Source organism: Oenanthe melanoleuca, chromosome 2 (assembly GCF_029582105.1).
Source record: "Oenanthe melanoleuca isolate GR-GAL-2019-014 chromosome 2, OMel1.0, whole genome shotgun sequence".
In the NCBI taxonomy this organism is placed as follows: Eukaryota; Metazoa; Chordata; class Aves; order Passeriformes; family Muscicapidae; genus Oenanthe; species Oenanthe melanoleuca.
In genome coordinates, this window is record NC_079335.1 from 14288133 (window position 1) to 14360221 (window position 72089).

At 41.2% G+C, this 72089-nt stretch overlaps 1 protein-coding gene across 1 annotated transcript; it reads right to left on the minus strand.

The window, feature by feature from the left end:
- Positions 1–39135: 39135 nt before the first annotated feature.
- Positions 39136–59241, minus strand: SLC30A8 (solute carrier family 30 member 8). The gene is made up of 8 exons (XM_056484460.1): positions 59030–59241; positions 50805–51005; positions 46913–47073; positions 43226–43379; positions 42525–42705; positions 42029–42134; positions 40376–40510; positions 39136–39392 (listed from the first exon to the last, which is right to left on the minus strand). Exons 1-8 carry the CDS (start codon positions 59107–59109, stop codon positions 39247–39249), a joined length of 1164 nt encoding a protein of 387 aa, XP_056340435.1. The 5' UTR covers positions 59110–59241; the 3' UTR covers positions 39136–39246.
- Positions 59242–72089: the final 12848 nt, after the last annotated feature.

The following is a 72089-nucleotide window of genomic DNA, read 5'->3' on the forward strand; positions in this document are numbered from 1 at the left end:
TTAGACTTCCATGTACCATGAGACACTGAGACCTGTTTGTCAAAATGAGGGGAAAGGTGGCTCCATGGCTTGTGGGTAGAAAAGTAATGCAAAGTTAATGCTCAGGGCCATGAGCCAAGAAAATTTCTTTATATTTTATTTCACTTCTTTTTATAGGACCTTCTATTCACATTCCTCTGCACAGAACTGACCCCAGGCATCAATCTTGTGCCACTGAAATAATAACAGGACTTCAGTCAAATTCAGTGAATATCATGACCAATGTTTATTCAAGTCTGAATAAATTTGAAAATCCATCCTGCTCACAGAGATAATGTACCATTGCCATCCAATTTCATACACCAGTTGCAGGGACTCTTTCCTTACTCTCACAATTGTTCTTCTCATCTCTGATTTTTTGTAACTGTTGTGTTCCCTTTCCAGAGCACCACTCTCAGCACACCAGCAGTGTCTTTGGCAATGCTAATCCCATCCCTGCCATCCAGTAAAGGAGCATTGAACTCTAAGTCACAGAGTTCAGCATGTGCCTGCTCAGGTTTCTGTATAGTTTATCCAGTGTTCTTCTTTACCATAATGATTCACCTTCATGTCAATCCAATGCATTTAAAATCTGCCTTCAGCAAGCAGGTTCATGGTGCCAGGTCGTTTTCTGACTTCAGAAAGCCCTGATACTTCATATTCTAAGGGGAAAGTCTGTGTCATCTAAGAAAATGATCAAGTCAGCCTCTTAAAAATGTATTTTTCAGTCCCTTCTGGTTCCCTTCTAGCCCCTATCCCTCTAGTTGTTTGTTTCACCATGTAACTTGTAGAGAACGATCTTGCTGAATCCCTCATATATCTTGTTCTCAAACAATTCCTTGGTTATCTGTTAACTAATTAATTTTACAGCCATAATAAGAAAATAAAATTTTCTGTGGTCAGAGAAGTCCAAAGAGTTATATGAATTTACTAATAACAGAGAAGATTTCTTCGTTCACTGCAGTCTACGTCTTTCAACCTAAATTTATTGAAGCTAGATTAGTCAAGACTGATTCTTTTCTTACTAGAATTTGTGAGAATCACAGTTTCTATTACTTTGTCAGGGCAGTCCTGAGAATGAACTATCCTGTTCAAACACCAGGCACTGAGAGCAGATCCAGGGATGGTGCTTAAGGTCTCTTGTGTGATAACAGGTGCCTCAGAAGGCACTCACCCCAAAACTTGATTTTCCTTCTTGAGCCTTGGGGCCTCATGCTATAGTGTCCACAGGGAATAACCTCACCTTTAAGAGCCTTAAAGGAGAAGGAGTGGACAGCCCAGAATCAGCAATTATATTTTATTCCTGTCAAGAACATAAATATGTTGGTGTGGGAGGTGAATCACACTGGTCATGGGCAAGCAACAACCTGTAGTCTGTCCCCAAGAAACAGCACTTGCATGGCCATAGAAGTACCCAAAATTCTGGAGAGACAGGATTTTATTTTTTAGGCAGGGTGAGGAAAGGTATGTACAATTGGGCACTGAAAGGGGAAAATCAAGTTATGGTTCAGACAGCTGGGGTTTGCTTGCTTCCACATGTTCAGCTTTGAAATTCTACAAATTTCAGGGGATATTGTCATGAGAATGCCTGTACCTGAGGCTGTACAGAAACTCCTGATGGAGGAGCTGCCTCAAGCATCTGGAGAAAACAATGGCAGACATCTCATGAGGATTCCTGCAAGGCTGTGCTCCTCTGGCCAGTCCTTTCAGGAAAAGTGCCTGTGCAGGGGTGCCAGGATGGGCAGGCTGGCTCTGGGGGGAGCAGAGGGGAAGGCAGCACAAAGGGGTGGCAAGAGCAGCCTCAGCCACATCATGAACTGGCTCAGGAGCTGGGCAGCTCCAGGCAGGTCCTGGCTGCTTTCCCTTTAGCCTGGTGCTGTAGCATGTGGGAATGAAAGGTCAAGCTGTTGGCAGCAACAGGGGTGGAAAGTAAGCCTGAGGCATCACTGATGTTGGGCTCTGAAAGGAAAATATTTTCTCTCCCACTAGACAGATCCTGTTTAAATATGTGTATTCATGAATTTGAGTGTTATCTTTGTGCTATATAGCGCAAAAAGGCCACATAATATCTACTCCACCTGGCTCCTGCTCTCTGGTGGCAAAGGACCTTGGTTAGAATTTTGGGCAGGGGGGAGGTTTGGTCTTGGAGATGGGCTGTAAAGTTTGCCTGTCAGTGGAGACAAGCTGGGGTAGGTTCCTCCAGGCAGTGAAGGACCTGGCAGCTGGGAGGGGGAGGGAGGGCTGGCTGTGTGCTGTGCAGCCAGGCCAGTATGAGAGAAGCCTGGGCAGCCTGCAGAGGACACGCACACACAGCTGGCAGGGTGTGCTGGGACACTGTGCACACAGGCAATTGCAGACACAGCTGCAGAGCAGCCTGGATGCAGAATGAGCCAAAGGGCCCAGGGATTGAGAACATGCTCCTTGCTGAAACATTTAAGCCATGTGCAGCCCATGGCCCCTGTGATTACCAAAATGTGGGAGCAGAGGGAGATCCCTGGAGAGAAGACAGCTGAGATTTGCTCCACGAGAGGAAAGTGCTGGCATAGCACCAGTCTGCTTCTGTGTCTGGTCCTGATGTTGTCAGCAGGACTTACAGCTTGGGCACAGTGCCACAGTACAGCTGCTTTTGGACCCAAGCTAGATTATATCTGACCATTTCAGGGTGTTAGCAGAGGGAGTAGGGTTCAGTTTGCTCCTTCCTGCACAGACATGTCCTAAGGAGGCTGGAATAGAGTCACTCCTCATGGTGGAATTTGCTCAGGAGATTGTGAATTTTAATCACAGAAATCTACCAAATTATTTTAACTAATGAGTGGTATGCCTCACTTCTGACTGATATTTAATAAGGTTAGTCTCTTTAGCAAGTCCAAGGACACTCCAATTATTTACAATCAAGCAAAAATTTCATTAATTTACTAAGAATCACACTTTTATGTGATTTACAGTGTGGTATATTAAGCTTCAATATCAAATAGGCACATACTGAATGCCACACTGAACCTTACAAGAGACTGACAAAAAATAAAACTAAGGTCAGGTAGTTATATAATATTACTCCCTGAGAACAATGCAGTTCACCAAGAATTCTATTCATTTTTAATCTTTAGTCATCTGTTGTTTAATATTTAAAAAAGTATTTTCACTCTGTTAGCAATTCTCCAAATAATAAAAATGCATTTATCTTAAGGCAATCTGAGGCATATGGTCCCATTAGAAGGGAAAGAGATTGCTTTAAAACACCAAAAGCAAATGTTTCAAGTTATGGCTTGAAAGGCAAATTGACAACTATATGTCACTGAGTTTGGGTCTAAATACAAATTTCATCTGCAGTGTCTTATATTTGCAAATAGCTCTGTGTGTTAGTACAAGCAAGCCTGCTAACCCAGTGGGACTGTCCAGTCATGCAATGGATCCAGCAGGGATTCAGGAAATGTGTTTCTGCCTTAGAGAACTCATGAGTAAGGATTCCAAATCCAGGAACTACAAGCATTGCAAGTACTCCACAGGGTGTGGGAGACAGCTGAAATACAAGACTTCTGGTCCAGAAGGTGGTACTCAATGAAATATGTCAAATTCAGTGAGATGGTAATTTTTTTCAGTGAAATGTTCCAGGAAATGCACTGCAGTCAGGTGTTGTTTCTCTTATATTACACACTGAGCCCTGGAATAATTCCTCACCATCTTCACAGTGAGCACCTTGATAACTAGATTCATTCACTCATATGTTTAAATATTTTGATGTACAAAGTCCAGAGGGAAACAATTCCACTAGAGGAAGCAACAATGCCCTTTGCAACAGCAGTGCTGATAAACTTTTCTGGACAGGAAAATATTTTTCTTCCCACTTTTTCTTCCTTTGGGCAGGATTTGAAGGAGATTCTTCTCCAAGAAGGTGAACTCATTGGGAAAAAACCAGCAGCAAGAGGAGCCACCAGTGGTGGGGCCACCATAGAACTCAACTGCCTACACATTCCTGAAACTGTCCTCCAGGTAAGATAGAGAGAAGACTACAAATATAGATTTATATATATATATATATAAATAAAGATTTAAACTGAGGTGGGCATCAAGTTATGCAGCACTATCATCTGAACTGAACAGCCTCTGCTACAAGAGGATTTTAGTGCCTAAACATAATCTCACTCTCCTGGGAGCCTCTGGAGCACAAGGTGGTCATTACAGTGATGCTCCTGAGTCCCTTTTCAGCAGAACAACACCAGCTACAGCTGGCCCACCATCTCCTGTTGTGATCTTTTACCTATTGCACAGTAGTCTCATACTATTTCCCAAGTGATTCTGTATTTTATCAGAGATAGATCAAGTAAAGCATTGCTCTGGGGAGTGTGTGTAGATTGCAGAGCTCTAAGGCAGCACAAGGAACAATGGAAGGATTTGGAGACTGGTATGAAATTGTTACTTAGCAGCAGAAAATAAGGTAATAAAATGAACAAGTTAACAAGCCAAGCCAACAAAAATATAAGATGCCAAGAAGACAAAAATTTAATAGAGGGAAATGTCACAAGAATCAATAAAATGGGCCAGAGAACTGTGTCTTTCTGCATTAAGTGATGCAGACAGTGTGAAACAGATGCTCTTTCAATGTCATCAGCAACTTGACAAGTTGCAGAAATAATTGTTGCCAAGAAAAATAAAAGCATGTGCTGTCAGTGTGGGTGGCTGCCATGATTGCCATGGCCTCTGGTTCAACTACAGTTACAGAGATGATTAAAAAGAAAATAAATATGGAAATGGCTGGGGGAAAACCATTAGGTTCCCACAGATGGGCCTTTGGCTTCCCCTACATTGTAGCCACCTTTTTCATCTTTACTTGGGTGCAACATGGGAAATAATGCCAGGTGGAGAATTACAGGTACAGCCATTTCCTGAATCCTTCCCATAAAAAAAGGAGAAACTGTTGGTCTACAAGATTTGTTATGAGGAAACTGTAACAGACAATGCAGCTGCAAAACAACTAGACACAAAATTCCCACCTGACTGCTGCCAAAAGGGTCAATACCTTCAGAGATCTGGCTCTGCAACCATGTACCATGAGGCCACTGATATGTCCTTGGTAGTTCTCTTAGGGAGCTCAAAGTTTTCTTCAAGGCATTTCTGCACTTGGGGCTATCAGTGCAGTGTGATGATGAGGGGCTCAGTTCATGCACAAATCCCCTGAGGACTCCAGGACAAGGCACTCCAGTGCCTTGGAGTATCCTTCTCAGGTAATAGCTGGATATCAAGTGTTCATATAAAATATGACAGGAGGAAACCCTTGCTCAGGTCACTTGGTCTAGACATGTTTATTTCATTCCCATCTTGGTCTGAGGAGAATAATTCCACATCTACAACCTCTTGGATGAAAATAGAGTGTCTGCTATTCATAGACAGAATCATCTGAGTATCATATTCATTCTCTACACACTTTCTCTAAATCCCACAAGGCCTGAGAAACAGGGTCAGATTTATATTTATGTCAATCCCTCTTAAATCTTACTTTAGGAAGGTGAGAGACAGTCACTAGGTATCGAGTCAGTCACTAGGACATCTTGTCTCTATCTCAAGGACAAACAAAGTATTTTTATACCTTCTCTATCATTTTCAATTCCTTAAGCATTTCAGTCATTGAAAATCCTCATCTCAGTCCCTGAGCAATTTCACTTACAGAAACACAGAAGTGGATATTGGTATCATTTGCTACAGTCCCAAATAATCTGTGAGGTAAATTGTCAGTAACAAAGCAGGGAGTGAATATCAAATAAATGACAATGTTCTTTAGTCATGACACTTTGTGTAAGAAATAAAATCTGGCTGCAATTACTTGGGAGGCTGATTTTGTTGTGTACTGAATAATGGGTGAAGGAAGAGAGAATAAAACTTTAGGCTATTGACAGGATTTGTCCAGTTAAAATACATGCCTTGCCTACAGCCATATAAAAATAGCACTGTAATCAGCATCCACAGTGGTGACATAGCTAGAGCAGTGACAGAAAAGCTCTCTGCTTTAACATTTGGTGGAAGACAGAATTTCAGGCTGTTTATTCATTCTTGATCTAGCACTGAAATCCACTGGAGAGATGGGTTGAAATATTTTGACTAGAAGGAAGAACAACCACAAACCACAGGCCTGAACTGTCATTGTGGCTTTGTCCTGCATAGGACAAATCTGGTGGCCTGGCTGGGCCACCATTGGCAAGAGAGCAAGGGTGGCACAAGTATGAGCCCCTGGGAGGGTCTGGTTTTCTGGCTGGGATGGAGGAACTGGGAGGTGGCTTGGCTTTCTGTGTCATCCTGATGGAGGAGGTGTAAATTCCAAATTTCAAAGGATACCACCAGTGTCAGGCTTGCTTGAGATTTCAGAATGTTTGTACCCTTTGTCCCTTTCCTTCTGAGAAGAGAGCTGAAAGCTCTTATGGGAACACTCCTGAACTTTGGCATCCAAAATACAAGTTTAAGACTTACTTCAAGCCCCCATTCCTCATGCAGATGATGACTTTGCTCCATCCTTGATGCAGATGAGGGCTCATACTCAAGTTTGGTCAGATCACAGGTTTTGGGTTGCTCTCTGATTTTGTTCCCAGGCCAAGCACAAATATCAAGTGTTTTATTTCCGAACTTTGCTCTAATATTAGTAGAATAAAACCAAAGCCCCAACAGTAACGCCTATTGTTCTCTCTGATGATCTAAAACGAGCAGGTAATACTATTCATGAGCAGAGCTGGCAAAGTATTTAGTGGTCATTTGGGAGCAAGGAGGGTCTCAGAAGATTTAACAAGGACAACTGATCCCTATCTGCTGCTCCTCAGAAGCCACAGTTTCACACAGATATGGTTAATGTCCTGCTGGTTCTTGAATGCCTGCCCAGTTTCTCTGTGTGATCCTATCACTAACGTTGATAAATAGGTCTGCCTAAAGCAATAAGACCACAACATATTTGCCTCTTTGAGCTAGAGTAATTCTGCTGCCAGAGCAGAGCTCCCAGCCTTTCAAGGCTCAGCTGGCAGTTACATGTGTATTGACATTTCTTTCTACCCCGGGCCAGATGAGGGAGAAACAGTTTCTTACTTTGTAAAGCGCTTTTCTTCCCACAGTGTGACAGCTTTTAATACTACATTTTGAAAGCAGAGTGAAGATGGTTTCTGCAGAGATGGAGAGATCTCAAACTTTTCTGTTCCCAAAGAGGGAAAACACACTTCATTTAAACAAACAGGACCTGAAACACTTTTAAACTTACCTTTCCAGTAACCTACAGTGCCTTTCCTTTGAAAACTGTCCTCTGAAGTTAATCAAGATGCTTCCCAGCCTCTTTGTAGATTACCCATGCTAGAAATGAGCTTTCCTTAATGCATTGCTTTGGTGTACATTACTTTTTCATATCAGATCACGAGAGGTTTTAAGAAGGACTTATAAAAAAAAAGTAAATACGTGTGTCATGTCACAGAAAGAAACTGCAGTCCATTCTATCAGCTGCTGTGCAGAGGATTTAGTTGTAATGCTGCAGACAAAGTTTTATGTGTTATGAAAGATTACACTTCTACATTTCTCAACAGGTTTAATTCTATTTTATGCAACTTCATGTGGAAGGAAATCTAAGTCAGACTTCTTTCTCAGAAGAGAAAATTCTCTGTAAGAGCCTGAATCTGATGTCTGCCTAAACCAGCATTTTTATCTTATAGTAAAAAACAGATACTTATATGCCAACAAACTCTATTCTTGGTGATAATTTGCATCATGTGCTGTATTCCCTATTCTTCTGCAGAGCCAATTTCAAGTATATTTATCTCCTAAAGATCTGATGTTTGTCTACCCCCTCCCCTTACTCTCAGAAAGGCAGTGTGGTGGCATCTCTTCACTTTTCCTTAACTTACACAAATTGCAGGATCTTATTTTTTCTTTTTGTGTATTTTTCCTGATGCATTTAGGAAGCAGGAATTAAAGCATTAGGAACTTCCAGCAGAGGCTGAGAAAACAAGCATAACTGGTTTTAGGAGAACTATGGAGTCTCGTCATATAAACTTGTTCACGATTTCTATATTAACGCTTACATGTCTGAAATAATTTGATCTCTTGAGTTTAATGCCAAGGTAGAGACAAGCAGAGTGGAGTGCACTGAGTGGTTCTTTCCAGGCTCTGTCAAAAAGGGTCTGTGTCAGAGGTGTGCTAATTTCACTTTATTTTAATCCCCTAGTTATAACACAGTAGCAGTTGGAGATAGAACAGACCTACCATGTCTCACTTCTGATTTATACTCATGTTTATCATACATTTCATTAGTCTTGTCCTCTGAAATTTAAAATATAGTTTGATTGGTGGCTAAGTGTTGCCACTGGTCACATTTTTGAAGTTGTTACAGCAACAGCAATTACATGGAGGAACTGCAGTTCAGAATCCTGGTGGAAATGCTTCTATTTTGGGCTCTAATAGCTCTTCTCTGCTAGAGGAGGTAGACAAGTTTGGCAGTATGGAAGAACAGTTGTAAAACTGAAAGGTGTTGGAAAATCCAGATTTGTTCCTATAAAACCTGTCAGTTGGAGATTGATGTTTTCTTTCAAAACAAGCTCCATGAAGCTGTGAGTAGTCTCTCATTTATAGCATACCCATGCGCTCTTGAGAAAGAAAGAGAACCAGTGAACCACAGAGCACAGTTAAAGACTAGTACACTCTCCAGCACCATGGCATGATTTAGCTTTATATTGTCCATTCCTCTCCTTAAAGGGAAGAGTTCAGAACTGAGGCAATTGATCTAAAAGAGTAGACTTTGCATGTGGTACTTTAAGGGATAAAGAGTGCAATAGCTTTTGAGTGAAGACATTTTCATGGACATGAATGGTCCATTATCAAATCTTTAGACAATTTATTTTGATTTATTTTGAGGTGATTTTTTTAAAATGTGACCACAATCACACATCTATTTCCAGTGCACTGTCTTCTCAGATGTGAAGGCACAAGCACAAACATGCAGCAGTGATTCTGCAAGAAGCCCTGACACACAAATGCTGCACATGGGCATTTTAGAAAATGATGCCTTGAATGTTCCTGCACACAGGGATCCCTTCATTCTCACACATTTTGTAGCCCATTCCTGTGAGTCCCTGTGTAATCTCATGCCTGTGATGCCATGTGTCACAGTTTCTTTTTTATTCTAACACCAACAAATCGTCTGACAGTGACATGACTAGCACTCAGTACTGTGACCACATGTAGCTGCTGATGTGAGCTGGGTTTCTTGCCCTCCAATCAGTCAGAAAACACATCCTGGGGTGTATGAGATGGAAGGAGGGATATGGCTGGCTTTTCCCAATGCATCAAGATCCCACTTAGGCATGCCAGACACAGGAAGAAACTTTGATTGCAGAGATGCAGCTGTAGCACCAGCCACTGGTTCCTCTGGGCTCTCCAAGAGTGTGCTTGGTTTTAGGAAAGAGCAGAGCTACCCTTGGCTCAGATGAAGCAGGTGCTCAGACTGATGCTGCTGCACAGAGGATTCTGCTCTCCACAGCACAGACACAAAACCCAGTCAGACAGCTGAGCATGTAAGCCCAAAAGGCTTCAAGGCACCAATTCATATGATGAAAGGTATCTCCACCCTGAAGTGTTTTGCTGAATGAGGGTATTTTGAAATATTTTTTTTCACATGCCTTACATTTGAAAAATTATAAGCAGAGCTGAGAAGCCAAGAAATAAAACCTGAAAGAAATACATAGGGAATTCAGGATTCTAGACATAAAGTGTCTGCAGCAACTATTTTGTGCAGCCATGCCAAATTGTGTGTGGATAAAAAGGCTTTTTTTTATTATACTTTATGAATTGACTGTAGAGTATGTAACAGAAGCAAAACACAAAAGAATAATGAACAAGATACAAATTAGTCTCCAAAGAATTTTTTATGGCCTTTGTCAGAAGAACAGTCCCCCACACCTTACTTTGTAACCGTGACTACCTTCACATAAAGATGAAATATTAGAACAAAATCTGTTCAGAATGTTCTTTCACTCTATCCCCACAACAAAAGCATTAGAATCTGTCACAAATGAATACAATGATGCTGATTACAAACAACACAAACTGGCTCTTCATGTGCTAACTAAAATGGGAAGTTGAAAGGGTAAAAAATGAATTCTTTTCCATGCCAAGTATAAATTTCTGCACATCATTAGTATTTTACTGCTATTTTACTTGAATAATCCTGTAATGATGCAGAGATAAATGGTAAGAGGATGCTGGCTGATGAGCATGCAAAGGACTAATGTTGTGAGAGACACAGAGCTGGGGCATGTGCAATTTGTGTGTAAGTCCATTTGGTGGAAAAAAACCATTTTCACCACAAAGCCATTTTACCTTTGCCAGTTGCAGGAACAGTTGAATGATTTGTGTGATATAGTCAGAATATTCTATGATAAAAATGAGGTATTGATTCAAGGAGATTTTAATTTAGATTAGTTCACTTAAAATGAGTAATAAATTGAAATGAACTCTACAGAGCTCATGATCAGAATGAATTCTCTTGCCACCTCACTGAAACCTTAGGTGAAAAATAGTTCTAGTTAAAACTCTAGCCCAAATCATCAATTTTAAATAAGAATTGTAAAAATAACTTGGACAAGAAAATGAAAGATGTGATATCTGATTTGTAAATGAATTCTAGGGAAAGAAAAAAGAAGAAAAAATATTTTCCTAAAAAAAAACCAGAAGGAAAAATGTTAGTAATTTTCAATACTATGCTTTACTGTTAACAGCTCCTCATGTATCAAATGCTGCATTAATATTTGATAAAAACTTGAATATTGCTACTAGTATTTCTTTCCAATAATGCTGGTTTTTTTCTCTTCATCTCGACCTTTCTGGATAGGATTTCTAATGAGTTATTCCTATACTGAAGCCTTTTACAATAACTGACTATTCTATTTGCTAAGATGTCTTGTGCTGATTTAACCTATTTTGCTTTGCATATTGTTTATCCATCCATGTTTACAATGGGCACAGCCACCACCCACACTCAGCCTGCTAATGTATGCAAGCATATGTTCACACACTTCAGTATATTATTTTTTCTTGACTCTTTTTTTTAAGTATCCCCATTTTCTTACTGTAATTTTGATTATATTTTTTTCTATATTAATTTCCTTGTATATTGCTGAATTTATTTTCTATATTTGTTGAATTGAAAATACAAGTTCTAAAATAGATAACAGAGCAAAAATGTGATGTACTTTACTTCTATTTTTTCTGTAATAATAGCTTGCTCTTTAATCTCCATCTTATTTATTTTATGGGGTTTTATGATTGTTGTTGGCATTGCTTTCCTCTCATAACTGATGGTCTTTGTCTCACTGTCAGGGTTTAAGCCCAGAGGGCAACTAAATACCATGCAGCCTCTTATCCACTGCCCTCACAGTGGGATAGAGGAGAGAATCAGAAGGGTAAAGTGAAAAGACTCATAGGCTGAAACAAAGATAATTTAACAGACACAGCTAAAGCAAACCAGGGAATTCATTCACCACTTCCCATGGGCAGGCAGGTATTCAGCCAACTCCGGGAGAGCAGAAAGGTAACCCCAACCTGAGAGGAACAACACTATCATGCTGAATGTCTCACCCAGGGGGGGGTAACTCCAGGGATGGGGCACTGACAAATTCTCTGAGCCTATTCCAGTGCTTCAGCACCCTCATGGGAAAGAATTTCTTCCTAACACCTGGTCTAAACCTGCTCTCCTTCAGTTAAAACCACTGCCCCTTGCCCTGTCACTGTCTGCCCACACAAAAAGCCTCTTCTCCTCTTTGTGAGCCCCCTTTAGGTACTGTGAGGCTGCAGTGAGGTCTCACCAAAGCCTTTTCCTCCTCAGCTTGCACCCAAAGGGGCTCCATCTGTCTGGGCATCCTTGTGGCCACATTCCTGTGACTTGTGTCCAGGGACATGTAGAGACCAATAATTGTAGGGGGTGATAAGGTTTCCCCTGAGCCTTATCAAAATGCCTTTGTAAGAAAATACACAGACTCCACTGCCCATGGCATGGCTGCTTTGGACCTTTGCTGCCTGGATGTGGTGACCCTGAGCTACCAATCCTCTCTGCTTATGGAGCTGCCCTGCCCTTGCTGCCCCCTGGAAATGGGTCTAGAAGGTGATTGGCATTAAAACATTGCTGATCTCACTCACACTTCCACACACAAGCACCAGGATTTACAGTCACTGGTGGTCTGTCCAGCATCAGGGATGCCTGAATTTTGGTCTTGAATTTTGGCCTGTCCAGGGCTCCCAGTGCAGGACAGGATGCTGTCTATTGAGTCCTCTTCTTGTCTCCTGGTTTGGGAACTGTGTGATGACTTCTGCCTGTGCCTTTCTGTACTCCTCTGGGCCTGATGCTCCCCTGTGTCTCCACTTCACCTCCTCTGTGAGTTAGCAGGATTTACTCACAGTCCTTTGCCACCTGGGTGACATGTGAAGTTGTGCTTTGCTGCATTGTGATGAGATGCTCCAGGTCTTTCTAGATCTCTAAGATCTCTAGGTGTCTTCAAAACATGACCAGACATTTCCATTTATTCCCCATTCACACCAGTCACAACACTCCTATTACTTTTCTCTACACATTCTGCATGTATTTTTTTATGCACTGAACATTTCCAGTGGTGGCCAGATCTAAAAATGTATCAGGGTGCCTCTTCTCAAAGGAATAAATCAAATGGCACTAGCAAATTTTAGACACCTTAATTTAAGAAGAGATACATTTCCAGAAGCAGAGATAAAGGGAAAATTAATAAATTTTCTTCATGTCACAAAAAAAATTAGGTCTGGGCTTAGAATGGATTGTATTTGACAACAGAAAAATACCATCTTTACTGTTTGACTCAAAGGCTGACAAGGATTCTGGACGTGGAAGAAAAAAGCAACTAGATTTTTGATAGCAGTTTCTGTGCTGCTGTAAGCCAACAGCATTGCAAAGAAAGGCATTTAGAAATGGGCATCCACTTTCAACAAAATATTTAATTTGGATCCTGTACAAGTAGGTCCTTTCTGTCACCATCATGTGTCTGTAGCTTCTGCAGTAAGTGAGAGGATCCTAAACTTGCTTAATGCTATCAATCAAATTTATCATTCTTGTTATTTCTGGAGAATGTCACGTTTCCCTGAGGAGTTTGTGACCACACAGGTAAATTAAATATGTCCAGGCCTATTCTCCAGTGCTGAGGCCAACTGGTATGCTGTCACTCATCAGTCCAAGGGCAGATTGCCCATGGGAAATCTGCTTGGCTGTGCCAGCTTTTGAACCTTGCCTGGGAAATATTTAGAAGGGAGCTAACTGGGTTTGGGCAAAGTCATGCCAGAGACTGGTTCTAAGAGTTTACCGCTATAAATGACTGGGTATCATTCTAGGAACCTTTGGCACAGTCTCATTTATCACTACAGGCATTTCCAGGGTGGACTCAGTTCTTTGAAAAAATAAACATATGTCAGCATTTAGTGTCAGAGAAGGGAGAAGATACTCACTGCACTGTGTTGTGGCTAGATGGTTTTTCTTCTCATTCTCCATGTCTTCTTTAGTCATATTATCTCCAGAGCAGATATGACACCATTTAATCTTCCTTCTAACTTTCTTCCAGGAGATTACATAGTTATTATTTAGTTAATAATTAGATTTTCTCCAATATTAGATCAAATCCAATTTTAGTAGATATAACGTTGATTTTAATAAGGAAGTATTTATATTTCATAGACAAAATGAGCTAACTAGTAGATAGTCAAAACCTTTGAGCCCCTTCCTCAGATTTGATTAAATATTAATTGTAGAACTGCCATTTGCACATGAAAATTAATAGCAAGTTTAATCTTGCATGCTTTACAAAACATAAAGCTTTTCTTGGATTTTTGCTGCTTCTTTCCCTTCCAGCCTGATTCTTAGCTGCAGGCAGTTATCTCCATTCTTCTGCCCTCGTCATTTAGAAGAGAAACAAGTGGATCTGAGATGCTTCATTTGTATTTGACAAATGATTCTTTTTCCCATTGACAGCATGAAAATTGTTTTGAGAGTGACTCAGAGACAAAGGTGATGCTTTGCTTGGAACTGGGGGTGGGGGGGGGTGGGGTGAAACTGTTTTCTTTCTTTTTTCTTCCTTTCATTCATTTGCTCTTTTTAAATTTCTGCTCCTCCTAAATCACGTATTGGGGATGTTACTGTACTTATTCATCTTTGTCGCCCAGTGTCTTGAACAGATGGATGGTTTTCTTAACAGAACAAATCCTTGTTTCATGGTAGTTTTCCTCCAAAAGTCAGAACAACAGCAACAAGAAATAAAGTCCTTGCAATTGCTAGGTTCAGTGATGGGAGCACCAGGCACCACACGTGTGGCAATCAGAATGGTGCTAGAAAATGAGAGTGGATATAGAGAGAAAATCGTTCAATCTCCTCAAGCAGTGTGAGCTGCCAGATATGAAGTAACTAATGCAGTTGCCAAGACACCAGGATCAGGTCATGATTCATACAGCAGCCAGCCATATTAAGAAATACTTTTTAAAACAACTGCAATTTGAAGGCTGATTCAATTTTAAATTATAATAGCAAAACAACTGGTCTGTTTGTTATTTATCCTGGATGATTTGCTAAAAAGCTTCAGCTTTCTGTCAGAATAAAGCAGAATTAATTATAAAGTTGTATCTTAAGTTAGTTCACACAGCCATCTGTGAATGGGTGACTGAGGTCCCACAGGATGACTCAGGTGTCTGGATACTTGCAGTGGAATCCAGCACCTGCAGCAGCAGGGGAGTGTTGTGGGGAGCTGTTCTTGTACTTTCCACTTGGCCTCTTACACTGACCAGTTCTGGAGACACAGTACAGGACTAGGCAGTCTCTTTGCTTCTACCTGTTCTTAGAGTTTCATTTACTTATGAATTGCCTCTGGACTTTCTATCTCCTTCCACTAATTTTATATGGCACTGAAGAGGTTAGCTTAGACTAGATGCCTTATTTTAAAAGTCAAATTATATTAATTCTTACTTAAAATCTTAACATTTCTATTCTGGGAAAAGCAAACATACTAAAGGTTTTCACTCCTTAACCTGCAAGTAAATCTATAACATCATTGGGACTCAGCATGCATTTAAAGGTTCATTAGTGCCTTAATAACTAAAATGATACTGAACCATTTTGGCAATTATAACACAACTGTGCATGAACAGAATATTTTTCAGTGCACTGTGGTGTACGCTGCAGCCTGCAAAGTAAACCTGCTAATACTTGCTGCTTAGCCTTTCTCAGCTCTGAAATTTGTAATTAGTTCAATCAGGGACTTTTCTGTTTACTTGAACTGCCTTCGATTTGAACAGTAATTAAGATAGCAGTATGCAAATTCGTGGCAGATGTGCAGAAAATTATTTTTCCACTGTTAATATATTTGTCCAACCCCTTTCCTCCAATTCCTAAAAAAGATATATTTTCTTTTTCAACATTACTTTTCCTTTCCCAGACTCATAGATACATTCGAAAGGAGTGAGAAAAATCACTTTTAGCTAGGGAAATAATTTCCTCTTCCCTACCCTTCAAAACACCTGAAATACTGGTCTGATGGCTCCCTTTAAGAGGTCCCTGAGATGGAGCCCTCCTGCTCAAAGCTGTACAAAGAAAAGTGGAACCTCCTGGAATCTGGTTGTCAGGGATCTGTGCTGTTGCTGAAGTTACAGCAGGAATGTTGCATCATAAAAAGAAATGTTATCTCCTATTAAGAGGTAGAAAAAATATCTAAATACTCATTTAGCAATAAAAAGAGTTGGTCAGAAACCTCTCCATATGATGAATTTAGGTAGGTGGTCTTCATGGATTTATATTCAGTTCATACTTATACTGCTTAGAAAAGATTTCACAGAATCACAGAATACACTGAGTTGCAAGGGACCCTCAGGGATCATCCTGGCCCTGCATAGCACATCCCCAAGAATCCACCCTGTGCCTGAGAGTATTGCCCAAATGCTTCTTGAACTGTCAGGTTTGGTGCTGTGACCACTTCCCTGGGGTCTGTTCCAGTGCCCAAACACTCTCTGGGTGAAAAACTTAATTTTAATATTCAGCATAAACCTCCTCTGACAAGGCTGTTCCCTTGGGCTCTGTCACCAGCCACCACAGAGCACAGATCAGTGCCTGCCCCTCTCTCCCACACTTCTCCTCATGAGGAAGTTGTGACTGCAGTGAGATCTCTCCTCAGTCTCCTCCAGGCTGAACAGACCAAGTGACCTCATCCATTCCTCATATGGCTTCCCCTCAAAGCCCTTCAACACTTTCCTTGCCCTCCTTTGGATGTTCTCTAATAGTTTAACATCTTTCTCATATTGTATCACCAAAGCTGCCCCAGCACTCGAGGTGAGGCTGTCCCAGCTCAGAGCAGAGCAGGACAATCCCTCCCTTGCCTGGCTGGCAATACTGGGCCTGATGTCCCACAGGACAGGATTGGCTCTCCTGGCTGCCAGGGCACTGCTGGCTCATGGTCAACCTGCCATTGACTGTGACCCCCAGCTCCCTTTCCATGGCTCTGCTCTCCAGCCTCTCATCCTCCAGTCTGTCTGTATATCCAGGGTACCATTCAATGGGAATTAATGCTCAACTATTGCTATTAATTGGCTACCTTAATTCTTTAGCCATTTTAAAAATCAATTCCCATATGTCTGGGTAATGAAATGTCATTCTGCCAACCAAAGCAGTTGTTATACTGCAATGCAGTGGAGGAAAAATGTAATGTGCTGGTGTAAGGAAAATTTGTCTGGCTTCACCTTCCTCTTCACTCAAAGTTCTGAAAATATTGCACAGCAGTTCCAATAAAGCTCCAGTATTACAATGCAGATACAATTCCTCCAGAGGTGTTCTCATTCTGGTGTTATAAACATTAATGCATGTGTAATAGATGGAAATCTTGGAAAAAGAAACATAATTGAATGGATGTCAACATGCTTTCCTTCCATTGCATTTCTCCTCTATGAAAATGTGTGTGTTTTCACAATCTGTTCCTTGTGCACTACAGAAAAGACATCTGTAAAATAATCTTGTCCCCTGGTTTATTTTTGCAAGAGTCCTGAGCAGATTCTTTCTGATGTCTCTCACTTTTTAAAAAAGTAGCTTTCCAGTGCAACAAAAACATTCATTGGAAAACATCTGTTTTCCCTCAAAGCCTGTTTTTTGTCAGGAAACTAAATCCACACTCAAAACCCTTTAATCCAAAATTGTAAACTTCATCTGACTTATGCTGGCATATATTTACATAAAGTTGGTGTGCATAGGTTTAAGCCACTGTGTAAGCACTCAGTATTAACAAGCCCCATGGAACTACCAGCCTCATTCCTGTTTATTCATGATATATGGGAATGAGGCATCTTTGCTTCTGCAGCTTCTGTCCTTAGAAACCTCAGCTGCTGCTTTCTGCCATATCTTCTTGTTATTTTCTTGCTGTCATCTGTAGTCAACTGTTCATCCATCACTGTTGCTTTGATGATTGCCAGAGCCCTTGCACCAAGACCACACTGCCAGTTTGACATCCTGTGGGTGGAATAATCCTCCCACTGCAGTAGGGATTTCTAGCAGCTCAGGTGCCAATGAGACAGGCTATTCCCTGCCAATGGTAGGCATGCAGATGAAAAACTCCTATATTGCCTGGCTTTATGTTTGTTTGTTTGTTTTATTACTGTCTGTTTTGATTTCTGGTTTTGGTCATTCTGATTTCTCTCCTGTGCTCACATTTCTGCTGTGACACAATCTTTTATCCAGGAATATCTTTTGGAAGAAGTGAACATGATTTTATTTGCTCTGCTTGACCACAGTTAGCAGGAATGCATCGTGCTGTCTGTATTAGGTCTGATTTCTCAGTAAATACCAGTAAAATGGTGCTGTGAATGCTAATTCTCCTCAATTTTCCTTGGTTTGCATCAAAGCAGTTTTAAATGGCATATTTAAAAAATGTGTTTGCATTCATCCTTTCCATGTAACCCTCACACATACACATACACCTGTATGTACAGAACTATTGAATTATGTACTTAAAGCAGGATAAAGCAAGTCAGATTCAAGGCACGAATGGACATAACCTGACATGGAAGTAACCACATTATATCCCCTGGAATGGTTCAGTTTTGGAAGTGGCTCTGTGTCCTTCCCTTGCATTGCTGGGAATTCCTCAGTGAGGGAATTTTACAAACACCGTCTCTCTGCCATGTCTGTACAGCTTGGGACAAGCAAGCAGACCCCAAGGGTTTCCATCTTCATCACTCATAATCAATTAGTATACTTATGTTTTTCATTACATTCTTCTATTTAATTTTTTTTAAATCCCAAGCAGCAAAAACTAACCTCAGAAAAATTTGCTGAGGTATTATTTTGGTATAGAATGTGCTCTTTTTAAAATTCTCCCCAACACATATTTGTTCTTTTGAAAGTGTCATCTTGAACAGCTTTTTTTTCGGCACTCAGAGCCTTATACTACTAAATTGCTTAATTGGTCAGTCCCACAGCCTGGAAATAAAACTTCCTAGAAGATAGGATCTTGCAAAAAATCTGTTTCAAGTGCATCTTCCCTTGTGTGTTTGTTGCATTTTTCATTGCTGTAATCCAAGATGGCTCGGGCAACAAAATGTTCCTGTTTTGATGTTAGGGGAATGATGTTGCCACAGAGGATTTGCATATTCCCTACTGCAGCAGAGGTTTTCCTGATGCAGTCAGCATGATGCACACACCAACAAGGAGATTTGCCATTTTTCTTTCTTCAGAGGAATCAGCTAATGCGTGTAAAAAGTGAGGAAGCTTGAACATGTGTGCAGAGATGATAAAAATAAAATTATATGGGGATAAAGCTTTGAAATCTACTTTCTGTTATAAAAGAATGTAAGAAATAAGGAGACAGTCACTCTCCTTGTAGTTATAGTTAATGGGCAGCATCATCACTATTAGAGCAAATATCTGCTCAGTTTATAGTTTTCCAGGTACACCTGCAAATGGAAAGGCAAGCCCTCCAAGTAATAGAAAGTGTAAAGGAAACTAATAAGTGGCTTCTGTACAATCTTGTAGACAGTATTTGACACAGCAGAAAGATGAAATAGTCTCCAGAATTGGAGAAAAAGTATTTTGGAGAAGAGATTGAATTCAAATGTTGAAAGTAGCTGAATTACATGTAGTGTTAATGAGTTTGATGCAGCTATCAGAAAGGAAAATTACATTTAATATCTCCATGGCAGAAAGTGCACCAGAAAACAGAGGGAAAACTGCACTTCATTACTGGAAAAATGAGCAGACTTTTATTTCTGGAGATATTCAATTCCTGACCTGCCAGTACATGGTCTGCCTGTGCCCACGGCTTCCATGCCTGTCAGGAATTTATCCATTCCTCTCAGAAAGTTTATGACTAATTCTGCCATTCCCTGGTCAGGTAAATTCCAATTTTGGTAAATGTGTGTCATTTAAACACATGAAAGTGACACACAAAAAAAGGGCAGCAATAAATTTATACATGAATATCCAGAATCATAGCTGTCAGTCTGCAGTAAACGTAAATATCACTCTCTTCCTGTTCTCATTTTAATCTAGTGTGTCTAATATTAGTTAAATCATCAGCTGTTTTGTGAGAAAGATTTAAAGGCATGCTAAACACTCCCAAAAGGGAAGTGTTGCACAGTCCTGGAGCAGGGATCTGCACCAGTGCAAAGGGCAGGAGCAGGGACAGAAGGAATGAGATGAGGACCTTCTCCACCACACAGAACTGGCCACTCATCCTGGTCTGGCTTTGTGTGTAAGCAGAGCTGCCTGACTAGCAGGACAAGGAAACTGCAAGAAGAGAGAAGAAATCAATTCAGAAGAAGGAAATTGGGTATCTCTAACCCAATTGCCAGATTCTTTCTAATTTAGTTTTTGCATTGCATGCCCCATGGGCCAAGGATACTGCCAGCTTGGAAGAGAAATTGCCCTCAGAAGAACCAAAAAAGACAGAAGAGATACTTTTGTCAAAGAAGACAAGGAGACTTTATTATTGCCTATCCCTGAAGTTGTGCTGGAAATACAAATATTGAGACTGGCTTCAAACTCACATGACTGAATGAAAGGTTAGATTTATTATATTCATTAGCTGATTTCTCAGCCTGTAGTAAGAAGCATTTATATTACATTCTTAAATTTTCTGATGACCATTAGGGTTGGACCTTGTGGCTGCCTTTTTTTCTCTTAACAAAATGGGCTGAGATTGGCACTGAGTCACCTATTTCCAGAGATAAACCATAAATTATTGCAAGAATCAATGAGATGCTGACAGTTCTCAGTTCCAGGTATGCTAAAAAGTGGCAGTAATCTGACTTTGGCTTTGCAGAAACAATATAAAGTGCAATTTCAAAGCAAATACGACTGGCACCATGCAAGGCTTCTGTCAGATTCATGTTCTCATTTCCCTTTAGGTCTCCCCTCTTCCCAGCTGGCTGCATTTCTTTTCTACTGGTCAGAGGATTTTTAGAATAGTTTGATAAAGAATATTCTCTTTTATCAGCAAGTTTTTCTTGCCAGGTGATTTTTGCTGAGGAATTTTTGCAATCTAAAGGTTTCTCTAGGTCTACAGAAGTTATCTTGAAGAGGAAGATATTTTGCTTCATGTGAACACTACCATAGTTTAGGAGTTTAAATTTGATTTGGTATCTAGTAATGCAGTAACAAAGACATTTCATGGCATAGAGGGCAGAAGGTTGCCCCAAGAGAGGAATACCTTTTTCCACCCCCATTATTTGCCAGATAAGGGCCAAGGTATATTTTCAGTGATGTTTCTGACTCCAAACCAGTTTTGCTGAAGTGCAATGCGTGGTGTGCTGGTGGGAAGAAGAGCATTTCAACTCACTTCACATCCATCTATTAATCTCTTACTTTTACATTTCTTTTCTTTGTTGTTATTGGCTGCTGGTGAGCATGCCTGTGGCTCTTGCAGAGCCCTGAGGATGTGCTGCAGCAGGAGTCCAGCTGAGCCCAGGGTCCAGCCCTGTGCAGTGATGCCAGCTGAGCTCTCCTGGCTGCACATGGGTCACTCAAAGGGCACGGCACAGACAAAGGGTTTATTAAAGTTTAAATGACACAGTAGCTGTGAGGATATCTTTTATTTGTTCTGACATCTCCACTGTCAGCAGGAATGACAAAATGTTCATCACTCACCTTCCTTCTGTAGAGCTGAGGCACATGGAAAACTGCAAGGGTTTAGCTGGGGCATCCCATCGAAATGAGCTGCTGAGTTTGATGGTATTACAGCAAATGTTAATGAACAGGCAGGGCAAGGGTTGCCAAGGGAAAGTTTAAAGGATACCAAGACAGCTCCACTACTGATGTCCTCAAGGTGCCCTTCTCTGTGGCATGTGGTGAGGGTCTGCAAGCAAGGATATGTTCTGGACCTGCCAGGAGAGAATGGGCTCTGGAAAAGACATCCAGGTCCCTAATATTCACTGAAATCTGTGGCTCCAAGGATCAAAAACTTAATTCTCAGCACTAGGAGGACAGCTCACTGCAATTGTGACAACATATTTTTCACTTTCTTTTTATGCTTCTTCAAATTCTCAGTTACCTTTGTGTTACCTCATTCTCATCCAGTTCCTCAACAAGAGCTTTCCTGAGGTGCTCAAAGACATTCATCAGGCTTCCTGAGGTAGAAATATAAAACTGAATGTCGTCAGCATGCCCTTCAGGCCATACCTCCTCTGAACTGAAATGAGCATTTGTAAAAGAAAAATTATTCTCATTCAAGCTCAGGGGCTGAAGAGGAATTTTCCTGCTTTATCCCCCCAGGTTTTCCCTTTTCCAGACTTTGCAAATCAGTACCACACCACTCCTAGCCTGAAGGTTTTTGCTACATCAAAGCAAAGACATCTGAGGACTGGAAGGAGTTTCCTTGTCTCTAGCACAAGATGCTTCTTGCTCTCAGTCATACAAAGCAGCTGGCAAAACCATGAATCTTCAGTAGATGGCCATCCAAATGCAGATGTCAGAGACAGGGACTTTTAAGGCAGAGGCTTCATTATGGGCTTTTCTCCTGTTTCTTGCAAGTACCAGCAGTGAAACTACAGTCTTAAATTGGCTGATATTTTGCCATCACCTTGAGGAAAGTAAAGACTTCACCTGCAGAATTTGAGACTTTTCTTCTCTGCTAATGTGTACAGAAAGGGCAGAGTAGACTTCCCGGGGAATCAAAGTGAAGAAAGTTTTTTTCTTTTTTTTTTTTAAAAAAACCTACTTTGGTTTATAAAGCTAATTTAATCCTCTGTTTCCCTTGCCATGAAAAGGACAAAGCAGTGACTACTCTCTGTTTGATACTGCTAGAGCTGAAATAACTTTCCTTAGGAGTAAGTGACTTTAGACAAGGATTTTTATAGAGATAACAAGGCACATACTAGTTACTTGGAATGTCTTACAAGTAGCTTAGACAAACAGGATAATCTGGGATCTTGACCCCTGTAATTTGGTACTGCAAGAGTTAAAGACTTTAATACTTATTCTATTGTAATAAATAAGTAATGTTTTGTATCACAGCATAGTTACTGTATGAGTATTTTAGATGACCTTTTACTTCTGTTCATTAAGACATGGCATATTGGACTGTAACTTATTGAGATCAATAAATGCTTAATGTGTTAACTTCTCACTCTAATTTTATGTGACACCTTGCTGAGCCAGCAAAAGGAATGGAGGACAGATTGGGATGTGCAGTGATATCTGAGAGGTATTTATATACAGCAGCTATGGATTTGTGGCGTGTTTGCCAGGGTTATTAAACTATTTTCACATTGCTAAGTCCTCTAACTACTTATCCATAAAATGAAGAAAGGGTCATTTTGCAGTTCAAATGCAGATTTCAATAGATCAGGGTTTATTTTCTATCCATACTATAGATTTTAACTGTGACCTTGGGCAAATCACTTATTCTCCCTGCCTCTCATTTCTCTGTATGCTGAAGTAGGGATAATAACTCCTTAAAGGTGAGAATGAATATGTCAGTGTTCATGTGACCCTCACACTGTTATTCAGCTCAGGTTCCTACCTCTGCCTTCAGCTAAGAAAGAGTTGATAAAATTGTATCTTCCCCACAGTTTGTTTCAAAGTAAATCTCTTGCTCTTGTAGTTTTGACACAGTCATAGATGGTGATTGGCCTGAGACTGCTCACAAAATGTTTAGTCTATAGCCTGACATCTTTGCCTCACCCTGCCTTTGGTGTGGAGCCTCTTCTCCTTTTCCAAACATAAGCCAGATTCTAACACGTTTCAGAAGCTGAAGGCTCTCTGAGTGCTCAGCATTGCCACATAACCACAAGTAGGACTTCATTTCATCAGTGTAAAAGGCATAGTTGGAAGGAAAAGACAACCCTGGAATTGTTGTTTTTTCTTCAATGTAAACTATACATTGATAATGATTTTCATAATTCAGAATGCCAGAGCATGGGTTTCTGCTTTTCTGCACAACAGTTAGCCAAGGCAGTCAGCAAACACAATGCAGTTAGGTTTTGTTATCAATGAAGACTGAATCATCCCCTGAACATTCAAAATGCCCAAATGGCTGCTGTTGGAATGATTATCAGAAAGCCTTTTTGTAATTGTGGTGTTTTATGTATCAATCACTAGAGCACACATGCTGTGGTCTCTGCCATGGCTGCTGGGGATCATCTGCTCCCCCTTTACACAAAGTCATCTTCATCATCTTCAGCATCTTCAGCATCTTCAGCATCTGGCACAGTAGCTGTTCCATGCCACTACATCATAGGCTGTGGAAGAGATCTAAGAAGGTCACACGTGTGACATTCTCTCTTTTTCTTTTTCCAGACATAAATAGCTCCTAGATTGCTTCTTTCTTTGCTTCTCCAATGGACATGTTCTAAAAGACATTTGGGTGAAATCAGCAAAATTTCTCCATGGTGCCAAGGTCACAAACCCCCACCACATGATAACTACATGGTTTTGCCCCAGAAAAATCCTAGATTTTCCATATGCCATTGCATATCAGTCATCCTTAGCTGTGATAAAGTGATAAAGTAAATAATATTTTGTTAAGTGTTCTGCTTTTAAAATCCCAGAAAGCATCCAAGGCAGCAGGAGACATGCTGCTCTGATCCTGTGAACAATGTAATTTCTCCTCTCCATCACAAATTCCAAGCCACTCTGGTTACCCACTGAGTCAGCCCTCATGCTACCTGAGATATTAGCAATTAAAATCTGTACACTCTGAACTGAAGGGATTTCTCTTAATACCAGGAAAAAGAAAAGCTCCAAAATTGCAAAAGTCACACTGAATCCATCAGCCTGCCTTTGAACACAAGTACACAGAAAATTCCCAATTGACATGGGATCAGTGGAGAGAGCAGTACTGGAATTACAGAATGTAGCTGGCAAATTATTAAAAAATGAAAAATTGGAACCAGTTCTGCCTGCTTTATCTTAGATGAAATTATCTTTTCTATTGGAGAAACAAACCACCTTAAAACGAAAACCAAAGATTTAAAAAAGAAATTTTGGATAAGAAATGGGTACAATTCTTTTAGGTCATGTCAAGGATACTTCATCCTGAAACAGGAACCATAACTGTTTGTTACTGATGGCTTAAGTTTTTTAATTAGAATAAAAATCTCATTCTTTTTCTAATTTCATAAAGGGAAACAGAAACCTTACAGCTGTCCTGGGGCACTTCTGTGGCCTAGAGTGGGTCAGGGAAAGTCCTTAAATGTGCCCTTAAAATTAAAGAAAAAATTATTTATGTAAAGAGTGTTTTTACATCAAAGGGGACAAATGGCATGTTGAAACTGTCCAGATTTCCACAGTGCAGTGTAAGAGAAAAGGCTGTGAAAACCAAATATGAACTAACAAACACAGTTTACCAAGGGTGAACCAGATGTTCGGTCAGCTCCAGCCTGTGCCAAGAATCTGAGAGACATAATTCCTACATCCTTTTGGGTTTCAAAAGCAATAAAAGGAGGGCTAAGGAGATTCTCCATCCTCTATTATATGTGGGGGAAACATGGTGACAAAGGATGAGGAAGAAGCTGAGTTATTTAATGCCTTCTTTGTTCAGTCTTGAATAGTAACAACAGCTGTTCTCCAGGTATGCAGACCCCTGAGCTGAAAGACAGAGAAGATGCCATAATCCAAGGTGAAATGCCAGTGACCTGCTAGAGCACCCAGACACACCCAGTCCATGGGGCTGGGATTCACCTGAGGGCACTGCAGGAGGTGGCACAAAGCTCACCAAGCCACTCTCCATCCTTTGTCATCAGTCCTGGCTAACTGGGGAGGTCCCAGCTCACTGGAAGTTAGCAAATGTGACACCCATCTACAAGAGAGGTCAGAAGGAGGATCCAGGGAACCACAGGCTGTCTGACCTTGGTGCTGGGAGAGGCCATGGAGCAGATCGCTCTGAGTGCCTTCACATGGGACAGCCAGCATGGGCTTGGAAAGGCAGGTCCTGTTTGTCCAACCTGATCTCCTTTAGAACAAGGATCCTGGGGGATCAGGGAAAGGCTGTGGATGTGTTTATGTGGACCAGAAAAGCCTTTGACACCATTTCCCACAACATTATCCTGGAGAAACTGGCTGCTCATGGCTTGGAAAGGTGAACAGTTTGCTGGGTATAAAACTGGCTGGATGGCTGGGGCCAGAGAGTGGTGGGGAATGGAGCTAAATTCAGCTGGCCTAGCCTGGATCAGGAACAGTGTGGCCACAGGACCAGGACAGTGACTGTCCCCTGCACTCAGCACTGGTGAGGCCACACCTGGAGTGCTGTGTCCAGGTCTGGGCTCCTCATTTCAAAAAGGACATTGAGGGGCTGGAGCACATCCAGAGAAAGACAATGGAGCTGGGGAAGGGTCTGGAGCACAGATGAGGAGCAGCTGAGGCAGCTGTGGGTGTTTACCCTGGAGAAAAGGAGGCTCAGGGGAGACCTTGTCACTCTCTACAGCTTCCTGAAAGGAGGCTGGGGCCAGGTGGGGTTGGGCTCTTCTCCCAAGTAACAAGGGACAGGAAAGGAGGAAATGGCCTTATGTTGCACCAAGGAAGGCTTAGATTGGGTATAAAGAAAAATTTATTCATGGAAAGGGTTATCAAACATTGGAACAGGCTGCCCAGTGGTTTAGTTGCCACCCCAGGAGGTATTTAAAAGGTGTGTAGATGTAGCATTTAGGGACATGGTTTAGGGGTGAACTAGGCAGTGATGGGTTAAGGCTCGGACCCAAGGATTTCAAAGGTATTTTCCAAACCAATTCTATGATTCTGAAGCTGTAACATAGAGCAGTGACCTTGCTACTTGCATGTAAGTTGTGTGCTGATGAAATTGCTAATGGTATCAGTGAGAAAAGTCAAAACAGCTTCTTCTGAAGAAGCTTCTTCAAAATCAGCCTTTGCCTTACAACAAGCATCCCAGCTACATGAGGCCCCCTCCAGTCTTCTCAGTAAATTTGTGACTGGAAAAGGCTCTGCCCTCATCTGTGAATGTTTGCTTCAGTTAAGCTTGGAAGAATGAAGATAATGAAGCACTCTGTGTGTGTTGTGTCCCCTGAGGGAGAAGGGCTGATGCTCGTAAGAGGATTAGAGAAACTACTTCAGTGAATTGATGTGGATTGCATTCATCTTTATATTAAACTTTATATTAAGGCCTCTATTTCAGCTTCCAATGAGAATTCATGGGTAAGGTTGGTGCTTCTTCAAAGTCTGTACTCCAGACTGATTAACCTTAACCTGTTAAGTGCTAAGATAGGCAAGTCCTGGTATAAGACTGAGGAAAGTTTTGATACAGGTTCCCAAAGTTCCTACTGAGATTTCATTATTCTTTTATATATTTCTATTATTCTTTCATGGCTGATTCCTTTGGTCAAAGTCTTGTTTGCAATTATGATTTCAGACTCCCCAGTACAAGAAGGACATTTACAGACTGGAGAAAGTCATTGAACAGAGCACCAAAATGGTCAGGGGCTCAAGAACACGACTAGGAAAAAAGACAGAGAGGGCTGGATTTTTTCAGCCTGGAGAAGACATAGCTCAGGGAAATCTTTCTACTATCTGAAACTGCCTAATGGGAGGGTGCAGAGAAGACAAGACTCTTCTCAGAGCTGTGTGCAAAAGCAGGATCAGAGAGCAACAGACTCAATATGAAATTGGGGAAATTCCTCTTTGATATAGGGAAAACTTTTATTGTAGCAGTGATCAAATGTTGGAATAAGTGGACGTGAGAGGAGTGGAACATCCATCCTTGGAGACATCTAAAACTCACCTGGAGTTGAGCAGCCTACTCTAATTAGGCCTGCATTGAACTGTATGTTGGGCTGACCTCCACAAGGCCCCTCCAACTTAAATTATTCTGTGGGCTAAAGAGAAAACAAGGTGTTTTCACTGGCTGATTCAAAGGCTTTTGGTTTCCACCCTTGGAGATTCTCTGAAGTGTCAGCAGAGTGCAAATCCAAGAGGAAAGTGGCAAACCTTGCTCCCAGCTCCTGCTACAGTGGCCACTAGCATGACCTGCTTGGATCTTCACAGTCCTGAGCAATAACCAGGCCACCTTCAGGCAGAAGGAAGGGGCTGAATGGGAGGACCATGGGTGGAAGCTAAATTCAGCATTTGGAACATAATAGCATTGTTCATTTTGTTGGGCTATGCCCCTTAAGGGTGTTTATTCAAGTGGAAGAATAAGGTCTTTGGAATTCTTGTAAAATGTTGTAAAAAGTTTCATGCTTCAGCTGCAGCTGCTGGTTCAGATTCTTAGGAGGACAAGAGAAAGTGATTAAGGCCATTTGGTATAACTATAATAAAACAAAAATTATATAAATACTCTGATATGACCAAGCCTACTTCTTTTGAAGTCTGAGGGAAATAAGTCAAGTGAGGTAAACAGAAGTAGATTAAAACCTGAGAGCATTACACCTTGCTTTTCCCTAAGAACCAAGCATTATTCTGTTTTTCAGGTTCATCTTGGTCCTTCATCTCATTCCACACTGGCATGCTTGTGGATCAAGGAAATATTTATACAATAGAATAAATCACAGCACTTTTTTTCCTCCTTTATGAACCTACCTTTTTCCCCCTTTTTCTCCACTCTCCCCATACACCAACACAAACTGTGCTTGTTACATAAGCTGTCAAGTTATCTGTATAATATTGTGTTAAGGATTTAGCTAGAGAAACAAATTCCCTTGGTGTGTGAGTAAGATTAGAACTGCAAGTGTATGTGATGGATTTATGGACTTAAATCTCATTCAATTTTACTTTGATTATGAAGGCAAGGTTAAATATGAATGGTAATAGCAGAAGTATAAGCATGACTCTTCAAAAACTCAGGAACTTTAAAATCTCTGCAAACCTGTGTTTGGTGCAGCAATATCACATTGAAATTGGCATGTACTTCCTCATTAGTTTCCATTTCCTCCCTTAAGCAACTAAAATTGTTTCAGTAATCAGCTTTCTAGTCCTACTTACTTTTCTCAGAGCCAAATCTTCTGGACAGCCTCACAAGAAGAGTTAAGATGTGATTTTTGAAAGACTAGAGAGAGCAAGACAAAAGCCCTCACTGATGTCAATGATAACATTGTCACACTGAAACTTTCTCAGGAGTGCCCCAAGCTCTGCTGTCCAATCTGGAAACAGCAAAAACAAATGCTGATGTAAGAGACTACGCAGCAGCAGAGAGTCTGAAGCTCACTGAAGATGCTCTCCAGCCCCTGTCTACTCTTCTGCCTTTGGAGCAGTCAGAAAACATAAGTCAGGAAAGACAGGCTCGATGTCATGTCATTTATTGCCCATGAAATCTATTGCTCACAGTCATCCCCAGCCCAAAGGTGTCCTGAGCATCAGGAGGCCTCTAGTGTTAGCTATGACAGGGTGAAACACACTTCCCTTCCAAATGTCAGGTCTATGTAGGACACCAGTGTAATTGAGGCTGCCACACCATATTTCATGGTGTTTTCAGATGCAGAAACATGTCAGCTAGGGTGGTCTCCTAAGCCCAAATTCCCCACAAGTCTGCTGATCAACTGACTAAACTTAGAGAAAAGTCTGGATTTGATTTCACTGTAAAAAGAAATCGATTTTGATAGTAATTTTAAATAGACTTTCACATAAGCAGAATCAATCCAGTTTGCTGGTTGTTGCTACTTAAGGTGATTTCTGCAGATATTTATTTCTAGATAAGCAAGACACATTTCTCTGTTAGAGAGCAACATGACCACTGACATGGACTTCAAACCTCTTCCATATTCCATTTCCACAAGAAATATGAGTAAATATAGCTTATGACCTGTGGTGGCCTATTGCTTTTCTTGTGTGTGCTCTTGTTAATGATCAACAGAATGATGGAAAAACATTTAACAAGCAGACTGAGACTTGAAGTCTTCTCCTTGAAAATCTTCTTCTCCAGGTTTCAGTGGGAGCTAGGCTGCAGCTGCACTGTGCCCTTCAGCTGTTGGAATAAAAGCCTTCCAACCAAAAGCCTCTGCACTTTGAACACCTCCAATCAGAGGAGACAGCAAAGGTGACAACACTGCAGTTTCAGATGTGTTATAACTCCTTTTATCTGCTTTTGTGGTACAAGGAATTGTTTGCAAACTGGAATTGAACACTGGCAGCCCCAAAATTTCTTCCCAATATGCCAGTTGCTTTGCCTCATTATCTGTATTCTGTGATGGCAGAGATTCAGTCCCTGTTATTTGTCAGAAAGTTTTATCATCTGCAGAAGGGGAAAGACATGATGCATACTTCACTGTGGATTTACTGTTATTTCATGTCACAAACAGCTGTGTTTTGAAATGCAACCTTTTGGTCCTGGCTTAAGGGCAGATTCACACACCTTTATGCTCCAGATTACTGTCTAGGTAAAGCAGCTTTGCTAAACACAGTTTTTAAGGTAGAGAACAAATAATTGGAGACTACTGCAGCTGTTCTAATGAGGGGGGTAGGTGTTAAGCACCAAGGGAGCAAAGCCTGCACTGAAACAGGAGCCTGACCTCTGGCATCAGTAGGTGCCAGTGATGGAAGTTCCTTCAGGTTCTGGTGCACACCTGGGAGACACTCAAAGCAAGAGAGAGCTCTGCCTGACATCTCAGATACTGGCAATTACAAGACAGAAAAAACCAGGTTTTCCAGCCTATGACTAAACACTAACAGGTAGCTTGACACATAACTTGAAACTTCAGCATCAGGAAAATTAAAGCTACAAAAATGTCACTTTGAGCAGCCAAATACCTGGAATCCACTGGTCCTCATCAGTATGTTTTCTCCATGTTACTAGCAGTGCTAGTTCCTGCTGTGAACTGGTCAAAGCTTAAGAAATATTGAAATCTCAAGAGCTATGCAAGATATTAGCATATAAATCATAATGCATGGAAACCATGACATTTTCAGTTTCTTCTGGTCAGCCTTATATTTCAGTAGGAATATGAGAAGTGAAGGACTTTGGAGCAGAACCTTTAGACAGCAGCCATGGTTGTTGAATATCCATGATTTTGAGTATTAAAACAAAATTTAGAGACATACCTTTTTTGGGGTGGTGGTGGTGTTTGAGGGGGTTGGTTTGGGTTTTTGTTTGGTCAATGTTGTTGTTGTTATTTAAGAAATTAGAGAAATACTATGTTGGGCTTTCTTAGTTTGTCAGAGGATTTCTAAACCCCAGAGAATTAAAGGCAGAGGTGTTGCTGGAATGCAGCAGATTTTTTTCCTTATCATTTATAACAAAGCAAAGCTACAATTTGAGCTAAAACTGCAAGTAAAAATTATCCCTACCTTATTTAACCAAAGCTGTATCCTCTGGTACTAGCAACACTATAATCCTGTTTATTCTCCAGTGAGTTTGGTTTGTAGGTTCTTTGAGGGGGAAAGACTTTACTAAAATAAAATAAAACACTGAGGGAAAAATCCACATTTTTATTCCTCAAACAAAGAAGATAAAACCCCAGACTTCTCCCCTTTTGGAAATCCCTTTGAAATAGCCCAGTGAATTCAAATGGTGTAATGGTTCAGTCTGAGAACAAACACTGAGAACAAACACATACCCACTCACTCTTTTGAACAAACACATAAAACATAGAGCTCTGGTGATGAGGTGAGGTTACTGAGGCACTTTGTACTTACCAGAGCTTGAGCCTCTCTTACTTCATGGACTCCTAACCAGCTTTGACTTTTCATTGACTTTCTTCACCTTTAATTTAAGACTGCATTGACTTTTCCTGTCACCTTAATCCATTTCTAGCATTAAATTGCTGCACAGCAAGCTATAATGCTACTCAGTATTGATTATATTCTTTCCTCTCAATAATGTTTTGTAACATACATTGAAAAATAGTCCAAGAAGGTTCCTAGTGCTTTGCTGATTTTTAGTAGTTAACAGTTCCATCTTTTCTTTTCTTTTTTATCTTTTTTTTTTTTTTTTTTTTTTTTAATGTTTCATTGCTCACTTAAACCCATGTCAGTGTTTTGGAGAAAGGACAGCTTTAAATTATGTGTGGTGCAGTGTCTGTACAGAAAGTTTTTGATCTATGAGGTTTGCCATAAATGCCTTGAGAGTAAATCCTTACCAGGTCCCAGTAGTGCCTTTCCAAGACAGGAAATCTTGTTCCCATGGCTGGTGCACAGCTGGTCCAAGCTGAGTCACCACAGGAGTGGGTGACAAGGAAGAATGAAAGCTGTCTCAGCCTTGGGAATTCCCAAATATGTAACCTGCCAACAGGAAAACACACCTCCCTGGAGGATCTGAGGACCCTCCAGTCTTGAGCAGCTTCAGATGATGCTCAGGGATGCAGCAATGCTGGAGAAGTGAGACCTGCCCAAGAGTCAGGTTTGCACACACAGTGCCTGCAAAGCCAGGACTAATTTCCTTCATGTCCTTGCCCTAAAATGGTGGCAATTTTTCCTTTTTATGCTTGGGTTTTTTCATGTAGGTTTTTACACCAAGATAGGACCTTACCTCCATTAAAATAACCCAAGCCTGATTAATAAGCATTTATTTCTTATGAAAGAACTGGAATTACAGAAGTGAAAAGATGAAACAAAATATAGAATTCTGCAGGCAACTACCAAATGGAATAACACTGTGTTAGCTGAAGCTTAAAATACTCTCTGGAAACTTAAAAGTTGCCTAAAGAATGACACAAGGAAAGATAAAATCTTTTTTTCCAGCTCCAGGATTTAAGTCTGAATTTATTGTTCCATGACAGGGTGTCTCCTCTCACCATTTGGTGGATCATAAAAAGAAAACTTAATTTTTCTAGTAAAAAAATGACTCATGCTTTCAGCTGGGCTCAGTGATGTGCCTGGTTGGGTAGGTCTTCAATGCTTTTTTGGTAGAGAAAAGATGGTACCTATCCATGATAAATATAAAATGGTTTAATATTTTTTGCAGGAAGGAAAGTACTGTGTTTATTGCTGTCTGTCTCCTTGACTGTGCTGTCACTATGCAGGTTCATTCCCAGGAATGTAACACAGGGCTCATGGAGAGCAAATCTCTCCTCCTGTAGGTCTGCAGACTCTCCCAAGGCAAAAAGGTGCACCTTAGCTTGTCCTCAAAGTCAGCCTGCTTAGGTGGACACATTGCTAAAAAATAAACTATAAAGTAATATGAGGTGGTATGTTCCAATACACCTTCCTTAGCACAATAAAATAAGCTTTTGGCTTGTTGTTTTTTTCTTCTTGGGTCTTGTGTCTGGTATCCCTTTTGTTTGTCGTGAATGTTAAGTCCTCTCTGAATTTCCTTTCTTCTTTCCCATAATATTAATGTAGCTGTCTAATGCAACCAGTCTGTACAGGTAAGTGCTGACAGGTATTTGTGGTTGTGTGTCTGTTCCTGGGCACATTAAAGCACACTCAGAGAAATCTGGTTTGGATGACAGCTTCCACCACAGACCTCAGATAAGACCTCACAAAAATCACTCTGATTTCCTTCACCATGTTCTCTCTCCTGTCCCTGGTGTCTCCAGCCCTGCTAGGGCAGAGCATCCCTGACCACAAAAACCTGAGCTGCAGACTCTGTGTGCTGGGAGAATACAAATTAATGACATTAAACTGCTATTGAAAAGCCGTATTGACTCATGTCTTTTATACAATATTGAAGCCTATATGGCTCTTAAGCCTCTGTCACAGTTAATACCAGCTTTCAGTCATATCTTTGCCATTGAAACTCAGCAGGGGACTAATGGATGACCAGCTATTTTCTGCTAATACACCATAGAAATGAGTGTGCCTGATCAATTCTTGAAAACACTCACAGTGCAGAAAGTACTCAGAGAAAGTCGAAACTATTCTTTTTAAGAGAACATTTTTTATGCTCCCTGATTCTGCATTTAATTCTGTAAGTGTAGCTTAAAGGGCAAAGGGAGTTTTAAAATTTCATTTTGCATTCAGACTCTTCTCGTGTCGACACTCCTGCGGAATTGTTGCTGCTGCTCATGCATATTGAGGGGCATTGTGCAGCTTTGCAGGCAGAGTTCATCTGCAGCTCATTCCCAGCCATTTCCCAGGTGCTTGGTACTGTGATAGCATCACAGCCCATGGGGTTCCCCATTTGTACCCTTATAATTTTTCCTTCCATCCTACAGTGGATTTTCTTTTGCAAAAACTGTCTGCATGGTGGAGGAGGGCTGGATGCAATGTCCTCATAAGCTCATCAGCAGTTTGTGCTGCTCCTTCAAAGTGTACCACATCCTTCAAAGCACAGCATGTCTTTCAAAGCACTGCTAACATTTGCCTGTCAGCAAATGAGAAAGCAGGGCAGGAGCCAAAAGTTAAAGACCCAGGTTGCAGGTTGCTGCTGGGAAGCACAGTTTCCAGGCATTTTGATATCAGAATTACTGCCTAGACCACGAGCTAGCCCAGAGTGCCTCGTGCCTCTTTGTGGATTAGCAGTTGTGCCACGATTAATGAATTCCTGCTCTTTCTTATTTGACAGAAGGTACATGAACTGTTCCAGTCAGCTTCAGTCTCCAAGAAAAGAATCAGCACAAAATACAATGACACAGTAGGAAGGAAGAAGCTGGTGCTTCACCAGAGGCTGGATGTGGTTCTGCCTTTGCAATTCACGAGGAGTCCCTGCAGGTGAGAAGCTGCTGCTGTGGCTGTAGGACACCCATGGCAGGTGTCCCAGCAGGACACCTTTCACTGCATGCCATGGCAGTGCCTGTGGAGTGTGTGGGAGAGAGCACAGCTGGCAGAGCATGGGCAGAGCAGTTTGGGAGGCAAAGCTACAGAGCTCTGCTGTTAGACTGCAAGCCATGGGGTGGAATGTCCCCACTGCCACCAGGAATGCTTCACAATAAAACCCTTTCTAGCTTTTGTTCATTCATTTCTTCTCATCCTTTTTTTTCAAAAATTGAAAGTCAAACCCTGGGACTGTAGTGAAAAGCAGACATGTCTCTCATGAACATAACACCTGGGGTGGAAAATCCTGAATGTGCACCAGTAACCATGTTAAAAACCCTCTGTTGTGCTTCTGTTCCAGACACTGCGCTCACCAGGCTGCTATCCAAAACTTCCTTTGCTGCAGTGCACTCTTGCTAGGCACTGACTGTCTGACACAAAGTCCAAGCAGAGAGAAGTCAAAAGAGGCAGTTAAGCAACTGAAGGTCTGTCATTTCTTTCTTGCTTGAACTGTGTGTACTCAAGTGAGAAAGGATTTTATTTTTTTAGCTGAAAGAGATTATCAGAAAGCTTGAGAACTTGAAAGAGTACCTTGAGCTGGAGACAGTTCAGATAATTTTTTCCTATGAAAATTCTAAATGACTTTAGTACAAAGTGGATATATAGCAGTGCTGGACGTGTTAATATGTGATGTCTGGAATGGCTGTTACTCTTTGTTTTTATGAAGTTCCTGTTGTGAAAAAAGATGGGTCATTATGCCACATTTTCAACATGGAGCAAAAGTCAGTTTTTTTCTGAGGAGCTTTTATCTAACCACATATTGGAAAGGGATGGGAAGGTCACAAGTAGAAAGGATATGCACTAAGTATATGTTGGCATTGAAATTTGAATAGGTGGGTAATAGAGGCATTGATGAAAAAAGACAAATGGGGGAAAATAGAAGGTCAAAGAAGAAGGGAACAATAGTCAAAGGGAATGAAAAAGGAAGAAGGTATCTGCTGTGGCTGGGGGGAAGGCCCTGGGGAATGTGTGTTGGGGAATGCTAGCTGTTACAACAGAGAAGAAAATGCTCTAAGACAAAATTGATATAACCTCTTGACATTGGAAAGAGACATTTTGCAGACCTGCACAGTCCTTGTTCCTTAGCTCACCTTTTGCTGCTATGGACAGGGATATCTGTTTGCCTTCCTCTGGAGATGACAAATTACTGTTGTGATTTCTCACACTAAGTGGGCAATATAATCCTTGATTTCATGCACAGTTCTCATAATAACATCTCAGGAGAACACAGAACTGTGTCTATGACTTTAGCTGCAGTAAGACTATTCTATTGGTGATAAGAACAGATTTGTTCCTTAACTGTTCCCAGTGTGAATAATTATAAATACTTTTGTCAGTGTTTGGTGGTCATCTCAGCACACTACTGGTGCTCATGCTTTCTGTCACTGCTGAATGAGGAAAGTTTAGCTTTGCATTTGACTATTTCAAGATTTCTACTCCAAAATTTCCATAAACTCCTTATCCTTGTGGAAAGTGAAAAAGAGAGAATACTTTTCAGGGATCAGAGAAACATAATTTGCAAACTGCATAATGACTGCTTTAAAATTTAGAGGAAAATGAGTATACACCTGTTCACAGAATTTCAGTATGGGCTACTCAGTAAAGTCTGTACTTGCCCATAGGTACTGAACTCCATCAGAAAACAGTCAGGCATGGAAAACAGACCACTTACATGAGAAACATTTTTCCATTTCACACTGGTTCCAAAAATAAATTTAGATATAGCAATTTTTAGTCAGTTTTCTTGTAGTTATTCTTCTGACAATCAAAAAGATGTAAAGTTTATAAAAGCAGACAAGTCTAGAAATTGTCTCTGACCTCTGCATATCTCATAGCGCTCCTGCAGAAATCCCAGTCAGTCAGACAGTATTCTGAAGACAACCTTGCACCAAGATCATATCCCTGAGGATCAGACTAGGCAGGAATGAAGAAGAAACATTTTATATTCATATGTATAACAGGAACATAAAAAATTCAGCTCCTTATAGCAATATTTATAACTACAAGTAAATATTTTCTCTATATTAACCTTCAATCTATCATATTTAGGTAAAATTTCCTTAAGGCTTTAGCTAAAGATATGTGGATCTTTTTGCTTGAAATAGATTTATTGCTGCTAACAAATCCAGATGTCTCCTCTGCCTCCCCAGTCCTGCCCTGACCTTTACTACTCACATACACAGGTTACACTACTGTGGATGGAAGCTGCTGCCTCACCTTCTTAAAACTTTTTTACAACTTTCCCCCTCTCTTTCATTACAGATCATTATTTCATATGAACTCCTTCTTTCCTTACATCCCTATATTCCACTGCTCTTTTTTCTAAAACATAATGAAACACTTTCCCACTTTCCCTTTCAATTAATTTGCCTGATAGCCTCAGCAGTCCTGGTGCAGACTGCTGAATCTTCTTTTTCCCAGCCCCTCTTTTGTTGCTTCCATCCAGATTTTTCACAGCCCTACTACTCAGCATAACTTTCTTAGTGGACTGTATCACTTGCCTGTCTAAATCCTTCCCAAAATCCACTATTGCTATTAAAATTCTGGTCTTTTTCCCTACTTCAGCCTTAATCTCAGAACTGAATCTATGTCCTATATGGATGTTTCTGTCACCCACACGTTATCTTTTACACTGTCCTTGACCATAAAACTCTTCCTCAGAATTCCCTATTATATTCATGTCTATGTCCTCATTTTATTCCAAACACTTGGAAAGGCATTTTCTTTCATGTGAAGGCCACACTATTAACTTGTCCTCTCTAAGTAATGAAAAGAATACTCAGGTTAGCTGACAAGCACAGCTGAGTTGCCTTTGGAAGGAGGCAACTATGCTAAAATACACCAGCAGAGAAACTGGCTGAAATACAAGTTAACTTCATCATCTAGAATTTCTTACTGTGCTTTGATTTATTTGTGTCTTATCTTCTGGAGTTTCAGCTGTGAAGGGCGAGAATTATCTTTATCACCGTGCTGAATATCACTGCTATGGCCTCAGCTCTTTCAAGCTGGTAAATAATGAGATACTCATGAAATTCCTAGCGGGTGTTTTGTTTTAATACCTCATCTGATTTCAGTGGGAGGCTTACCTGAGCACGATTTTCCACTAAGCAGAATAATTTCTTGTTCCCCCTACCAGGTAACAAATGCCAGCTTAGTACATCAATCCATCATCACATAGTTAGGTATTATCTGTAGTCAAAAGCCCCAATAAAAAATTCTAATCTCCTTAGAATGATAAAGGAGAAAACTAATCTGAGCCTATTGCTAATAAAACTGAATTTCCTAAAAAGTAAGGGTTATTTACACCTTAATAACACAATGGTCCTTCCATCTATCAGTCTGGAAATTCAGTACCACTTGGTATCACATAATTTATTTTGTTCTAACAAACCTGTTGGTAAAGTGAGCCCTACAGCTGTTGGAGACAGAACTGTGGAGTGGGAAAACATTATGTCTAGTTCTGCATGGTAAGCACTGCTCTGGCCAGGGGCAGAATTGAAGTTGTTTTCTGGAGCACTGGAGCATGCATTTTGAAGTGCAACCCTTGCTTTTGCCAAGAGGTGAGAGTTTAATTCAGTTGGTTGGACAAAAATAGAGGGATTGCAGAAAGACCTGACTCTTTGTTCTCAGTTCTGCCATAAGCATTGCCAGGTAAGTAAGTGAGGATGATTTAACACGTTGTCCTGGTTCTGGCCAGGACAGGGTTAGTTTTGCAGCAGCCAGGAGGCTGCATGGCCAGGACCTGGAGTTTATTCTGTACCACCTCCTGTCATTTCCAGGGATGGGGAAAGGGTTGCTTTGGAGCTGTATTGTCAGGGGGAGCACTCACATGTCAATCATTCATCTCTTGTATATTCTGTCACTGGTGCTGCTGCTGTTACTGTTCATTTTTTTACTTCATTGCTGTTTCCAGTAAATCGTTCTTATCCCAACCTTTATCTTTTGTGCCTCTGATTCTCCTCTCCAGTCCACCACAGGGGAGGGGGAATGTGGGAGTGAAGAGCAATGGTGTGGAGTGTTTTGGTGGAAAACTCAACTGGGGAAACAATGACTGACATCTTGTTAGGAAAAGTGGGAATTAGTTACCTGAAGAAGAGGCATGTCTTTATGTCTCGTGTCTTTACTTCCCTTTACAGTGAATGCCTGTGTGATATGCCAAAGGCTTTTTTAAATTATCTGATATAAGTTCAGGGAAGCAGTGTCACTGGGGAAAACCCCACAGGCCACTCTGAACTGTGGCACCAGACAGGATGTTCACAATGGGTCCAAGTTTTTCCTTACCCTAATTATTTTTTCACTTTCTAAGAGCACCTGGTCTGTTTTATTGTCATGACTCAGTAGTACCTTGTGACACAGACACAGAAATCCACCTCAAATCTTCACTCATAACTCATCATGGTGCAGCACTATTCAGGTTATGGGTTAATAGCTCAGAATACTGCTCATACCTGGCAGAAAAGACTTTGCCTGAAGGCTACCTGAAAACATAAACAGGGCTAGCTAAAAAACAAAGAGGTATTTGTCAAATATGAATGGAATGACCTCTCTTGTGATCCATGGTATATATTTGATACCTCCCTTCACAGGCAGGAAGAGGAGTGTCTGCCAAAAGGCAGGGGAAGCATCATCACTTTCTTCCCCAGATTTCTTCAACTCCTGTGGTAATTTAAGTTTTCTCTTTCATCCCGACTGAGTGTTGAGTTTGCTAACACCAAACTCACATTTCATTGCACCTGTGATAATTTGTCTCTTGGTAATTTGAAGGTTGATTAGGTTTTTGTTACCTGTAATTACAGACAGGCACTCTAAATGCTACTTAACTGCCAGTCTGCTGGTTTAGTCAAGAATAATAATTTAGATATTTCTCTTGTAATTGAAAGAAACAGCTGATGGACAGGCAATCTGGCTGATGGCTGGATTTAATGCATGTTCTCTCATGGCAGATGACACCAACAAAGAAAGGCCCATGCTCTGCTTGCAATGGCAGGGCTTGTTATGCCAGTTAATTACCATTTGTTGTTAATCAATTGCATTCAACTAGTACATACAGTCTCCATTGACCTGTGAGAGGGGTGATGGTTATTTGGCATAGCACATTGCTCCCTTTAATCCTTGGGCTCTTGGCAGAAGACACAGTCTGGTTTCTGATCCTCTCCTGATTCAATCTGAATGGTGATGGAGTGGAAGCTGTAGTGCTCAAACAGGGCTTGGGTAACATCTCTCAAAATCTTCTGGCTGTCCATTGTGTCTGCTACAGATAGAAAGCAGAAAGTGATCAAAACACACACATTCTGACAACACTTTAAAGAAGTATTGTATACTTCTAAGATAGACATTGATATCTAATATAGATATGGTATACTTCTAAGATAGACACTTTTAACAGGAAGTTTGTTTGAGAAGTGTTCCTTGTCCTTTTAATCCTCCTTTCAGGAGCCTTCATGCCAGCAAACGTTTGTTCATTCAAATGTGGTTGGAATAGGCAACTTTGGCAAGAGTTAAGTAATCACTCTAGAAATTTAGTTTGGCAGAAGACTGGAGGAAAGCAGAATTTCTTAATAAAGATTAGTTTGTCCAGCCAGGGAGTAGCAGCAGTGCCAAGTGATTTGGGTGGCTGATAGACCCTCTGTTTTCAAAAACTGGGGACTCTGTGGAGGACTCTGGCCCTGTCCTTGGCCAAGCACAGCTGGCTTTTTTTTTCTCTTAATATGTAAAAAGCTGACACACAGAAAAGAAAATTGACCTGTGTAGTGGACAGTTTGTCAAATGGGATAAGAACTACAATTTTAAATAATATTTTAAAAGATGCACTGGAACTACATCTCAACTCCATCTATTTTTAGACTGCTAGAGATACATCAGGAATGCATATTGGCACTGTAAGCTTTTCTTGTAGAGATCAGCAGATTTCAAGTTTGACAAAATCATCATAAAAATCCAGTTTGAGTCTAATTCTTTAAATTTGTTTTAAATATCTTGTCATTTACTTTGTTGTCCAGCCACCTCTGCAGTTTTCAAGTTTTGGGCTAAGTAGAGGTCCCTGCTGTTTAGACAAGGTTTCTGGGAGTAGGCTCTGAGAGCTTTATTTGTTATTATTGTTGATTATATTTTTCAAAAAAAAATTATGACAATTTTTAAACAAGCAACAGATATAGTTTAATCTGAATCAAGAAAGACTGACCTTTACTGGACAGCAGCTGAAAAGTTACTCCCTGCTTAGAGAAATTTACTGACCTGTGGCAATGTGAGCAGAGAGAGCAGTTTGATTCATTGTCAGAGACCAAAGATGAAGGTTGTGAACAGACTCCACTTTTTCAACTGCTAAAATTCTTGCTTTTACAGCATCATAAGCAAATCCTTTTGATGTTCCTGAAAAGGAGAAATTGATGGAAAACCAATATATTTAAGGGATAAGAATTATGATCAATAGAGGAATCATGAACCTTTTTTCACTTAGATGTATAATTTTTATAGAAGTATCCAATGCTTTGGAAAGCCCATCTATTTCAGAATTCACTGTGTTATATAATCCTATCCCTTGTTTTAAACTTCTCAGTGGTAGGTTGAGACATGCATGTTTTAGAGGACAGTCTGAATGTGCAGTTTACATTGGCTAGTGAGCTATTTAGTCAGATCATGTTGTAGTTTTGCACCAACATCTTTTGTGAGTGCATCTCTATGCCTGTGTGAACAGCATGAACTCACCATGCTCCACTTGGATCACTAAACTGGAACAGCAGCTCCAGCATCCAATTTCTTTTCAGAAAATTCTGTGCAGAATATTCTGCTTAGGAGATAGGAGACTCCCCAGAGAGTTCCCCAGGAGGACAGTGGGCTTGGTGCAGAGGGGAACAGAGCACTGCTTACAGAAGCTGGGAGTCACTGCTTTGAGACAGAGACTCCTGAGTGTCAGGGGCTCTCCCCCTTCCTGGTAGCTAGATTTTTTTTTTTTTTTTTTTTTCCCAGTAACCAAGAGATCTGATATTTTGGCAGCCAAAATACAGTCAGTTGCCACACTCTTGTCGAGGTTCCTCATGGAAGTATCTCTATCTCACAATCACTGAAAGCAAACCAAGCCTCCAATGAAACTACTGTAACAGCATCAGATATTTTATTTCTTGAAACAGCAGTAGGTGCAAGTGAAAGAGAGAAGAAATAACCACACAAGCAGACACACTGAGTAACCATTCAAAAACTGCACTGTTAAAGCTACTTTCCCCCTTAATCCTCACGTCTTCACAGCTGAGTGAGAGGTTGCATTATATTATTCAATGTGAGGAAGGCAAAAACATGCATCTGTGACTGCTCAAGTCATTTGGCCTTGCAAATCAAATATCCAGGCCCATAGCTGACAGGATTAAATATTGCTAAGCCTGGCTCTTCTTGCTGCTGCTGCGCTGAGAATTGTCTATTCCCATGCACTAGAATGAAACTGGAAAGCTCTAATAGCTTGCTTTGCTGGAGTCATGTAATTAAAATCTTTTAAACTTCTCTTGCACTCAGCCTATTTCACAGACACAATTCAAAGCACTTTTTCTTGACCAAGACAGGTAAAGAAATACACAATTAACAAGGTGAGTGAAAAAGGGATGATGGAAAGAAATGTAACACATATGGCAAACAAAAGCAACTCATAGCTCATTAGCAAAACACCAGTACACAGATTTTTACAAAAGCTGGCATACTTGTAAACATAATGTAATGGTAGAAAACAATTTGGATTAAAATTAGAAGTGGGTTTAAAGTATGATCAGAATCATGAGAATATCAGAAACTGATGCAGAAATGTGCTATTATAGTTTTTTTTTCAGCATATATAAGCATTATGGAGAAAGAAATTAAAAAAAATCAAAATATCACTGTATTGATTCTGGAATCAGGTCCTACCTTCCATTAACACAGTTAAAATATCCCTTAAAATTGTGATGGTAGTTGCCAAGACAAAGGTGGAAAACACAAATGTGCAGATTGGGTCAGCTATTTTGTACTGTGGCTGGAAAAATACGAACACACCACTTTGTTAATTTCATTAATGTCAGTTATTGCCATTTTTAATTACTCAGCATGAAAGAATAATAAATTCCATTAATCTAGTACAGAATGAGTGCTGGCCTCCTTTGCCAGTTAGGGAGCCTCAGCACAGGGAGTGAAGGTGCTACAGATGGAGAAAAGAAGAGGCACCAAAGTATCCAGTTGGAACACCAAAAAGAAAGGGTTAGACTCTCAACAGTTATTCCTGCTCCCAAGAATAATTCTCTTTGATACAAATACAGTGTGCATGATTAAGACAGAGGAAATATTTACATATACCTAGTGTCACAACGCTGTGAAAATAGCACTTTTCATTGATTGCAAGGCAGGCACATGAATGAATAAAACCAACCTTAAAGAAGATGATAAGGGCACTAATTAGCACACTGATACTCTGGAACAGATCTCCCATGGCATGCACAAAGGCTGCCCGCAGGCTGGCATTGCTCAGAGCTGGCTTTTCCACAGGGAATCCCCTGGCCTGTGCCCCATGGCTGTGCCCGTGGCCAGTCTGGTGCAGGATCAGGCTTAGTCTGCAAGAGAGGCAAAGCTGCAAATATCAGAGGGTGTACTGCATCTCTGAAAGCAGTGAGGTCACACACATCACCACCCCTGTCACTTCTGAATGCTGAGCAGGAAAATCTGACACATTCAGTAGAAACGCAGAGTGGCTGAGCAGACAGTTCCTAGGTTTTCAGTGATTTGCATAATCAAGAAAGTCTGTGAATGGGGTAATTAATGAGGCCTCATTTTCTATAGAGTTCTTGAATATTCTGACACCTAAAAAAAAAGTGAGATGGAGAGTAATCTTTTCCTGGGGTTTGCAGATTCATAATTTGCCTTCCCAGTGTGACAGCTAACAGAAAGGAGGAGAGCAACTGCAACTTTCAGTGAGAAGCAGGACCTCTCTATTTGACCCCTTTCCAATCCTCATGGAACTCATAAACACTTCATATTTTTGAGGCCATTGTCTCCCTATAGTTTTTTTTATTTGAATTACAGCAGCAGATTCAAGGTTGAAATGTCATATGAGGGGAGAACAAAATAACTTACAGGATGTTGATGAGCACAGCACAAGCAGAAGTAATGAGCATCACTGTAGCATCAATATCATAATCTGGATGTAGCAGCCTCATGCAAGCCAAATATATCAGCACACCAGTCACCATCCAGACTATTATCATAGACATCAAAGCGCCCAGAATTTCTAGGAATGAAAAAAAAATCTGATTTTAAGAGTCAGAATAGGAATGCAAAAAATTTGAAGAGGTTGATGATAATGGTTCCAGGTTTATGAGCTTTATGGCCAGGAGAGCTGCTTCTTGTATGCTGGCAGTCTTAAAGCTCACAAAGAATGGGCCAGCCTCCTTTCTGACCATAGTAAATCCAGTGGCTATCCAGGGTAGCCTTGTGCATGTGGTGGCCCAGCCCTGTTCTACCTGCTCCTACTTTTGTCCCCTTTCCAGTGCTAAGTTCATGCAGCATTCTAAGAAATTGGAGAGATGTAAAAGATCATTTTGGGAATTCTGGGAGTAGCAAAAGGAGTTTGCCTGGTCCTGACTGTGGTGTGAAATTCATAAAGACCAGGTCTCCTCTCCCAGCAAGATTATCTCCATCACAGGAGCAGAGGTTGAAGAAGGAGAGAGGCACAGCTCACCCAATTCCACTGTCAGACAAAATCTCCCTCCATTAGCCTCCCCTGTTTCTGCACACTCCTCACCACTTCACACTTCAGAAAGACAGTAGCAGCTCCCAACAAAGTCCTGTCAGCAAAACTTATCCTGGAACTCATTCTGCCAATGCCACAAAGTCATTTTTGTGGCACCAGCTGTGATGAGAACAAAAGAAGTTATTTTTTCCCCAGGGTAGCAAAATTTAATTTTGTCTCTATTGGCTTTGAGTTGGGCTCAAATAAATCCAGTCCCCAAGGCCACCTTTTATTGCACTGTTATGGGAGAGGTCCAGGGAAGTGCACATGAACGTGCAGCATGCTCTTAATGGGATATGGGACTAGTAATTGCCCTGTGACTTGAATGGGTAAATGAGCACAACCAAGACAATACCAGAGAAAATGCAAGCTCACAGTAAAGTGAAAGGCAGAAGACAGCCAGAAAGCATTTGCACAGACCTCCACTGACAATCCATTAAAACAGCTCATGACTTTTTATATCATTTTATGGGGATGCCCCATTTAGCAGGCTGCAAAAGCTTATCAAACAACTGTTTTGCCTAAAACTGGAAAATAATAAATCAAAGTGCACCAACAGGGGAATCTAGTTTTGCTTAAAAGTAGATAGAAGCAAACATAAATCATACAATTTCTTTTCCACAAGTTGCAGGTTGAATCCCTGCAAATTTGGCCCAACTGAAGGTGTTGATGGCTGTGCTGTCATTCGCATGAAAGCAGCCAAGAGCTCTTGTGAGTGCACCTATCCAGCTGTGTGGATTTATGCATATCTTCCACAACAGGACATGTTAGTGGTCACCTTTACATATTAATTTCCAAAGGAGTATCTTGGCAAAAGTTTAGCTAAGCTTACAGATCAGTTCAGCAGCACTAAATACTTCACTCGAGATTCTCAGTTCTCAGTTACTTTCTTTCAGAACTACTAGCACAGCACAGCAAACAGAAGTGTAGGACTGTGTAGGAATCTCTGAGAACAGCTGAGGAAAATCAAGGTGCAGGAGAGTTTTTGTACCTGAAAATAGTTTGGCTCGCTCTATCAGTCTTTTTCAATGCTGTGTTTCTGTGCTTGTGGAAGTGGCTGCACTGCTCTGGCTTGAAGGGCAGGAGGCATCCAGATGGCTAAACCTGAGCACTGCCAGACAGACATACTTTGCATGACAATTCTCTCAAGTCTGAGAGAAGCAGTGAAGAAACATTTTCCAGTGTCATGCAGGGCTGCACCTGCAGGACCCTGGTAGGCAGTGAAGAGTGACTTTGCCACCTGACTGCCCTCAGCTACTCTACTAAGGTACCCACCTGCATATTAAATTAGAATATAGCTGGGAAAATAAGCAAGAAACAGGGTAACAAACACAGAGTGCAATTAAACAGCTTCTAATATTTGATGCAAGACTCTTTCTGCTACCAGGATAAAAAAGGCAATAAAGGATTGGTTTTGAAGTTCTTAATTGCAATGAAAATAATTGAAATTGCAATAAAAATAATCTAGTTCAGACTGAGGATGAGGTTACATGAAGTGGCTAACCTAGCAAGAGAGGACTCTCACTTTCTTTCCCCTAGGATAAGAAATATAAACATGAAAAGTAATGGCAGATCAGCTGATGTTAGGTAGTAGTTTACTAAGGCTGCAAAACTGATCTGTGTGTTGTCTACATAATGCCAACCATGCTTGAGCCACACAGAACTTCCCACTCACCCAGCAGCCTGTTTCCCACACAGCTGGTAGAATACTCCTAGGGAGCCACAGAGAGACAGGATGAGTATGGCACATGCCTTCCCTGGTACTCTTTGCAACTACAACCAACCTTGGCCTACAGACATCTGAGTCAGAAGCTGTTTCTGGACTTTTCTATTGACTATCCTTGAAGCATTTATCATCTGAGTTTTTGGTTCTGGTGCACAGGTGTCTAGAGTCATTTGAGGTGTGACACCTCCATGTGTGGCTTGACACAAGGTGTATAATTGACCCATAGACTTCCAGAGTGGCAACAGGACTTCAAATGGCACAAATCATTTACATATAAGCAACAAAACTGAGCCCTGAGACATCCAAACTTAAACTTACTTTCAGACAGAGACAACTAAATTTCCTACCTGACAACTGAATTACCTGTCTGAGCTCCCTCTGCAGACAGTGGACATCAAATTAATAGTGATTGAAGAGTTCCCTTCTTCACTGGCTGACTGGGAACACATACTGGTTTCTTACTATGAGTGTCTGGTCACATTTAACAAGCTCTGATTTTGTGCTTGGCACCTTGTGCAGTCTCCTATAGGTCTTGTGCAACAGCTGCCATTCCCATGCATAAACCTCTGATATCCTGGGGATGTAACTCTGGGCTCCCATGTTTAGGAGGCTGAATGGAGTCAAGATTTCTGTTGAATACATGAGAGACTTGGACCCTGTGCTTAAAGGTGCTCATGTGCTTGTAGGCATTGATATTTGGATACTTAGACTCATACTCCCAGAAAATTATTCTCATGGTTAATATTTTGCTAGTGTCTTGTCTTTTGTAAAAACACTTGTGTTTGATTGCCAGGCTTTTGGTATTAGGCACCATGTGTAAAATTATTGATTTAGGCTGAGGAAAAAGTACTTTAAAAACTTGTTTGGATGTGATAAAAACCAACAGTGATGAAGAGATAGGAAAGAATCTAGAAAAGGGTAAATGTTAAAGGATCTTAGTTTTCTACAAATGTAACATTGTGGACTCTTTAAAATTATTTAACCATTTGCTTTAGAAATGGAGCAAACCCTAATTTTTATGGTGTTTGTTGCTTTTATAGAAACTTGTTTCATAACAGGTTGAGAGCTCAGTCCTCACAGAAGTTGCTGTTATTTCAACCAAAATTTAGCACCAGCCCAAAACTATGGTAAATAATGAACTGAAGGATGTGTTTTTAGATAAGAGATGACTCTTTACTTCTCTGAAACTCCCTGCCTCACTGTGTTTTGTGTCCTGGGAGCTGTGGGAGCATTAATGCACTAAGTGCCTGTGCTGTGCTAAATCCCCTTTCCCACTCCACACGCCCCGATACGAGATGTTTGCTACCTGCTCGCTGCCACCCAAAAGTGAAGTGTTTGGTGGGAGGTCTGGAGGCGAGGCACAGCGAGAAGAGGCTGATCAGGAAGCCTGCCAGGTCCACCAGGATGTGAGCTGCGTCGCTGAGCACGGCCAGGCTCCCGGCCGCCCGCCCGCCTGTGAGAAACAGCCTGGTCACGGCTCTGCTGGGGCTCCCAGCCAGCCAGATCAGCCTGATGGGCTGGAATCAAAGGGAACACTCCGTTTTCAGCCATCAGACACAAGACCCAAACCTCTTCAAAGATAATTTCATGGTGTACCTCATACATGCAGTGGAAGGTATGAATTAACAGAAATACATAAGCAAAATTTCTTTGTTAGAGAGACAGCTAAGAACAGTAAGAGTTGTGATACATTAGTTCTGTGGCTACATTGCTATTGTACTGTTTTACTGTTTTGTGCAAAACCACATTAGGAATCACATTTCCAGTATCCTCCCACTATCTTTTCACATAACACTGATATTTTCATGTATGTACAACAGTTCAGAGACCTAGCTTATGGGATTAATTTCCTGCTTTTTACAGGAAAATATGCATGTTCTTCGTGCTGCCTGACTGTTTATTTATCACAGGCAACACTAAAACAGAAATACATGGAAAGATCCCAGTAGAAGAACTGTGATAAGCAATCAACCATTTTAGTGAGGGCATAGAGAAAAATGTTCTGTTCTCAGGACTAATCTATCATTTTGAATCTGTAATGCATTACTTAATTCTCCTGCTAGAGCTCAAAAAATGTGGCTAAATATCATCTTACTCTGTGAGGGTTTGGATTTATGTGGATTCTGAAGGAAAAAACCCCACCATATTAAAAACATTTTGGGTTATTTTAATTCACATTTCTTTTACTCAGTAAGCCAAATATCATTATTTTGCCAACTTCTTCTAACCATGTCTCAGGGCTAAAGGCAAATCCAAATAAACTAAAAGTCTGCTTTAAACTGCCCCAGCTCCTGGTGGCTGCAGGAGAAGACAAGGATCCCAGGCAGGACACTGTCCTTCCAACACCTTACAGCAGGGGAATCTTTTCATCAAATGGCAAATGTAGAAAAGGGACATAATAGAGCCAAAACACCTAGTTTCTGCATTTGGCAATGAATTTCCATTCTTCAGTCATTTAATTCATTTCAGCTCACTCATTTCTCCTGACCACAACCCATATGAGAATTAATGAATCCTGAAAAACATCATAAAATCCCTCATTCAAATATTTGGCAGCATGCACTGCCAAAAGGATATGTAGATGTATCTCTTGTTTCCTTATAGTTGGAGCATTTTCATGCCAGCAGGATGGACTGTCTGTTTAATTTCCTCCTGTATGCATATTTTAGATTAGAATACCTAACACCAGAAGGTATTTCAGCACAGAATTTTGCTCAAAGTTACTTCCCAAAAGGGAGAAAGCATGGCTGCAGAATTTGAGGGCATCTCATTCCTTGCAGTAAAATGAAAAATTCATCAGAATAAGTATTTCCCAGCACATGCTCCAGTGTGAATGCACAGATACCTTTTGGCCATGGCACATCTCAGATTTCCACTGTTTTCAGGGTAACTGTACCTCAAGAGGGAGGCAGTTCTGCTTAGCAGGGGGAAGAAGGCTTGTCTGGCAGTGCCCAGATGTTAATAACCCAGGCAGCAGGTATCTTTCAGCAAACAAATATGTAGATCATAAGCTGTGGGCAAAACCCTATTGCATTTTATATACTCTATTTCCATGTTTTGTGGGACAGCATCTCAGAAGCTTGCTGCTACCCTGCTGTCTTTGAAAAATGTTTGCAAATTATTATTTTATGTATTGCTGGCATAGCTAATACCTTGGGTGAGTTTCAGAGATCTCAGTCTGCTTAACTTAGCAACCTGTCTCACTGATCAAGTTTTTATGTTCTGCTCTGACATGAGACCACATACAGAGTTTGTCTTTCTTTCTACTGCCCAAGTGGAAGTGCTTTGGAATCCACATTTGGTCTTTAACCACCAAAAACCATTGGAAAGCACTTTCATATCTGGGCTCCACACTGGGAAGTATTGGTCTGACTGACATCTCCAGATCTATGGAGATTGGGATGGATCTTCCTTAGAGGAGCAGAAGATAATTGTCTCTCAGAGAGGGCTGGTGGTGTATCAGGCTCAAGCAGCAGTGCCCCATTTGGGAGAGCAGTAATGGCCAGCACAGATGGTTTGAGAAAAAATATCACAGCAAGATCTAGGCATTCAAAGAAGCACAACTTTTCAACCTCTCTGAAAGTGTTGCAGCTTTGTTTCTTCTGTTTACTAGAATAATGCCCACAGAAGCTGGGCAAGGAGGGGAGGGGAAGATATTCTTTATCTTCAGGAGTAAAAGAAGTGTTGTAGTTATGGCTTTTACAACTTTTTATCAATACTCCCAATAAATGGCCTTTAAGACTTGCCATTCCCTCTGATGCTTATAGCTTTATAGACCACAAGCTGTAGAAATTGTCAGTCACTCAATGGTCAATCATCAGGCACAGTAGTCTTGCCCAATGATTAAAAAAATTAAATGTATGGTTCATAATTACAAAAATCTCCACAGAGAGCTGTCTGTAACTGCAGTTAATAACTGGTTTGTCAAAGTTTAATGGTCTGAAGCAAAACGGTCTTCAAGCCTGTTACTTAAGCTGTCACTGCACAAAAGCTGCATGATTCATTAAGCAAAACGAAACATTTAGTTAACATATCATCTGTCCTTCCAATTATCCTCTAGCACAGCCACATTCACCAGACTTAAGCCTACTGATTATATGGTTTTGTTAATAATGCATTACTTCTGGCCCTGGGGATTACTGCACTGGTTTTCATGGGGAAATGCAAGTGACCTACAAGCAAGAGGCTTCATGCAGAGGGAGCACGTGGGAGGAAGAGCTGGAGAAGTCTCTGCTGGGTTTGGCAGCCAGAGAACAAGGCAGAAATGCAGCAACTCTTTCAATGCCTCCACTTCTCACTTGCAGAAAAGACAAAGCCCTTCTGTTTCGTTTTCATGGGGCTCCAGAGATGTCTGAGCTGGGAAAATATGGGTTTCAGAGGCCTTCCTGGCTGATTATTGTTACATCAGCTGGAACACATATGGCAAAAGTCTGTGGGATTCCTCTTGCCTTCCCTTACCTCAGCTCACTGCAGAGAAGGGCAAATTAAAGAGCCAGGAACTATCAGGTGGATATAAATATCACAGAATCCATGGAGAGAGCAGACAGTGAGACAAAATGAAAGCCAATGCTCTATGAGTGAGCCAAATACTTATATTGGATATTGTAGGGTGGGTCCAGAAGTGAAAGCTAATTGGGTAGGGGAATAATCTTCCATTGATCCAGAGACACAGCAGCAGGCCAATTTAAAGATAAACGTGCCCTGATATAAATACATTGACTTAACTGTAGAAAAACAGATGGCGAATCTGGCCCTGGATTTCCCTGGATTTTGAAAAGACTCTTGCATTTGTTTTCAGATCCTGCTGCTAGCAGCCTCCATCAGTGCTGAGGTCTCACTGGCCTGGATAAATATGTAAAATCTTTTAATCTTCTAAAAAGAATGTAACCCAATTTATTAGAAACCTTTCATGATGCTAAGACATGCATCAGTCAAGCTTAAAGAACAGTTCAGACCATTAACTGATCTTTGTATTCCTACCCAGATGGAATCCTTAAATGAATAAATGAAAATATTTTGGTAACTTCACTTAAACCCTTTCCTCCCCCCAGTTCTTTTAATGACTGGGGGCAAAGGAGGGTTATTTAATGCCAGGTGGGTTCACCCCTGTCAGCAGGTCCCTGCAGGCAGAGTGCACACTGAAGGCAAGAATGTGGCTGTGCTGGGCACCAGACTGGGCTCTTTTTGAAGACACATACTCCCCTGTTATCTCAGCCATCATGAAGAAGGTGCAAATTACTGATGCTACGCAGAGCTTCCTCCTGGCTTGATGCTGCTCCCTCTTTCTGTTCTCATAAACCTGCGAGTAGCTGTGACAGTGATATGCTGGATTAGCTCCTGTAACTTCTGCTTCCTGCTGCTGCCTCTCTTCATTTGAATTCTTCTGAAGCCAGCTCATCCTTTGGGATAGAAAGAAATAGAAGGTTAAAAAAGAAAAACCCTGGTTATTCAGGCATCTAGCCCTAGAGCCCCAGAAAGGATGTAATTAATGCTTTAAAGGATAAAAGCAGCATTGGGAACAGCAGAGCAGGTCACAGAAGAGGCTTGCTCGCACAAGCAAGGCTCTGTGGGAGGGAGCTGCACATGAAATGAGTGTTCTGGCTGTGTTTCCCAGCTCTTTGGGCTCTCCTACATCATTTAGCAGTTTATGAAGCACAGGGTGGCTTTCATAGGCTGTGTATCTCATGCACACCACATGACTTTGGAAAAATTATACCTCATGCAAATAGCTACCAAGTTCAGCATAACATGGAGAAAATTCTACTAAAAAATTCAGGGTTTTATTCCCAACAGCTTTCTCAGGAAGACTAATCAAAAAACACCCCAAACTTCTTTTTCTTAAATGTAATTGGCTAAAGATATTTCTCTCCTCTCTTTGCATACAGAATTATTTTGTCTCAAATTTCCACATATGTACAAAATCTACCAATATTCCAGCAGAGCCTGAGCATAGAAAATATTAGCCAATAAAATCTCAAAGGTATTAAAAAATCAAAGAAATCTATTTCCCATAGTACATATAACCCATAGTAGAACCCTTTGTGCCACTGATTTCATGGTAAGGTGAGAAGTCCAGCAGCAGTGGCTCTTTGAGCATTCCTCCATCACAAAGTGATTTCTCAGCCAAGTCTGCTCTGCCATGAAACCTCAGTGTTGTGCCTCTCAGGGCTCCTGCACAGGACACACAGGGTGGGGGTAGAGAGCTCTGGGGCCAAGCTCACTGCACAGCAGCTGTGGGAGCTCCTGGATGACCACAACATCTGGAGCTCTCAGCAGAGCAACCAGGAGAGTCCCCTGGGAGGCCTCAAGGGGATTTGTTGAACAAGGATGTTCCCTTCTCCTTCTCTCTCAACAGAAAAGAGCCCAAATTGTAAAAAAAACCAACCCTCTAAACCCCCTCCCAGGGGTACTTAAAACCATTCTGTCTCTCCCAGTACAGCACTTGTTGCCCGAGCTGCTCCTGATGTGATGAGTTCACTGAGACTGTGGCACCAGGAGGTGAATTCTGCCAAGATGCACATAATAACACATATTGCAGTATTTGAGGTCTGTGTGTGCAGGGGCTACCCAGGAACACAACAAACTCCACTGTTTTTTTCCTGAAACTAGCCTGGGGGCAGGATGTGGGACTGGGCTTAGTTGCCCATAATAACAGCGGCTTTTCCCCATTTTGATTTCAGACTTTCCTCTGGGACAAGGAAGAATTGTTTCTATAGCTGAGTGAAGGAAACCTGTGCTGCAGGAAGTAACATGAATCCTGGTGACTTTGTGTAGTGGTTCTGCACTGTTTATAGAAGTGTCAAGACTCCTAAAATCCCACTGGAAAAAAATCAGCTGGTGGCTGGCAACCTGAAGTGGTCAATGTCCAGAAAAAAAACTGTACTGAAATCACAAGCCTTTTCCAGCTGCTTTTTTTGGGCAGCCCGAGGGGGCTGCAGCTGCTCAGCAGGTTTGAAGTCCTGCCAGATGTCCCACACTGGTGGGCAAGAGGCAAAGGCACCTGCAGAGCTGATGCCTCAGCCTTTTATGTTCCTCAACATCACAACAGCTGGCAAGAGAAGAGCTGGGCCACCTTGGCAGCCAAGCCCTGCAACTGTACACAATCAATGTGGATTTGGTTCTGTAAATATTATTGAGGTGCTCCAAGGGTGCCCCGTTCCCCTGAGTCAGCCTGTTTCCCAGCCAGGTTAGCATGTGGTCTCTGTTTGCTCAGTGGGGTGACTGATTCCCCCCGTACCTGAGGAGCTCGTGTGAAAGAGCAACTGGTCAGATTTAATGCCTGATGCTTGGAGACAGTGAGTTTTTTCACTCCTTTTGTCAGCATTTTCCTTTATTTTCCTCACAACAACAAATAAATAGGAGTTGGTCTAGGGAATGGCTGCCCATCTGGCAGCTGGGTCCCCACCAGCCAGTCCTTCTCCAGTCCTTTAGTTTTACATTTATCGGGTTCCTCATGTGCACTGTGTCATTTTTGTACAATATTTTACTGATGAATTAGACACAGAAGGTACCACAAATTAATTCCTTCCAGATGGCTGAATAAAGTGCTGTAGTTCTCTCACTCTTCCCAGGAGAACAGGGCAGGCAAGATTTTCTTTCTCATGATCTCTCTCTGGAGTTAACTTCCAATGCTTTTCTATAGTTTGCATGTAAAATTAATTTCCCCCTACCTCAATTTTCATCAGCTGGCATTGAACATTAAAATCATCTTAATGACATGAGTCATGATCAGCTCAACAGCCTCTCAGGCAGGAATGCCAAAATTACCACTGCATATTCTGAGCCACCAAATCCTTTCCTAGCTGTTAACAAAATAGGTGGCTCTGTGATCTCACTCCTTTTTGTTTTTTGTCTTTCAGTCTCTCTGTCAACTAACAAAGCTTCAGGGCATCACTGAGGGGCAGGAAAGCACTGTCCACAGATCTTGCTGGACAGATGCAAAAGCAAACAGAGACAGCATAAACCCACAAATGTCACACTTTTCTGTCTAAAGGGTACCTGAATAAAAGTGCCCCAGTTGCCAGAGGTGTCGAGCATTCACTGCTCCCTTTGAACTTGCAGAACAGCATCTGGCCCAATGAGCTGGGAAAACTCCTGCCAGGTCCTGTATGTAATCATTACTTTTCTCTTTCAAAAGCTGCCTGCCACTAATTAAAAGAATCTAAGAATCTAAGAGGCAGTTTTATAAAAGTGTGAATCAAAAGCTTAAGGTGCAAAGATCAGCTTTGTTAGAGCAGAAACTGCTTCATAGTGTTTTACAGCAAGATGTAGCCTTTGAGCACCAGGTCTCTGTGCCAGCATATTGCAGAGTCACAGATTAAAAAATAATCTTTTCGCCATTTCAAATTCTCTTTCCTTTGTAAAAAAGACAGTCAGGGGAATGTCAGTGAAAGACTCCTACTGAGTCATGCCCGGAAGGGGGAAGCAGAAAATATTAATACATATTGCAGATTTCACACAAATCATTAGCAATAGCTCTTTATTACAACTTCCTTTCTGTTTATTTTCACTTGATCTGCTGGGTGCCTTGATCTGCAGGCTTATGGGAATAATTGCTATCCTCCTAGACCATTATGAGTTCCCCAGTCAAAAGAGGAAAATGTGGAATCACTGCACTTTCCACAGGAGATCATCTCCTTCATGAGGGAAAATAGTAATTTTCTGGTGCCTGAAAGGATAATGAAACTGCCTTCAGAGAAAAATTTATCAAAGCCATAGTCACTTCCCTTATGCTGGCACCATTCTGATTTCAATTGATGTATGAATCTTGAATATTTTCAAGGTATTTAAGACTCTGTTAATAACCTGGCTGTCCAGTTTCTCCTTTTCCTTACTGTGAGCACAAAGTAAAGGTAAATATTTATATTTTTACATGCACTTAGATGTCTAGTAGATAGGAATTCATGCCCTAGTTATCTTATTTGGCCTCATTTTGAGTGTCTGGCCCTGCATGAATAAATGTATTGTCAAAAGTTTTCCTTCTACATAAAACTGTAACAATAGCTGCCTGGAGAAAGACCAGAGGTGCATGAAGCCAAGTATCCAAATTTTGTCATGAGCATGAAGGAATACATAAGGTCAAAGTACCAAAGAGGAACATTCCCAGAGAGTTACTGCTCCCCAGCTCTGAACCAGAGCTCCTGTCCAACATCTCTTTACAGATCTGTATTACACACACCCAGCTGACTTGAAAGTATTGAGTTCCACAATTTAATTATGATGTGTGTAAAAATAATAGGTCTTTTGTCACTCTGGAGCTGTCTGCCTGCTATTTTAATTAGTCCTTATACTGTTAGAAATAATGAGTGACTATTCCCTGTTTACCTGCCTCACATCATTCATGATTTTATGTATCATTGTGATACCTCTGAACCATCAATTTCCTGAGCTGATGCCCTCACTATTTAATTTCTGTTTCATATCACTTACTACCTTGGTTCTAATTTTCTTTCTGAGATGAAGTGGGCAAAACTGAATTGAATGTAATGGAGATGGCATATGGCCAGTGCTGGGCAGGCACAGCCCTTTCTGCAGGGTCCCAGTGTCACCTGCAGGGGGAAAAAGGCAATGGGATTGGGTTTGCTGTAAGATATGTATATACTGGGCCAGCTGGCAAGCCAGGACAGAGGAGAGAACCACAGGGCCCTCAGCTAAAAGAGTCCAGAAATCACAAGGAACACCTATCATCTTCCTGGGCATTGATTCTGTAAAGGATAGGGAGTGGTGGAAAGCCTTGATTTGATGAGGACTCTTTGATCTCATAAGAGTTTTCATATTGCCTGTGGGAAGGGAGAAAAAGAAGAAAATGTTCCTTATGTGCTTGCTATAGAAAATGGCTCTTCACCTGAAGAAATCATCCCCCAGCTTCACTTCAAACTTTTTGCCTGCTGGTGTGAGCCTGGCAGACAGGAACCAATTAGGAGTCTAAGGCCTGTAGGCAGGAATATCTACAGATAAATGCCCTGTGCTAAAAAGTTCTGCATGGAGACAAACCCTAACATTTTCACACAAGTTTCCTGCTTGCAGCACTGCCCACCCCTGGGTTTTTTCCACCTTGTCTCTTGTCTCAGAGACAAAATAAAAACCAAAACCTTGAGACTTAAAGCCTTGAGTTTCACTTGTGTGATGGTATTCAAAATCCCACTATAAAGACAGATAAAAAACATAATAAGAAATCCATGCTGGATCAACCTAAAATCTAGCTCATAGCATAGATGGCACAATCAGATGCAAGCCCACTGATTTATGAAGTGGAATATTTAATATTTCTGGTCAATATTACAGTGATCTGTTGCCAGCAAGAAATAAAATACTCTGGCCTGTCTTCATTCATGGAGACTTGAGAAATTTGGTCAAGTCATTACCATGATAAAGGGTTATCTAGATCACTATATAGGTGATAACCTATAGAAAAAAATAGAATATAATTGATTAGTCATTAGAATAAATTATTCTCTTTTAATACCATCATTGACTGTGAAAAACCATACAAAACTTAGAGAGCCAGTTCAGACCTAATTTAAAGATACATGATGTATGGCTTATGGACAACATGTTTTGGGTGAAGCAGGAGGTTCTGAGTGCTCAGCTTCAGACCCTGTAACCATTATGGTTCATAACCTTCCTCAAGTCTGGGGGGAAGTGTCCTGTCCTGAGACCCATCCTGTGTAATGCCTTCCTCTGCTACCTGGAGACAGAGGTGTAGGGCACCCTGATCATGCTGGCAGGTGATGCCAACCTGGAGGTGCAGCTGATAGACTGGAGGGCAGGGCTGCCAGGAGGAGTCTGGAGGAAGAGCTCAACAGGAGCCATCTCATTTCACAAGAACAAATATAAACTCCTGCACCTGGGACAGACAGGTTTGTGAGACCACATCTACAATATTGTGTCCAGCTTTGGGGTCCTTAGCACAGGAGGGATCAGTAAATCAGTGCAGGTTCAGCAGAGGGTGACCAGGATGATTAAAGGCTGGAGCACTTCTGTAGGGACTGGACTTTTTGTGAGCACCTAGATGCAACCTGCCAGCATTCTCGAGGAGGCTATTGAGAAGATGGAGCTTTATTGCTCTACATGGAGGAATTATGAGGTCATAAATTGAAACAAGTTCTGATTTAATATAAGGGACAAAAAAAAGATGGTGAAGTTAATTCCCTGTCGGAGCACATTGCCTAGAAAGGTTGTGGGGTTTCTGTCCTGAGAGATTTTTTTCAAGACAGCCCTTAGCAACATTCTTCAATCTCTTGATTGGACCAGAGACATTCTTAAGGTACCTCTCAATGTGAATTGTCCTATAAACCTACAACTGATCTGACTTTCCAAGGGCTCAGTTGAAGCTCACCCCTTTTTAAGCATTTCAAGTTTGACATGGGAAGCCTTAATGCATCCAAACACTCCAGTGACTACAGACAGGTGCAAAACACTCTCCTCCACAGCCCTGAGTGCAGGGAAAGGGGTCAGCTTTCAGGCTTCCTACTCACATGGCCAAGATAAAACTAATTTTGTTCCCTGAGTATTGTAATGATGGCATTCATGAAAAAGAAAGAGGCTGGGGGATGGCAAGGAAGTAGGCAATCTGTGTGTAAATAAATTCTGTTGAAAGCATTACAGCTGCTCATTAATGCTGCACATGGGGGACAGAAAAATGTGGTAATTTGTACCAAAGGCTAATATGAGCTTATTGCTACTCTTGGCTTGAGGCAGCTGCTCTGTGAGCCCAGGCCCAGAGGGCTGCATCCCCTCATGGGTTGGCTGTGGCTCACAAGCTGGTCCCCAAGCTCCTGGGTGCAGTGGGAAGCAGGACAAGGGCTTCCCCTGTACTGCCAGCTCTTTCCAACAGGAGGGAGACTCTGCCTCTCAGCCCCCATTTCTGGTCATTTCTGGAACAGAGTAATTAAATTGTGCAGTTAATCATATCTCATCTGGCAGAAAAAGCAAAATGGAGCTGCAGAACAAAAGTCACATGGCTGGATGACAAGTCTTCTTCATTTTGGAGAGCTGTGCTACCACCTCCATCATTCAGGCACCTCAGGACCAGCACTGCAGAGCCCTCCTGGGACCAGCCCTCCAGCTCAGGGGCTATTGCATGTAGCTGCAGCATCAGCCCAGCAATTGCAATTGCTGCAGCAATTCAATCCTAAATTCAATCCCAATTTAAGAAATAATTACAAGGAAAAAAATTATTCCAGAAAGTGTGTCAGCTCTCAGATGGGAGGATCAGCTGCCAGGGATTCTTGCCTCCAGTGTGCATCCTACCTTCTGCTTGCTAGGGATATCTCCCGTGACTGATGATCCAGAGAAAAATGCTTCCTAACAACTGTCCCAGTTCCAGGGGACCATATAATGGGTTTGCCCAGAGCTGTCCTTTGTGTCCAGAGGTTGCAAGGGGCCAAAGGACCTCAAGTACTGAAGCTGTGTCCACAAAATTGCAAACTTTCAAAAAACACTGAGTGTCTTCAATAACTAAAATGAACTGCAGAATCATATGGGATCTTTTTGAAATATAAATATTACCACAGGAGTCATTTTGGACAGTGCCATCTATATTTATGGAGCCATGTAATAATATTTAAATAAGAACCCAGACATTCAAATGACTAAAATACGATGGCACTGACCCCAGTATAAGAACATGAAGAGACAGATTTCCATTTGAACTGACAGTGTTTATGCCAAGTTTCTGTCCCACATTTTAAGAGAGCCAAGCAATAAATAACCTGAAAACCAATGAGATAATGGAAATGTCAAGAGGTGCTAAGCTGTAACTGAGCAGCTTTATCCTTTTAAAAATACTTGCTAGTCTGAGTCAAGAGGAAGAAAGAAAAAAAGTTAAACTGCAAAACTATTTTGTGATAGACACATACTCATTTTTTAACCCCATCTACAGTATTTCATATGTTCAGAGGATCTTTCCTCACCCAAGCAAGGCTTTACTCACAGAACCTCTGGCACACAACAGGTACATTAACTCTAAGCCAAACAGACTATCCACAAGAATAAAGCACCACCTTTCTTTAAAACAAAATGGATAATTTAGACATTCAAGCATGGAGGAGCCTTAAGCCAAACATGATGCAATAGCACAATTATAATTCAGCCTAAAATTGCAGCATAATCCATGAGGTTTTGCATCCTACAATAAATCTATTAAGCTTATAAAATACGTAGCAAGAGACACTTGCTTCAACAGTAGATTGGTTCAATCCATCACAGACACAGACACATCAGACTGCTGTCTAGTAAATGCTTCATATATCTAATAAGAAAGTTTGGGAAGGAAAAAGTTGAACGAAACATTTTGAAAGTAGTAAAATGTATGCACAGTGAAACTCTCCAGACTCTGACTCCTGCAGCCAGTGGCAGATTGGTGATCTCTTATTGTTCTGACAGTCAGTCTGTCAGTGAAGGAAACAAAGAGTTGTGTTACCTGTCTAGGGCCAGGGAGTACTTCTTGGTGTCCCTCTCGCTCACAAGACAAGTTCTTTCCAGACCCTTTTCAGTAGCCATGAAGAAGGTCAATGGAGTTTTGTTTGCTTTATCCTTTTAAACTCTCTTTTCTCTGTCTGAAGAGATATGGGCAGAAATGTCCTCTTGACTTATGCAGTGTCTGCAAAATATTTAAAAACCAAAATGCTTTAATAATCTTCCCAATAAACCCAAGAGAAGCTGCAAGAGAAAGCTTCTTTCCTAGTGCTGGTGCCGTCACTACCATGCCAACCAGTAACTTGCTGAGCATGTCAGCTTGGGGATTTGGGCCTCCCTTCCTGTTTTTCTTTTTTCCAGTCCATGTTTGATGCTGGATCTGCTCTTTGGTCACACAGGGGGCGCGTGCTCTGCCAGGCACAGGGTCCAGCACAGCAGAGCAAAGAGCTCACGTGGATGCACTGAGAAAGAGAAGCAAGGTCATTAAAACAGCCTGGTTTGCAAAACCCCTGTTTGCCTTTCTGCATGCTTGGCTTGGGAGGAAAGCAAACCTCCCTCACTCCAGCTTTGTGCAAGCCTTTTAATCTAAGCAATCACTCTAAGGACTGATTTCTTCCCCTGGCATGTTCTCTCCTAATGGTTAGAAAGAGAAGAGGCTGCTCATTATTGCCATTTGCAGCACAGGTTATTGAAATCTTCATTTCAGCAGGAAGGACTGCAGGTGGTTACTTGTGCTTTATTCAGTTTGTTAGCTGTACTGACAGCCACAGTCCCTGGAGGGGAGGAGAAGCCCTCCAGCCTCACCTCTCTCACAGCCTGACCTCAGACATTTGCTTCAGCACTAATGGGAAATCTTGCACCACTGCTGGCCGTGTTCTACCAAATTATTGGCAGAAGCAATAATGTGAGTGAGAACCCTACCTGTGCACTGCTTTTGTGGGAGAGATTAGAACAAGGCAGTGGGGGGCTGCACTCAAATTCTGCAGTCTTTTTTACCACAGGTACTCTAATGTGGATATGATGAACTGGGATTGCCCCTTCCTTCCCTCAGCTCTCAGAGCACATACTCTGTCTGAAATTCATGGGGACAGGTGGTACATTTGTACATATAAATGCAAACAATTTGCCTTATGCCTACAGAGATCCACATGTTGCCTCCCACATGTCAGCTGTGCAAACATTTCCCTGGAACCTGTGAGCCAGGGAGCTGACTGCATCTCAGGCATTTTTCTGAACAGCCATAGCAGAAGTGCATGTTTTCCTCACAATGTGCTGCCCATTTTGCTGCTCTAATGCCCATTCCTTGAGAGCCCAAATTATGCACCTTATTAGGTGGAAGAGATTGATTTTATGACTCATTCCTGGAACTTCCTATCTTCTTCTGAACTGTAAAAGGTTCCTCTTTAATGTTTTTTAAAGTCAATGCCACTAACTGGACCTGAAAATGTGTCCAAAGCTGGTTTGAGAAGAGACTCAGATCCAAGGATATGTATATGGACACAGGGCATTTGCAGAAATCTTACAAAACAGAAGTGCCACATTTCTTGTCACCCCAGAAATGCCACTAAGGAGCAACTTTATTCTGCTGCCAAGAGGGAATAAGGGAGGAAAACGAAGGTGGCCTCTCCAGCTGCACCCTGGAACCTGACACAGACTTAGAATTCACACCCAGTGAGAGATTCTGCTGGCTCCCCATCCCATAAATATCACCATTATTGCAGTGTCTCTGTAAGCATCTCAACTCATCTTTCCTTCAGAAATTAACAAAGAGCAACATCCTGTTGCAGAATCAGGATATCAGAAAAATAAACCTGAGCTGGAACCTGATTTACAGGGATCTCAGTTTTCTAGGGTGCTAAGCCAAAGCATCAGGTCTAAGTACCTTCAATTTAAGGAAAATTTAAAATCCACCTCAGAAGATTACAGGTAAAGCCAGTTTCTGATTCGAATCACTGTAGGCATGTAACTTTTGTTAGTGAGATGGATGAGTTTCCATCATTTTGCAAAAGGATCTTGAGCCTCAGGTGCATACCAGGAAAACGAAGCCATAGATCATTCACAGCATTTAATCTAGACTTCTGTTTTGTGTTTATTATTGTCAGTGCTGATGGTTGTGCTTCTCAGGAGACAGGCTGTGAGGCAGGATAGAAAGAAATCTCTTCTGAGCCATCCACAAAGACTTGGGTTTCCTCTTTATACAGACTCTGAAACATTAAGAGAGAGAGAGCAGCTGTGGAGTTTCTGTGTCAGAAAAATTATTCAGACCATCTCAATAAATTAATCTCAGGCTTTCAATAATAATGCAGTTTGTTTCTGAGCCTACATTAAAAATACCACAAATCCAATCATACCAGTTTTAATGACCCTAGCCAAGGACATTTCTCAAGATTTGCATCCAATACAGACATGTGAGGCAATGCACTGGCTCTTGCAATTGAAAGCTCCTTGTCATTTTTATCCAAAATCTCTGTTAGTAAAAAGGCATATCCTTGATCCCATTTCAACTTTAATCAGCTACACTTTAAATATGAAAAACATCCAATCCCTCTCATCCTGTCATTATGGGAGTAGATACTGACAGCTTAAATGTACAGAGGAAAAATCAGTGCATCTATTAATTGAAAATGCCACTGAAGTCGATCATTTTTACGAGCCATGAGACATCTTGAAGATCATCTGCAAAGAGTTTCTCTGCCTTTCTCTGGCATCAGCTTTAGTAGCTCTGCACTGCATCACCAGCAACCTAGGGATCCAGGCATTTGTGATTTCTAGGGCTTGGATATCACAGTTTTTACATTTATAGTGAGAATATGCTTTTCACCCAGTGAAGCTCCAGTGCCTTCCAGCCATCTGTCATTTTGGGATCCTGGAAGCAAGACAAATGGAAAGAAAACCCACTTTCCTCTTCTTGTGAACCCATCAGTGCAGTAACCCTTCATAAGTGGGTGTCAAAAGCAAAATACCTACCTCGATTTAGATCCAATTTAAAAATCATTAAAAGGATGTTAATGTTCAATATTTTAAAACATTAAATTTTTAAACATCAATATTTTTTATCTTGGATTTGCTGCCAATTTCTCAGAAGAATGGAGACTTTTGGTAGTAACTGACTGAGGGGTGAAAGTCATCTGCAATGTTTTAGATGGGTATTTTAGATTGCACAAAGTCATTGGGGAGAAAAAGACTTTTGAGGCCCTTGTCAAAGAAATTCAAACTTGCATTTGGCTTGGGGATCTGGAAGGAACTGTTCTGGGGTGTACACCTTTACTTCCAGCAGTAGAAGTATATGCTGCTACCAAATCAAGTAGAAATGCTTCTACAGAGCCTGGAGCCTCAGGTCAGGACATCTACTCAGGTGAGCAGAGTTCCCAGAGTGTCCAGAGTCTCTCCTGGTGGAGCCAGTGGAATGAGACAGCCCCTCCCAAGGCTTTGGAGGAGCTCAAGGCCTTGCTATGGGTGGTGAGAGAGCCCAGGGAGCCCAGCCTGGGCAGGGCACACGGTGAATAGATGAGGAGATAGGGAGGAATCTAGACCCCAGCATGGGGATCCTGAAGGACACCACAAACATGAGCCTTGCACAGCTACAAACTTCCTCTGGCCCATGCAAGGCCACTTGAAGGTTGTTTTTCTCCAAGCTGTGATATGAATATGGGTTTAATCTGTATGGTGGGATGGGGGAAAGGGGGGAAGCAAGGTTTAGCATTTTTTTGTCCTTTTTATCCTATTTATTCAAACTTTTATCTTGATCTCATTTTCATAGGGCAAACATATCAGAAGTGCTCTGAATCAGCTTTCAGTGTCTCAGGTCTTGCAGTTGAACCCCCATTGTACAAATACCCAGCTGACATTAAGTTCCTGAGAGGGGCAAGGCCTTCAGAAGTAGAGCCAAGAAATGTTATTTTGATGCAAAGCCACTTTACTTTTCTGAGAGTATGGTAAGCTAGTGCTGTGTCTGAGTGTCCCAAAAGTCCTGTCCAGGAGTAGCACAGTCTAACCTTAGAAGAAGTTTTTCATTCTAGGCTGTAGCTGAGAGGAAAAAGACAGTGCAGTTGAAAAACTAATGCTAATGTCATCTCAAATGTTTATAGTCAAAGAGTGTGCCAGCTTTTGTTATAAAAATATATTATCTTTCTCTGAGCACTTAGTGGTTTTCTGTCTCTTTTCCATTGCAATTGCAAAGGGCTTCTGCTTGGTTTTGTTTTTATGGTGTCTGAAGCTGGTTGGGGAATTAAGCCTGTAATTGCATTGCTAACAAGTATTTCTTAGATACATTTATTTTTCCTTGGGGAAAGAGACTGTTAGGAAGAAAGTACACATATTTCGGCAGCAAAAGAGACAGCTATGACATTTGGCTCCTAAGTTACTAGCTGGGTATCATTTTAATTGTTTTCTTCTACTAATAAAATATAGTAACTTCACTGCATTAGTTCCTTTATTACACCTCCAACATACATTTCATTGTCATGCTCTTCCTAAGTACATTTGGGTCATGAAGATACATTGCAATATATATTGAGAGCCAGTTTGTTAAAAACACAGGGAGTTCTGCATTATTTCTCACCAGTGCAAAACTAATTGGTTTTTCTCAGCTACTGCATATATATTTATTTTCCATTTTATCATCTCTATAATTGCAGTTTGAATTAGGAAAAGGACAGAGCGACCTGGTAAAAGCAGTTGCAGGAACAATTTGTGTTTTGCTTCCCAGCAATCAGGATTTCTCAAGCCTGTCAAGTTGCAGTGGGTGTTGCAGCAGAGCTCACATCCTTCTTGCCTGGGCCATACTGGCCATTGCTCAAGCACCTTTTCTTTCTTCCACGACTTCAAAATTTTCTTTGCAAGAATTACTGGGAGGGAGGAAACCAGGGCTCACAATTCCAATGTTCAAGAACACTGAAACTTTGAAGAAGTGAGATGGCTTTTTGCCTACTCCCTCTCTAGTTTCTGAGTATGTACAATGCACTCAGGGAGCAGGGCCAGGGCAGCTGGGCTGCAGTGTGAGCTCCCAGCCTCACCCAGCCATGGCACAGGGATGGCACTCCTGGACATTCCTGCTGGGAGGCAGCCCTCTTTGCTCTGAGCTGGAAACTGCTCCTGGGTAGGATTTTCTTTGCAGCCACATATTTTCTCTCTCTTTTCTGCTCAAGAAAAACTGAAAAGTCCAGTATGAGTCCAGGGCTGGGACTCCAAAGACTGCTGCTCTTGCACTGCATTATGGCTTGCAGCAATGTACCCATGGTGTAAGGGATCCAAATGGGACACACTGAGTGTCCTTCAAAGCAGAAAACACAGGGGATCCTGCATCTGGTATCTCAGAGGTGCAGCACTTATGTGATCCCCAGGTAGTGCCCACCTGGGCTCCCAGACTGCTTGAAGGGACAAGCCTTGCAGCCTGAAGCTAAACCTGTGGAAACAGTTGGAACACTTCGAGCTTAGGGAAGCAAAGCACTCTAGATAAGCTATAATTTTAATGGCATTTTCCACACATCCATACCTTTGAGCTGCCTACCATAAGTCTGTTTCCTGCCTGGATTCTCTGGATACCTTTTATATGGTGCATATGAAGCATCTGGAAATTAAATGAAGAGTTAAATAATGGCTCTCTTGTGCATGGAGCACAGTAAAAATTACGCAGACAGTTTTTATAACTTTTTTAATATAATAAATTTAAAGAGACTGAATGCTGGTTTTATGATATGAGATTTCCAGATTGCTCCCAAGTCAGCAACAAGCTATTCATAATCTTTTATTATAGCATTGTCATGATGACTGTAATCAAGTCCCTGAGCTACCTGATGATACCAGGGATAGCATCAAGCTGGTGAATATGGATAAGTTTGCATTTAATATGATGTTTAAAGACTCTGGCTCCTGCTTTTTTCTAATATTAAAATTCTGTTGATAAATTTGGATCTAGTTTTCTCTTTCTAAGTATTTGGGTTTTGTAGATATCTGTAGGGTACCAATGTATGAGCTGATTTGGTGAAATACAAATATGTGTTCCTACTAGAGAAAATTTCTTCACCAGCCTCCCTCTACAGTCACCCACTACCTGGGGTTTTCAAACACCAATAAAAAATTGATCTAAGCAAAATCTGTTAGGAAGGCATCTAAGTTAGAGCATGCTGATTATTACAAAGGTTGGTAGCACTCACCTGCTAGGTTTTTTGGCTTTTTCTGGCATATCAATACCAGAACACTGCAGCATCAGCTGGATTCCTGCAGAGCATCTGGGCTGACCTCATACCAAGGGCTGAATCAGAGGATTTGCTTTGATGCCCTGTTCTGTGTGTTTTAACATTTTGAGGTGCCATCTGTAAAAACAGGACTTCTGTTGAGGTTTGCACACATCAATAAATTAATTGCTCCAGGTCATCTTGTGCTAGTGCTATACGAACAGCAGTGTGTTACAGCCATGAGATTTGCATTTGGAAAATGTAAATCTTCTCTTTCTAGGACCCAAATCAGAACAACACTTCCCCCTTTTCAGCCCCATGGCTGGGCTGCCCATTCCTGGACAGCTTACACAGCCTCCAATGATGGATATTCCTCATGCAGTCTATTTCTGTGCTTAATTACTTCTGCTATTAGAAAGCTTTTCCAAATGCCTAACTTAAACCTCACTGTAATTTAAGCCATTATTTCATGATGGAGAATTAATTTCCTTCCTCTCTACAGCTACCTTTTATATGTTAGAAGCCACAGTCGTGCCTCTCTCTTCTTTTCTTTTAGCAAACAGCTCCAGTTCCTTTGGGCTGCTGTTTGGGACTCTGGACACCCAGCAGAGGCTGGACTGCTTCTGAGCATCAACAGCTGGGCACATGTTCCAGCCAAGCCAGTGCTGAAAGAAGAAAGATTTCAACCATGTGCCACACAGACAAAATCCTGCTTATATATCTCATGGCAATGGACACTTCTCTGGAAACAGGATAATGTTACTTACCTTGTTTCATCTGGTGGTTTACTAAGTGCCCTCTCCACCCAGACAGATCTCCTGTTATACTGGTGTTTACCCTACTTTGGCTATTGCATATTTGAGGAGACAATTGCCACTATCTGACTATAAATACTTTTCACTTGATCTATTTGCATCTTCCTTTTTTTGTTGTTGTTTGTTTTAATTATTTATTTGATTTGTCAAAAGTATTCTGAAATCCAATCCTATATTTCAATCCTCCAGGCAACCCTTTGCAGATGGGGGTCATCTGAAAAATTAACAAACACTTTCTGTATGCCTCTGTTCATAGCAATAATGAAAATGCCAAATAATGCTGGTGAAGGACAAGCCACAATGAAACCCTGGCTTAATGAATTGAAGTGCATGTGTACACAATCCTCAATTGATTCAGTGTGGAACTCACAGATGTGGATACCTACTTGTGGTTGCTATGGCAATGCTGTAATATACAGCTGGAAATCCAACAGAAACAATGATAGCACAGTGAAAACCTTTGGAAGTTATCCTTGTTTTCTAACAGGAGTCTAAATACTTTCTTGGAACCATATTTTGACCAGGGTAATAGATGGTGTCCTGGAAAAAGGCCTCAGGATTTACTTTTTAACACCTGTGCCCAAGAACATGGGGGAATATTGGTCTGTATCTGTTATTTTTCTGAGACTTTGCCCGTCACACTTGCCACATGGAAAGACTCAGGTCAAGGCCTTGAGTGTGGATTAATTGTGGAGATTTGGTGGCAGTTCCACACCAGTAACCTGCTGGGTGATGAGTTCATGCTCCTGCTCATGTGGCTCTGCAGGATCCCTCTTTATATTAGGCTTCCTTCTGCCCTGAACTCACAGGGTTCCCCACCTTATCTACAGGGTCTGCAAAAAAAGCTGATTTGTTTTGAAAGAATTATACTTTAAACTGAGATTAAGGATCCTTTAATTTTTATAGATATATCATTAATTAGGCAAAATAAAGGGAAAAAAAATCTCCTGTGCACTCAAGAACTTTTTCTATTAAAAGAAATAAAATAAAACAAAAAAAATTGCTATGAAAAGAGCTGTTTTACTTTATAAAAAAAAAATTGTTTCAGAAAAAATGTTCAAGTGGTTCTATGCAATGTCATGTCATCTGCCTCCGAAATCCTTGTAATGACTTTTTCTCTGGCTGTTCTTGATCAGCAGACAACATATAATGGCTTATACATGAAGGGCAGCAGTATCAAAGAGTGATCAGCTTAGGATGTACCTGAAAGTAGCTCCTGATGCCCACAAGTTCATCAAAGGGATGAAGCCAGGCTTTTCACAGCTGAATTCCTGGTGGGAGGATGAGAGATATTAAGCATAAAGAGAAATTCAGTCTGGATATGAGCAGGAGGACAGGGTAGAGAGCTCCGGAGGTGCCTTCCAGCATGAATTTTCCATGATCCTGTGATTTGAACACTGCCCAGGACATGGCTGTGATTTTAATTTCCACTTTGAATCTCCTCATTCCTTGTGTTGGGATCACATGGAGTCAAATACATTACTTAGTGTTTTTCATGGGGTAAATAATCTGAGCAGCACCCGGTGAGGAAACACTGGCTGCAATGTAAAAGTAAACAGCCTGCTTTAAGAGAGAGAAATACATCATGCAGTTTGAGGAAACATCTGCAATTAAAATAATCACTGTGCTGGAACATGGCACTTATTCAGGAAGAGCCATAGGTAGGGAGAAACAACTGTAATAGATCATTTTCCTAACACCCAATCTGTGGCAGTTCTACACCACAGATCTGCAGTTTAAAACTTTTGAGTGCAGTGAAAGATGATTTATCTGATCTATATGGTACAGTTCAAATGTCCTGTGATAAAAATGAGCTATTGATCTGAGGAGATTCTAATTTAGATCTGCTCACTTAAAAAGAGTAATAAACTGAAACAGTCTGGAAAGCTTATGTTTCAAATGACTTATCAAGGAGTTAAAAAATTTAGTAACCTGAGCCAGCAATAACTTTAACAGTAGCCAGAGTCCCAGATTTTACTGAGCCAAGTTTTCCTGAATTATTCACAGAAGTATGTGGATAACAGTTTTTTTTGTTACACTGATGTTGAGAGAGATGCTCAACTGTAGTAGATCTTATGAAAATATATGAAAAGTAAAATACATTCTGGAGAGTTCAAAATGTAACTGTAGCAGTGATAGCAAATGCAACTTTTCAGGTATAAAGTGTTGTTAGTAAAGTATGAAGAGTTCAGCCCCATTTTCCAAAAGATTTTGCACTGCTGAAACTTGACGTTTTGCCAGGGATTTTGTGAGATTTTTAGAAAAGGCTTGATTAATGTTTTATTGCTGAAAATCTGACCAAATAGGTACTTTGGCCATCCAGTTCCTCACAACCACTCTTTGTCTAGCCTGTATAGCTCTGTTTTTTCAGTGAAGTTTATGAAACGAGTATGAATTTAGTGGAATTGAACACAATAAAGGTGAATGTAGTAATTGCTGTAAGATTGCACTTGATTTTCAGTAATGCACACAGGCTGTATCCTACACTGTGGGGTGCACTGTGCCATACCCCCATTAGCAACCTGGATTACAAAAAAGCATGGATGTGCTCAAATGTGAAAATAATGAACAGGGGAACTGAAAGCACTTGAGAGGGATAGAATTTTAAATAATACATTGGAGAAGTGGTCTGAGGTCAGGAAGATGGAGTGTGGCATAGAGAAGAGCAAAAAGTGCTACACTTGGAAAGAAAAAAAAAATGAAAAAGGAAAAATAACTGGGCAGCAACACAGCAGAAAAGATACAGGGAGTTGTGATCTAAACATAACTGATGTCATGCTGTGGCCAGAAAGGCACCTTCAAAGCTAGAAAATGGACAGTAGCTCTCCTCTCATCAGCACTTCTGAACCTTGACAAGGACTGCCATGTCCTGGTTTAGATGTCACATACCCAGAGATAAAGACCTTCCACTTGATGTTAAGAAAAGTGACACTTTGAAAATATTTTCTGTCGAGCATGACTGAAATAGAATAGGTTTGACTCAGCTTAGCAGACGGGTAGAAAGGCAGAAGAAAGGTGATATTGCAGGGGGTGTGCAGAGAACAAGGACAAGCAGCAGGTTAGGACAATTTATAGCAAAAGAGAAAGCTGAGCAAGAAACTGTCTAGTTAGAGGAATTGTTAATCAGTGGAACAAGTAACCAAGGGCACAAACCTTCCATCACCAAAAGTTTTGAGAAGTGTTTAAAATAGATATGAATTTATCCTTCAAAATGCACCCTACGAGGGGGGCCATGAGCTCCTAGCTCTTAAGTAGACTCTCATTAGCAAGTAAGAGGAGTCCCAAGCAAGATGGCAGAGGAGATTGCAAGAGATCTTACACAAAGTTACAAAGATAGAGTCCTGAGATATGAAGGATCCATGTTTAATTATCCATGATAAGATTTGATTCAATTCTCCCTGTCAGGAGACTGTTTAATCACCACATGATATCTGTAAGCTGGCAGAAAATATTTGTTACAGATACCACTGCCAGTAAAATAATTAAATGTGCACTAGCACAAGAGCTGAAGTCCAAAACAGGAGTATCAGGAGTAAGATGGAGGCTATCTTTGCTTTCTATGATAAGAACAGCTGCTCAAATAGAGGTGAAATCATGTTTATCAGTCTTTGTGTTTAGTGTGTCAGGAGCTGCTCTATGCAAGTTCTGTCAGTGCCCCCCCTAGGAGCATTACCCCAGAGCACTTGTTGAAATTAAATAGATTTGAGGGGTTGTTTCCATGGGGCAATGCTCCAGTTCCTCAAACAGCATGGTTAGTTATTGTCCAGATGGTGATGGGAGTCTCTGTTGAGAGGATTATTTCAACAGCATCTTCAGCTGGACGTGGTGTGGTCAAACTTCTGCTCATGTTTTAAGATCCATCTGGGCATTGATCCTGCATGACCATTCCAGCACAGGTATGGTCTGTTTGTACTGATAATATTCAATTATGTACAAAATATATATCTCAACTTTGTACCAAATGCTGACTGTATGCCCCTTTCTGCATCTGCACAACTTCCACTATTTACAAGTATCTCACCATGCACAGTCTGGTCAGTTCCACAGCACAAACTGCCTGGGTGAGTCATTTGGATGGCCAGGTTCCTGGCCAGGTTAATCAACACATCTAGCACATAAATATTGTCTGTCAGCCTATCCAGGCAGAGCAGAAGCTGTCTGAGGAATCTCCAGGTCTGACACTTTGGGATGGCTCCTGCAGCAGCTGCCCAGCAGCTCTGCTGTGCAGGGCTGGGAGCTCAGGCAATGCCTTCCTTTCAAGGCAGTGTCTTGTCTTGGAACAGTCCCTTGCTCCGTGCATGCAGCAGCTCTGGGACCAGGAATGAAGGGTGAAGTGTTGCACACCCAGACCAGTCCCAATCCCCAGCTACACCACACTTACAGCTGTAGGACAGCTTGAATTTCAAACTTAGGTCTCATGTTTGACTGAAGTTCCATGGCTTTTGTACCAAATATACTCACAGGGCAAAGGGTACAGCTAAGAATGGAGCCCTGTGTCTGCTGAGCATCCTCTGCACCAATTATCACCTCATTAAATCCCACAGCAGTGTTTTTACTCTTTCCCAAAAGAACATATTCTCTATGCTTTCACTACTTATCATCATAAAATTGAAGCTCTTGGTTAAAATCTTCACTTGATGGACAAATGTAGAAGCACATAAACCTGATGAGGTAGCAAATTAATAATGGTTTGCCTGCATCAGGAAGTAATAGAGATGTTTAGTTTAAATTACTGTTTCTGGGTTGGTAGATGAGACCTTTCATCTTTGGTCCTGCAGACCAAACTTCCCAACCCAACAATGATGTCTGTCAGCAACAAGCACAAAATTAAATTCTATTTAATCCGTGTACATATTTCTCAGACTGGGCCAGTGTAGACTTTACTGCATCCTTGAAGGTTCTTTCCCCATGACTTTTCCTACATATGTAGTTTAGGTAGGACAATGATGATACAAAATTCAGTTCAAAATATTGCAACTCCTACTCTGCAACTCCACCAGCCATGTGAGAGCTTTGATATGTTTCTTAGCGTTATTTGTGCAATTAAGTTAAATTAATTTCATTACCTGCAGAATAAATGGTTTCACATCATGACTGGTAGTTTCAATATAAAAGGCCAAATTGTATTTTGGAAATTTGGAAGGGAAAAAGGTAAGAGGAAAGATTTTTCAAGGTGGAGGAGAGAAAAAATTTGCCATTATGTAGGAAAACAAAGAAATGTCTCCTCCAAGGAGGTAATTATAGGTTTTTGGATCTGTGATCCACGTATTCTCCAGTTCTTGGCTAGACACAGAGCAGAAGCTTTGAAAGAAGGAAAGAGATCCACACTGAGAAAAATTCAGAGAATCAAAGGTCAAGTGCTTGGCCTTGTACATCTAATAAGATAGCTAATTTCTTCATTCTTTTTTTCCTAGTTAGGCAGCAAGCTAAATAGTGGAATAACTTTCCTGGAATTACTTTTTCATTTACAAACCAGAATACAAGTCCCCCAGATATCATATAATCATAAATCATACAATCATTTGGGTTGGAAGAAACCTTGAAAATTTAATTCTAGCCCCCTTGCCATGGGCACAGACATTTTCCACTAGGCCAGATTGCTCAGAGCCACATCCAGCCTTGCTTTGAACACTGCCAGGGATGGAGCACAGCATCTCTGGGCAACCTGGGCTGGTGTCTCACAACCCTCACAGTGCAGAATTTCTTCCTGATACTTAATCTAAACCTGCTTCTTTCTGTTTGAAGCCATTTCCCCTTGTCCTGTCACTGCAGTGTTGGCCTCCTCTAAGAACTGGGAGATGCTATAAGGTCTAGCACTCTCCTCTTCAGGCTGAACAATCCCAACTCTCACAGCCTGTCTCCACAGAAGAGGTGCTCCATCCCTCTGATCACATTCATGGTCCTCACCTGTACTCACTCCAGCAGGTCCATGTCCTTCTTTGGGGCCCCAGAGCTGGAAGCAGCACTGCAGATGGGGTCTCATGAGAGCAGGGTAGAGAGGAGAATCCCTTCCCAACCTGCTGGTCACATCACATCTTCAGAAACATCAGTGACAGCTCTTCAGAAGAGCTAA

Excerpts from the sequence above, each read along its gene's own strand:
- SLC30A8 (XM_056484460.1), bottom strand. The coding sequence starts at position 59,109 with ATGGCTACTGAAAAGGGTCTGGAAAGAACTTGTCTTGTGAGCGAGAGG. Across the intron at positions 40,511-42,028 it reads TTTAACTGTGTTAATGGAAG|GAACATCAAAAGGATTTGCT; the intron begins GTAGGACCTGAT and ends TCTCCTTTTCAG. Across the intron at positions 39,393-40,375 it reads CTCTGCTCACATTGCCACAG|CAGACACAATGGACAGCCAG; the intron begins GTCAGTAAATTT and ends TTCTATCTGTAG.